This window comes from Cynocephalus volans, chromosome 2, assembly GCF_027409185.1.
Source record: "Cynocephalus volans isolate mCynVol1 chromosome 2, mCynVol1.pri, whole genome shotgun sequence".
Taxonomy (NCBI): Eukaryota; Metazoa; Chordata; class Mammalia; order Dermoptera; family Cynocephalidae; genus Cynocephalus; species Cynocephalus volans.
Window position 1 is genome coordinate 183,917,670 of NC_084461.1, and position 72,089 is coordinate 183,989,758.

The following is a 72,089-nucleotide window of genomic DNA, read 5'->3' on the forward strand; positions in this document are numbered from 1 at the left end:
TGCCTAGAGGAAGAACATGGTAGCTGGTAAGTGGTAGAGGCTAGTTTTGGGGCTCAAGTGAGATACCCCACTGAGATTTAACAGAAAAAACTGGATATGCTTTGAAATGGTGGAGTTCTTAAGAGGATAGGGACTAGGATCCATTGCAATTTGAACATAAATATAAATGTGACCATTGTCTATTGCAACAGAATTGTGAGGGTTAAGCAACAGTATGTGTATGTGTCTTTGTATGTGTGTGTGCTGAGGGGTGGAGAAGGGTATAACCTCAACCATGTTAAGCTTTCCATAGGAAAAATACAAAAGAAAATGATGTCTCCCAAAAAAACATAGTTCTTATCTCTGGGAGCTAGGGTTATAGTTGATTTCTATTTTACTTTAAACTAGCTTTCTAGTAGTTTAATAATCCACAACATGCTATATTAAGGACTTATTCCCTGAGACTAATACTTTTCAGAGAGTCCACATGACAAAATAGAAATGGTTAGTCTTACCCAGGCACAAATTGTGGCTCTATTACTTACCATTTGAACCACCATAAGTAGTGTCAATATTTTCCTCTGCAACAAAAGGAGCTATTTAAAGATTAAATAAGATAACATGTATGTATCAGTTAAGGATACTTTAAGCTATGTGTAATAAAACCTAACCCCAGTAGCTTAAGTAACAAACAGGTTTATTTTCCTTATATAGTAAGGTGTCTAAAAACAGATGACTTTGGCATTGGTTCAGAGGTTCAATAATGTCTGGACCAAGAGTTTTAATTTTTCAGTCCTTGGTCACAAGATGGCTGCAGCAGCTCAAGCCATCACAGAAGTGTTAAAGGCAAGCAAAAGAGAGAAGATAGAAGAGGGGGTAATTATCAGCAAAACAAATGCTTTCACAAATCGCCACAGAAGAGTTCTATTTCTATCTCATTGGCTATAATTGCACCACTGCAACTAAGAGGTGATCAAAGAGAAGTTAGATAATAAATGGTGCACTGTCCAATAACCAAACACAAGCACTGTGCCTGGTACACAGGAGGTAATCTGTGAATGCTGAGTATTGCTATTCCCGATTTTTTCTGAGCTACCTTTGCTTTAAAGACAGTTCTGTAGATGCTATGCTTTAGGTACATTTGTCTCCTTTAAGCACTCCCAAGACAGGTTGTTGCCATTATTATTTTTCCAGCCATCAACACTTGATAATGAGTAAATTTTGTTCAATCTGCTCACACTCTAGTTTTCATCAGCTGAAGCCATTTTGACCAGCCATGCCCAGCTGTACTGATAGGCTGGGGCTAGCTTTCTAGAAGCCAAATGGTTACTGAGGGCTACTCAAGGAAATTCAGCCCAGAAATTCCACTACCTCCGTTACCAGAGGATCGGCAGAGCCATGAACAATAGTGGGAACAAACCCCATAACTACTGCATTGCCAGCAGACTCACCGTCAGCAGGTCTGTCTGCATCTCACCATGTCCATCTGCACCTACCTTATCCACACCACCAGCTCCTCTTATCTGGACAGTCATAAGTGCCCCTAACTGTCCCACTGGCTCCTCTGATGCCTCTGCCAGAGTAATCATCTTACATAATAAATCAGACTATGCCTCTCTCGCTCTTAAATTCTTCAAGAACATCCATTGTATTTGGAATAAAAACTTTATAGAAAGAATCCCAGGAGCAGTCCATGAGGCCTCATACGATCTGATCCCAGCTCACCCCACCTTCACCTCATTTCCCTTCCACTTTCTGGTGGTGCACAGTCACCTGGGGCTGGTTATTGGATGCAAAGCAACATTCAGCCTCTAGGAAAGGGGGTCTTGTTTTCAGACACCTTCGGGTAACAAGGTCTAAAATCCCAACTGAGCTCACAGACTTGATTAGCATCGTTGACTGACTCTGAGAAGAAGCCAGAATTTGAGGAGAAAGCTTAATTTGGGTCTTCTCAGGCAGACACATGTGGGTCACAGGTGGCACGCGGCACCAAGAGCCACCCAGCTGTGACGCCCCTGAGCAATCCATCAGTCTTGGCAGCAAGATCTAGGCTGCTGCGACAGGTGCGCACAGAGAGGATGAGAGATGTTCTTGTGCCTGTGACCTGGGCTCATCTTAATCTCCAGACACCGGGGCAGGGGGGCGTCTGCTTCATCGGGTGTCACGGAGGCTGCTCTGCAGCCAAGAGATGAATCATAAACAGATCAAGGAAACTTAATTGATGGGACAATGGTCTTCCTCACCCTCAGCCATGATACAAAATTCAATATACGGAGGCATGGATGCAAATCTCTGTTCTTGTGAAGCAGGAAGAAGCTTTTTAATGACATTCATCTGGGAAGGAAGCACTGCATACAGTAGAGGTGGTTAGTAAACCTTAAAAAAAACTCCTAAGAGCAGAGAGGAGCATTGGCAGGGGCCATAGAGACTAAGAGAATGACCAGGAACAGTCTCCGTCCTCTGCCATTCCCCGATCCCTGGTGTTTACCAGCCAGAAGAAGACCCAGATGGTGGCCCTGACTGCTTCGTCTGTATTTATTTGTCCCCTGAACCCTCTGCAAAGGCAAAGAGCAAAAGGAGCCCTTCAGATAGAAAGCTGTGGTGCTTTCCCATTTATAGAGTCATTCAACAATTATTTATTGAGCATGCACCAGTGGAACCATGAGAATACAGCATTAAGCAAAGTGGATGGAACCCCTGCCTTCATGGAACTTTTCTGAAGTGTATAGAGAGAAAAATGGGCAACATAATACTTTGATAATACGTTCATTCCCAAATTAAAGGTGAACAAAGAAGATAGGAGGAAACAAGCAGAGAGAGAGAAAAATGAAGATGGAGATAGATACAGAGACCTAGAAACACAGGCAAGAGACAGAGAGGAACTTAAGTGGCCATAGCCCATTGGTTAAGTTAAAAAAAAAAATCCCAACTGGTCAGGAGCAGCCCAGCCACCACTAGGCTGCCACCACAGATTCCCTCGTCCCCTTGGTACACAAAAGACTTATGGAAATGTTTCCTTCTTTTGGAATCGGGAGCCCCTTCTTTGTACTGTAGAAGGAAAAGGAGATAGTTCACGGGGAAGGATGCATTCTACCAGGTGACAGTCCATGACAGACACCGCACAGGAGGCAGGCTGCAGATAGATATGCAGGTGGAATCTGAGACAGTGAGAATTAACCATCCCCACCCCCCAGCTGGGTCCCCACTGGGCAGAGATAGAAGGGGAGTGAGGGGAGGCATGTGCCAAGCACTTCTCCATGGCAATGTCATCATATCAGTGTAAAAGCACTCGACTAATTTGATAAGAGTATTCTATCAATACAGGCTTCCTGATTTTGATCATTGTAATGTGGTTTGAGAATAATCATATCCTTGTACTTAGAAAAATATTGGAGTATTTACAAGGTAAAGAAGAATGTTTTTGCAACTTACTAATAAATGGGTCAGAAATATATGGGTATATACATGTGCACACACACACATATGTGGAGAGAGAGAGAAAGAAAAAACAAGTGTAGCAAAATGTTAATGATGGATAAATTTGGGTGATGTTGTTCGAATGTTCTTTGTACTGTCCTTGAAACTTTCATGTAATTTTGAAAATGAATCAAAATTTAAAGTTTAGGGAAAAAAAGAGGACAATAATCCAGATTTTAGAAATAATTGTTTTCTTAAATTAAAGTTCACTTTTTTCCTCTGTTGCTTTGCCTCCCACGGATTTGTCACTCCACTTCCCCTGGGTGATGGAGCCACAAAGGATACTCAAAGCCCCTCTCTTATGAGCAGTGAGAAGCCTCAAAGTGGTTAATCTCCTGGAACCCTCAAGAGAGAGGCATTCCTTCCATGTGGGAAATTAACCACGAATTGGGGTTCTCTTCCCACATTTATTCTCCAGACCAGGAAGTTACAGGAAGAGAACATAGGTGGGGTTATAGTTTAACAATATAGGCTGGTAACATTCAGTAAAACAAGCAAAGTGACACTTACCTGGCAGGGGAGATACCATGATCACAAAGTGACATTCTATAAGGCAATTTAAGTGATCCACCAACAAAAGCTTGATCTTAGCAAACATTCCTTCTCCCTACAGATGCTTCCCAGTTTCTTTACGTATCAATCAGTAACTTGTCTGTCTTTGAACCAGCAGCCTTGCTGTGTTACAATTCTTTATCTTACAACAGAGACTATAGCCTGGGGGAAATTTCCTGTTTTTTTCAAGGTCAACATTTTATATGTACTTTTAAGAAGTTAGACTAAACCTAAAAGTGCAAGAAACTAGGCCCTGTGAAGTATATTTGCTTTATACTATACTCCACATTCCTCTCTGAAGGTACATAAACAGCTTAAAATATTTGGGACAAAGCTGAAGGAAATATGAATGGCTTTCGTATAGAACTGTCAATCTTTTCTCCATGCCTGAGCCCTCACACATGCTGCCTGGAATGTTCTTTGCTCATTCTTAACCTGATTATCAACTTCTAATTCTTCACGTTTAAATTCAACGTTGACTTGTTCAATCAAAAATTCCCTACCCTCAACCAAACATAACACATCTCTTACATTTTTCTTCTAGTCCATTGTACGGTTCCATCATAGCTTAGCACAATGTGTAATTATGTATTTATTTTTGTGAATATTGGTTTAATGTCTGACTCTTGCATTGGATCAAAAGAAGCAAGAGAGGAAGGACCAAGTGCAAGAATGTCAACTATCAGAAGAGAATTCCACAGTATCCAGCTAGAGGTGAGACACTAAGTGTGAACAATTCTCTTACTGTACTTGAGAAACTGCTGCCACCACAAAAACCTCCTATTTCTTCTTCCGGGTGATAAACCCATCAACACTGATTTAAGGTAAGGATGAATTATTACCACACTGCCTACCCTTTGATCAGTATCAGATGTCTACATTGATCTCAAACTGCACATTTAAAAAGCTGAATTCTGGTCCTGTACACTCACACACACACACACCCCTACCTTTGCCAAACCTCGATCTCATTTACATGCAACTCTACCTGTGTGTTGCTCAGGGCAGAAGCCATAAAACCATCTTTGACTCCTCTTCTTTCCTCATGTCCCACATCCAATATTACAAAAATTGTTGCTGGATCTACCTCGATTGCTGCCAGCCTGCTCTGTGTATCATCTGTCTTCTCAGTTATTGCATGGGTCTTCTCATAGCTCTTTCTCCTATGCACCTGGACTGCTTCTGGCAATCTGCTCTCTGTCAGCAGCCAGAGCAATCTAGTTAAAGCATGAGTTACAGTCTGATGTTTTGATACATATATATGCTGAATAATAATCAGGCTAGGGTAGTTCATATATCAATCACCTCATGCATTTATTATTTCTTTGTGGAAAAGACATTAAAAATCCTCTCCTCTAGCTATTATCTAATTTACAAATTTTTTTTTTTTTGTCTTTTTCGTGACCAGTACTCAGCCAGTGAGCACACCGGCCATTCCCATATAGGATCCGAACCCGCGGCGGGAGCGTCACTGTGCTCCCAGCGCCGCACTCTCCTGAGTGCACCACGGGGTCGGCCCCTAATTTACAAAATTTAACTGTTAACCATAGTCACCCTACTGTGCAATAGAACATCAGAACATATTCCTCCTATAATTGTAATTTTATAGCCATTGTCCAGCCTCTCACTGTTTTGCCTTCCCCATCCCCAGTCTCTGTAACCACTGTTCTACCTTCTGCCTCTATAATATAAATTTTATTTTAGATTCATTTTATGAGTGAGGTCATGTGGTATTTGCTTTTCTGTGTCTGGATTACTTCACTTAACATAATGTCCTCCAAGTCCACCCATGTTGCTGCAAATGACAGGATTTCATTTTTTTTATGGCTGAATAGTAATCCATTGTGTATATATACCACCCTCTTATGTGAAATAAAAATTCCTGTTGGTGAAAAAATTTTAAAAAAACATTACTTACACCTAGCTTCTCCTCCCATGGCTTCCATCCCATTTGGACAATGAGCCAGAGTCTGCTTGATCTTTGCAAAGCCCTACTGGTATTCCCCAACCCATGGTACCCTTGCCCACTATTCCCTCTCCCACCACACTGGCCTCCCTACTGTTCACCAATGTACCAGATGCTCTCACACCTCAGGACCTTTGTACTGGCTGGAGTCTCATCCAGGAGGAATCTTCCTTCAATATGCAGGCTCAGTTGTTCACTTCATCCAATCTTTTTTCAAATGTTACCTTATCAGAGTGGCCAATGCTGATCTACTTTAAACTACATGTCCACACCATTTTCACTGTCACCTCTCCCAGGATGATGGAGATGCAAAGGATTACTCAAAGCCTATTTCTCCAGAGCAGTGAGAGGCCCAGAAGTGGTTAATTCCAGGAATGATTTCTTCAAGTGAAAAGAATTCCCAGGAGTAACCCCAAGCTAAGTGTTCTCTCCATTTTTATTCTCCAGGCAAGAAAGTTACAGAAAAGGAACATAGGTGGTTCCAAAAAGAACAATGAGATATTCATCATGAAAAGAATCATTAGGTTTAGCTGCACCAAAGACAACTGCCCTTATAGCAAGCATTTTTGCTGTGTTACAATTTTTTTTATCTACAACAGAGACTTTAGTCCTTGGAAAATTTTCTGCCTTTCCCAAGCTTAGCATTTCTATGTGCAATTCTAAAAAGGTAGGCTATACCTTAAACTACAGGGCTTTGGCTATGTGAAAACTAAGGGCTATCACCCTACTAAGCTACAACCTATGTTAAAGGGCTTTGGCCCTTCTAAAAACTAAGGACTGTGGTCCTACTAAGCTATGAGTTCTTAATAATGTTAGTATCTTCCACATTCCACCACCATCAGGCTGCCTAAAGTTCTTTATCAGCTATATTAAATTTCTCTAGCACCTACCATTTTTATTATATTAGTTACCTCTCCCAACTAGATTGCAAACACCATGAGGGTAAGAACTTCCATCTATTTTGTTCAATGCCCTATTCCAGGCAACTTGAATTGTGCTTGACACTTAGTAGGTCCTCAGTAAGTATTTGCTTAATGAATGAATCAACATCAGTATTTAATTACCTCTCTAGTCACCCTACTGAGTCTTTCTTCGTCATGCAACCACAGTCGAAGAAAAATGTGAATGGTCCACTTCATCTCACAAGTTAGTTTTTGGAAAAGTAAGGCAAAGAAGATCTTGAAATTTCTACTTCCCAAATTAGATACTATGCCAAGAATGAAAAATCATTTTCGTCCCCTATTCCCACAAGTTATCTGTACCCCAATACTTATCTTTTATAACTCTTATGTCAGGGATTCCATGCCTTCTTTTATTTCACTAATTACATTTAATTTTTTTATTGTTCATTCCTGGAATTTTCTGATTCCTTTTTTCTGTTTATTGATTATGACATCTATATTTTCTGCCTTAGGCTTTTCTGAATTCTCAGGTAATGCTTGGAGTTTAACTCATGTTAGTAGTAGGGCACTATAAAGCTGTTTGGAAATTCTGTGAATGACAGTGGGAATTTTGCTGTGGGAAAAAATTAATGGGAGATAATATTTGAAAACCGTACATCTGACAAAGGGCTTATATCCAGAATATAAACAAAAAATCCTAACAACTCAACAATCAAAAGACAAATAACCCAACTAAAAAAAAGAAAAAAAATGAGCAAAAAATTTGAATAAACATTTCTCTTTAAAAGGTATTAAAATGACCAATAATCACATGAAAGTGTGATCAACATCATTAGTCATTAGGAAAATGCGAATCAAAACCACAGTGAGATACAGCTTCAAACATGATAGGATGAATAAAATACAAAAGTTGGATAATACCATATAAGTGATGAGGATGTGGAAAAACAGGAACCTTCATACACAACTGATGAAAATGTAAAATTGTGCAGTTGCTTTGGAAAACATTTTGGCAATTTCTCAAAAAGTTCAACTTAAAGTGACCATATGACCCAGAAATTCTATTTCTAAATATATACCAAACAGAATTGAAAACGGATGTGTACACATATGTCCACATCAACATTATTCATAATACCAAGAACTGGGATCAAATACATCTCAACTGATGTCTTGATAAGTAAAATGTGATTATCTATGCAATGGAATATTATGCCATAAAAAGGAATGAAGTATTGATACATGAAAGAACATGGATAAGTCTTGAAAACATTATACTAAGTGAAAGAAGCCAGACACTAAAGGCCCCATATCATATGATTCCATTTATATGAAATATTTGTAATGGCAAAATCCATAATGACAGACTAGTGGTGCCAGATGCTAGGGTTTGGGGCGAACAGGGAGTGACTGCTAATGGGGTAATGAAAATATTCCGGAATTAGATAGTTGTGATGGTTGTACAACTTTGCAAGTATACTAAAAACAACTAAATTGTACACTTTAAAATGATATATGTTATGTTATATGAATTATATCTCACTAAAACCATTATTTTAGAAACACTTAAGGACAGGTCTGATAGATATCTTTTAAATCACCATAATTTTTTTTAAAGCCATGACAGCTCTTCTGTGTTAGCTTCCTAAGTTTCTGTACATCTTGTCCATGCGAGATGAGGAACCCTCCAACAGGCAGCATCCTACGTTAAGAAGAACCGATTATTTTTCCATGGTTTCACACAACTCCAGTCTAGCAAACTGGAAAATTGATGCTTCAACAACTTTCTTCCTTATTTTTCCCATTGTTAAACTTAACCCAAAGCTATAGTTTGCTCTCCTGTGCCATGGAATGATGTTGATATTAGAATGTTTTTTTATTATTATAAGTACATTCCTCCAGATCCTAACTCCAAAGGTCCTTCACCACCAGTCATAGGAGGTGACAAGTGCAGGCCATTGCTCATTAACAAATGGTCACCATAGAGCATATCTTAAGCTCTTGTCATTGTCACCCTTTAACATGTAAGAAATCCTCCATGGTGTGTCAGGACATGAAGCTGCCCAGCATGCATTCCAATCCAAATGATAAATCTTCCTTGCAAAGATGTCAATACTTAGCCAGTAGTTTCCAGCTCTGGCTGCACGTTATAATCACCCAAAAAGCATGATAATAACACCATCGATTGTGTCTCATCTCAGAACAGTTGAATCAGAATCTTTGGGGATGAATACTGGGCAAGATTATTTTTAGAAGCTCTTAAGGTTATTGATTTGATTGTGCAGCCAGGGTTGAGAAACACTAATTAGGCCAAAATAAAATCAACTAAAAACATATTTGGGCACTAGGTGGATCCAGTTAATAATAGTAATGCATATTTTAGAGTCTTTTTCTTTGTTTGTTAAAGTCAGCCATGATCACTGATGTCATCCTCACGAATGCAAATCAGAGTGGGAAGCAAGGCCACTCACAAGGCTGTCCCTGGCCTCTCCCACCTCCCAGAGCTGCGTAGAACACAGGCTGCTAGGCTCCTCCTCTTTCCTGCTGTCTCCTCTGTGTGTGCCATCTTCTGCAAGGACACCTTAGAGGGAAAGCACCAGCAAATGCAAGTACTAAATATCATTTTGTTTAAGCCAGAATGAGTTCTTTAGACTCAGCCTAAAGATCCCTCACTTCACCCTACCCAAGGAAGCCAAGGTGCATCCTTATATAATTAGCCCAAGCTTGGGCACATATTATCAAGTTGTTTAATTTATTCTAACAGCTGTGTTTCCTAGCTCTCAAAAGCAGCTTTCCCCCCATGCAGAAAACCCTCTACCATAGGACAGAGCCATACAAGTAGCTCTTGCCCCCAATTCTGGTTCCTTTCTTCAGCAACACCATTGGAAATCCCCTCCACTAACTTTACCTCTTAGGACTCTTGATCCATGTAGATTTGGGGTGGTGTTTTCCAGTTTTTTGTTTATCCTGTGCCTCCTTTGCCCAAAAATTCACATGCCTTGATATTCTTTTCTGCCTCTCCATCCAGCTTTCTCCAGAAGCGGGGAGGCTTCCTCTTTTTGTACCATTCCGATTGATAACCACCGCTATATTCTTCATATTCCCACCAAGAATGTGCAGAGCTCTGCCTTCTCTAGATTGTATTATGAAAACAGGTTTTGCTAAACATATCCTATTATTTAATTATTCTGTAATAGTGAAGTTAATTGCTAAGACATATATGAGTCCTTCTTCAGAGAGTTTGAGCTGCTCCCATTTGTGTGTGTGTGTGTGTGTGTGTGTGTGTGTGTGTGTGTGTGTGTGTGTGTGTGTGTGTGTGTATGAATCACTAACTGAGGCTCTGTGTGCCCTGGTGGAATAGGAATCATAATTAATGTTTAGTATGAGCACTTAGTATGAGCCCAACTATGCTGTACATATATCACATGATTTGTTCTTCACCACAATCCTAGGACATGGGGTATTGTTAGTGCACCCATATCATGCATAAGAAAATTGGTGCCCAGAGAGTTTAAGTGACCGGCCTAAAATCACACAGCCAGTGCTGTTATGTTCTCTAACCACATGTTGCCCCTTAAGACCTGTATGGCACAAACTCAGATCTTTGCCAGTACACTAAAAGCTTCTTGAGGACAGGGACCATGTTATTCATCTCCATCCTAAGTATACTTAGCGTCCAGCAAAAACTTACTGAAGGAATGAATGAGTCATTCTCTGATTAAGCCATGACTGTATCATGCCCTCAAAGGGAAGAGAATAAGGAAATGGGCTCAACTGGGAGGACCACAAGCTCATGGCTCATGGGGAGTCAGGCCCTGATCACCTCAGGAGGAAGCAGAATGAAGGACACAGGATGGTGGCCATTTTCAGAGAATGAATCACTTTGGAAATAGATGAGGGTACGTCAAAAAGTTCATGGAATTTTTCCATGTTTTATAGAGACAGACTCATAGGATTCTCACCATCTTTGCTTACAACTAGCTAAGTTGACAAGAGGGATCCCTGAGTAGATTAACTGACTATGGTTTTAGTACCTAATATTTGCTCAGTGACTTTCCCTCTGGGCCAGACTCTTCTTTCTTACACACAAGAATGTAAAAGTTATTTTATTTTACTTGTCACCACATTTATGTTTTTAACTTATACACTACCATGCGTAGCTATGAATATTATATGTTATAAATTCTTCAAGTCAAAATTAATTTAATTTTATTTCAAATACATAATGTGTAAAATACAGCATGTGTGTGTGTGTGTGTGTGTGCGCGCGCGCGTATGTAATAACAGATCTTTGTTTTCTAATGACACAAGATATGGCAAAACTAACATGTTCAACACAAATGATAACATTTCAGGACCCCAATTTAAATGTACCTTTGGCCAAACTAATTAGACAATCACACTACCATTGCAATAAGTGCTTTTTGCCTCTTCCAGTCATTAGAGTTCAACATGGGCTGTCCATGCCTCCCCTCAGTACACATTCTTCCATTCTTTCAAAATGACCCATTCAATTGCTCTGTCAGAGAAACCAGCAGTGACCTGTCTCTAAGGATGTACTGCAATTAAGAAATCCACTAACAACTCATCCCACAAACTCAAAAATCAAGGCTTTCAGCTGAAAAAGGGCAGTTCAGCATGGTACTCTTGCTGTCTTCTGCATTTGATGTGGGCATTCCAATTGAGTGTAAGACCTTAAATGACTTCCTTTAATAGATATATTTAATTATTATCCTGCTTTGGTTATCAATTATTTCATGTGTCTGTGGCTGACTGTATGTGATCAGCCACTGCATTATAGTAACAGAATGAAGATCTCTGGCCCCTATTGTTTTTGTGTGAAATCATTTTTTTAAAAAGATGTTGCAAGGACAAGAAAATCAAAATTGCATCTCTTATCACTTTATAGATGTAAGTGTGTATGTTTATGGTATATTATTCTTTCCCTTCAGCTTCTCTGCATACATATAAGCACATTGCTCTAAATGTGTGTGTGTGTGTGTGTGTGTGTGTGTGTGTGTGTGTGTGTGTGTGTGTGTGTGTGTGTGTGTACAGAAAGAGAGTTTTCTGTAACTGAATTTCATTTCTGTGATGAGGCCTTAAATAGTTGAAACTTAATCTCAGCTCTGCCTTACTGACTCAGTCTGGATGGTTTCTACTTGAGCCTAAGATGAAGAGCAATTTATGGCAAATCAATAGCAATGGCAAGTTAATTGTTTCTGAGCTTTGAACTAAAATTTGAGATGTAGCAATATGTTTACACAACCTCAAGTAATGCCAACATTGAAAACCAACTAGCAAAGAGAGGTCAAAATTTCTTTGGCTTCTGCTAAAATTATGGGTGTTTGGAGTCTCATTAGTCAATTAATACCCATCTCTCAGGGGACTATGTGCTTTGAGTTGAGAATAATAAAAAAAAAAAAAGAATAGTACCAAATGTGGTGGGCATTTCTTGTTTATTCATTTCTCCTTGTGGCTTCCCAGCAGAAGTTTCTCTTTCCTAACAGTATCTATTTATTTAAACTAGAATTACTATGGAGACTTCTGGTAAGATGGCAGGTTAGAGGTGCCAAGGGCACGTTCCTCCTACAGGAGATCAAAATGGGCCCAACACCACTTCCACTGCAGTCTTCAGAGCCACTGTCTCATCCCAGAACTGTTGCCCATCATGGAGCAGCTCTCTACAGAGCATCAGTCCCACAAGTGTCCTGTCAATGCAGCCATGGACACCACAGCCCTGTGAGAGGCTGCTGCAGCTGCTGCCACCCCTGCTGCTGCCATGAGATGGCCCCACTTCCTCCAAGGACATTGCAGCCATGTGGGAAATCTGATGTCACTGTGGACACTGTAGCTGCATGGGTGGCTGCTGTAGATACATCAGCTAAGCAGGCAGCCACTGCAACTGCCACCGCCACAGTCACCACCACCACCACAGCAACCACCACCACCACGAGGACACCTGCTACCACAGCAGCAGCCACTGCCACTGTGCAGGTTGACCACCAGCCACTCCATTGCATTGACACAAGGAGGATCACCAGCAGAGTCCAGGGAAGGAGGTAAGCAGGTACAGGCTAGCAACCCAGTGGCCCAACCCACAGGGAGGATTATGCTGCTCCCTGTGATAGCACACCTGGGGGAGGAAGCAATGTGGGCAGCCCACATGACTGCCTTGATCTGGGGAGAAACACACATGGAACCCCTGGGGAGTACAGAAACCCAGGATAGCCAGAGTAAGGAAGAAAATTCCCTGTACACCTATCAGGGTCACAGGATGCTAGACAGGGTGCCAAAAAGCATGCCCAGGATGACCTACCCCAACCAAAGAGTGATAGGACACAAAGACACTTCTCCCAAGAACTCAAGATCTCACATTCTCGATGCCCCAACACAGTGTCAATAACTTCAGCAAGGAATCACTAACTGTCCCAGTGCGTAGGCCACAGATGCACTCAAATGCAACTCCACCATTGACTATGGCCAAAGTACCTACACAGAGACTACACTACCACGTCTTCCAGAAACCAATACTAAAATACTAAATGGTAAATATGAAAGACTTCTACATGAGTCTGTCTCCTCAAAGCCCACTCTAGAGTAATAGAAGAAGCAACTGCTCTATCACATGACCAGTAATAGCAGAAAACTTCCCAGATAGAAGATTGAAGAGACATGGACCTTCAGATTCAAGAGGCTCAACCCAAACAGTTTCAATACAAAAAGGTCCTCTTTGACACACATTATAGCCAAACTGGCAAAACTCAAAGACAAAGAGAGAATCCTAAAAACAGCAAGAGAAAAGTATCAAGTCACCTATAAGGGAGTCCCCATCAGACTAATAGCAGAGTTCTCAAAAGAAACTCTCCAGGCCATAAGACAATTGGATGATATATTCAAAATACTGAAAGAAAAAACTGTCAGCTAAGAATACTATATGCAATAAGTCTATCCTTCAGAAATTAAGGAGAAATAGTGCATTTCCCAGACAAAAACTATGGTAATTCAACACCACACAACCAGCCCTATAAGAAATCCTTGAGGGAATCTTGCATCTGGAATCCAAAAAGCAATAATCATTACCATGAATACACAGCAAAGAATAAAACCCACTGGTAAAACACAAATGCAAATGAGAAAGAAAGAAACTATATCTTACCACCTCCCAAAACCAACAAACACCAAAGACAAACAATAAAAGGGAAAGAAAGAAACAAAAGATATTTAAAACATCCAAATGAAAATTGATAAAATGCCAGGAGTAAGGCAACACCTTTCAATAAGAACCCTAAATGTGAATGGATTGTATTTCCCACTAAAAAATGATAGACTAGATGATTGCACTGAAAAGTTAGACCCAACTATATGCTGTCCAGAAGAGACTCACTTCACCTGTAAAGACATACAGACTAATAGCAAAGGGATGGAAAAAGATAAACCACACAAATGGAAATCAAAAACAAGCAGGAGTAGCTATTCATATATCAGATAAAATAGACTTTTAACCAAAAACCATAAAAAGAGACAAAGAAAGCCATTACACAATGATAAAGAGATCTATCCAGCAAGAAGACATAGCAATCATATATACATACATATATATATATATATATGATTGTGTGTGTGTGTGTGTGTGTGTACCCAACACTGGAGCACCCAGATATATAAAGTAAGCAGTATTACACCTAAAGAAAAAGATAGACCCAAATATGATAATAGTAAGGAAACTAAACACCCTTCTCTCAACATTGGACAGATCATCTGGTCAACAAATCAACAAAGAATCACAGAATTTAAACCTCACTTTAGACCAGTTGGACTTGGCAGATAACTACAGCATTTCATCCAACAACCACAGAATATACATTCTTCTCATCAGCACATGAAACAGTCTCCAGGACAGACCACATGTTAGATCAAAAAGACTGAGAATAACAAATGCTGGCAAGAATGTAGAGAAAGGGGAACCATCCTACACTGTTGGTGGGACTGTAAATTAGTGCAGCCATCATGGAAAACAGTACAGAGGTTTCTCAAACAACTACAGATAGATCTTCCATATGATCCAACAATCCCACTTTTGTGAAGGAAAGGAAATCATCATGTCAAAGGGATACCTGCACTCCCATGTTTATTGCAGCTCTATTTACAATAGCCAAGAGTTGGAACCAACCAAAATATCCATTGTCAGTTGACTGGATATGGAAAAGTGGTATATTTACACAGTGGAATACTATTCTGCCATAAAAGTGAATGAAGTCCTGCCATTCCTCAACATGGATGAACTTAGAGAAAATTATGTTAGGTGAAATAAGCCAGACACAAAAAGAGAAATACCACATGTTCTCACTCATAAATGGGCCTGAAAGAAAGAGAGAGAGAGAGAGAGAGAGAGAGGGAAGGAGGGAGAGAGAGACAACAATCACAATAATATGCTGAAATTTCCAAAGGAGAGGACAGAAGTGAGGTTACCAGAGGTGGGAAGGAGGAGTGGTAAGGGAGGAATTGATAAAGGGCCATGAAAAGCGATTACATTTTATAATGTTGAAATACTAATTACCCTGATTCAAACATCGCATATCACACACAGGTATCGTTATTCAACTCTGTACCCCACAGATATGTATAATTAACTAAGTTTCAAAACATAAAAATAAAGAATAAATCTAAAAATATAGAATTACTTTTTCCACATTGAACATGGTCTATTCTCGTGTTCCAAAAGTCATGATGGACCAATTAAACATCCCTTTTTTAACAGACAGATAAATAATTGCAAACAGTTCATGTTCTATTTCATTCAAAAGATGGCTCTTTTCCTACACCCTTTGTATCAAAAAACCACTACTAATGAGGCTCCCACTCACTGTCTTCCTGGTTTGCTTTGGGCTGCCATTCTTACACTGATACTGAGCTTCCCACTATTTCCAGGAACACCCCCCACAGCACCAAGTTGGTTTCTTTTTGCTTGTGAAGGAAGAATTTTAGCCCATATATTCACATATTTTTAAAATATTTTTTATTTACTAATATGTTAATTGAGTACCAATAAGTGACCAGAGTTTGGCTGGGCACTATGAAGAATCTGTAGAACCCTCGCTCTCAAAATCATACAGTACATAGATATGGATTGGGAAGGTTTCAGAAAGAAGCAGAGAGAAGAAATTTTGTCCCACAATATAAATGTACTTGATATGTCTTTATACTTTGAAACCAAGGAAGAATCATGTTTGTATTACTCGCGGGTGTACACAGACCTTAACACAACCACTGAAAGTTCTAAACAGAGCATGGGGTCTGAGCCAGAATACTTGGGTTTGGTAAGGATACATGCATGGTGATAGGCATGTCTACCTGTTCATCAGACACTGCAGTTGCTGGAAAGCAGCTGCTCTTCCCACAACTACGTTCCCCACTATCCCACTTCCCAGAATCTAGGTGGGGTCATGTGACAAGATGTTACCCAGGAAAGACAAGCAGAAGCAATATGTGCTGGATCTGTCTAAAGATGCACATGTTTCTCCTCTTCTTGTTCTTTCCTTTGTTGTCATCTCATCCTGGGTTATCAGATCCATCATGGAAGCTATGTATGGAAGTTAGAAAAGCCATTTATAGAGGCAATCACTGCTTAGAAGAGATTCTCCAGTGATTCAGAACACCCACTTGAGGGTTTCTAGCAGTGAAAAATAAAGTTCTACTTTGTTTGAGCCATTTTGAATACTTAGGTTTATTTATGATAACAACCAGTATTAACATAAATAACACACTCAGGCACACGCACACACAATAAAGATGTCTATATGTTACATGACTGCTTTGTTTTGAGCAATGTATATGAATATATTCACTTTTTTACTCAACAAGTATTTATTGAAGTCCTATCTCTTGCTAAGTATTTTGCTAGGACCTGTGGATAAAATTCAAACCAGGTAAATCTAATTTCCAACACACTAGAATATGTGCCTTAAAACATATAACCAAGTAATAATATGACTTTCCATTTATGTAATACATTAATATATAAAGCTATTTTTCACATCCATTAACTTGTGTGATTCCCAGAACTTTCTATTAGTGTAGACAAGTCAGAGATCATTAACCCCATTCCCAGGTGTGAGAATAACAACTTGCCCATGGTCAAACAGCTAGCAAGGGGCTAAGTCTAGACCAAAGTCGAGAGCAGTGGTTCTCAACCAGAGATGATTTTGACCCCACCTTTCCTAGGGGCAATGTCTGGAGATGCTGTTGTCACGTCAGGGCAGGGAGTGCTACTGGCAGCTAGTGGGCAGAGTCCAGGCATGCTGATCAGCACCTTATAATGCTCAGGACAGCTCCCACAACACAGAATTATCCAGCCCAAAACGCCAATAGTCCTGAGACTGAAAACCCTGGCCTAGAGCTTCTGATTCCCAATCTTAGGTTTTTTTCCAGGAGAGCTTCAGACTTCTCAACAGTAACCCAGGAAGTTAGAAGGCATTAGAGAAATGTCTTCAAAAAAGTTTTTAAAGTATATCCAACCTGGAATTCTATACTTAGACAAATTAAAGTGTAATAGTAAAATAAAAACGTTTTTATACATTCTAGGTTCCTTGGGAAACCAGTAGTGACACACCATAAAATTAGGAAGTAGGTGGAGGGCGGGGCCTCCCGGGGTTCAGCCTCTCCTTCACCTCTGCCTTCTCCCGCTCACCTGCGCTAAACCTGGGACTGGACAGAGCGGAGCTGCACCTGTGCTGAAGAGGGGGTGGGTCGGGGGAGACGAGATGCGTTCTGCGGGGCTGAGGCCAGAAACCGGGCTAGCACTCACCTTCAGGCCAATCTGGTGAAGCTTTGGCAGAAATTAAGAAAGAAAACATCTCCGTTGTTTTTTGGGGCATGGATAAATGTTCAGTGGGAGGATTACAATGGACTGAGCAGACACCTGCTTCATTAGGGAATACAGTCATAGCAGCTAGTCTCATGGATGCAGGAAATTCATTTGATGATCCAGCTACTCCTTTAGTCCATAGATCCAAAAACTCATCAGTGGAAGATGATGATGATGATGTTGTATTTAATGAATCTACACAACCTCCTTCAATTTCTCCTCTAGCAACAGCTGATGAAATAAAGCTTATATTTGCATCATCAAAAAATGAAAAGCCACAAGGTAATTATACGATAATTCTTCCTTCCTCAAGAGATTTGGCTTCTCAGAAGGGAAATATAAGTGAGATGATTATTATTGAGGATGAAAAGACATAGAAACAAGTGAAAGGGAAGAGAAAGATCTGACCAGTTTTATGGAATGGGGACTTCCTGGAACTGAAAACAGAACCAAAGATTTGGATTTCTCCACTTCCTGTTTCTCAAGAAGTAAGACCAAGACTGGAGTAAGACCTTTTAATCCTGGTAGAATGAATGTGGCATTAGACATATTTCAGAATGGAGAATCTGCAATTCATTGAAATCCTGATTCTTGGATCTCCCAGTTAGCATCTTTTTCCCATAATCAGAAACAACCAGGGATGGATTCTTTATCACCAGTGGCCCTACTTCCTAAACAGAATTTCCGGCCTTCAGCCAAACAGCAACTTACTAAACCACTAAAATCACTTGTGCAAACTGCAAAAATCCTTTACAAAAGGGGCAGACAGCTTATTGAAGGACAAGATCGGCTCACCTCTTTTGTTCTACCACCTGCCTTTCTTCCTTCTCTCATGAACGTGCTCGAAAGACACAAAGTATAATACGTAAAAAAAAAAAAAAAAAAAGCTGCACCTACAAAGAAGACTGCTATTGTTCCTCCGGTGGAGTCAAGCAAATCTTTCCAAGAATTTTGGAATGCATCTTGTTTGTTTCCCTGTAAAGACAATCAGAATCTTCAAAAAGGAATTTTTAATAAGTCAAGAGGTACAATTTATAGTAAATTAACAGAGATTCACTATGAGGTCAGCGTTAAGAATTTAACACATAAACTATGCAGTAACCATTGTTTTAATAAGTACAGATTGGCCAATGGTTTAATAATGAACTGCTGTGAACAGTGTGGAGAGTACATGCCTAGTAAAAGTACTGGAAACATCCCAATGATTGGAGGTCAGCAAAAGAGATTTTGCTGCCAAAGCTGTTTTAATGAACATACACAGATGATGGAAACAAAATCAAAAAATTATCACCACCAGAAAACAGTAAAAGGAATGCTGTTAGAGAAGAAAGTGAAAGAAAATTATAGAGATCATCAAATACACTTTTGGAAAAAATAGAGGTAATACCAGTAAAAAAGAAAAAGACTTCAGAGCTACATGTTTCAGCAGAATGTAGCATAGATACATTACTGATCAAACAGAATGTGAATTTACCTTCTTCTTCCATGTCAACCACAGCTGACAAATTTCAAGAGCAACTGGAGCAGAAAAAATCAGAAGATTCCATTATACCAGTTGTGCTTTCTTCAGGTCCAGGTACACGGCTCCAAATTTGGAATATTAAACAATGGTGCACTCTTGTTGAAAATGATCGACCACAAATAAGAAAGTTTAAGTTCCCAAAAGACAATACAGGGAGGAAGTTTTCAGAAACTTATTATACATGAATTCTTCCAAATGGTGGAAAACAACTAGATCTCAAAAGACTCTGTGTTTTGTCTATATTGCAAATTCTCTGGGGAAGGAAAAATTCAACTGAAAAATGAGGATGGGTGCAAAGATTGGCAGCTTTATCACATATTCTTAGTAAACATGAAGAAACTGAAATGCACATCAACAATAGTGTTAAGTATTCAAAATTAAAATCTGATTTGAAAAAAAAAACCGTTGAAGCTGCAGAACATAGATTGTATGGAGATGAGAAAAATGGTGGTGTGCAGTTGTACACATAATATACCTGATGTTTTCTGACTTGACAGACAGGGTCTTGCATTACTCAGAAAAGATCTGTACCATAATAGTCAGTACCACTGTGCTGCGAGTCTCCTGTGCAGAGTAACTTGCAACAGTCCATTAGCGATAAGTATAATAGCAAATAAATAGCAAAGAATGTTTCTGTTCCAAATATGAAACTAATTGGATTCAATAGTCATTAATGCAGATTTTAGTAAAGGCAACTTCTAATTTTCTCAACCTGTCAATTCACAGTTTTAAAATTGGCATTTGAGGATTGCCATTTGACAGATGTGATTAATACTCTGTTCTGATTACCTTGAAAAAGGGAGGAAAGACTTGAGTTTATGAATACCATTTGAATAAGATGTTTATGTGAACAAGCATTCTCAACATTATAAAGTAAAACACTCAAAAAGTTTACAGAATGGGATTTGAAACTACAGGTTTAAGGCTGGCAGATTGGCTCGGTTGGTTAAAACACAGGTTATGACACCAAGGTTAATGGGTTCTGATCCCCATACCATCCATCCACCAAAAAAACAGAACGACAACCAAAAAAAGAAGCTACAACTTTTTCTATTAAACCAAATACCTGTGATTTATTTCTTTTGAGCAGAAGAGTTTTATTTGAGCAAACAACATCATTTGTTATATTAAATAAATGTAGGTGGTTAGTTCACATTTTACTGGTTTTATAATTTTGTTTTAATTTATAAATGTTTTAGCTTTTATTGTTGTATGAGAACTTTAAACATAAAGAGTATATGCTTGTTCTTATGCTGGTAGAAATGTAAGAAACATTAAAAGAAAAATAAGTTAACCTTCAAAAAAATTAGAAAATAAAGAAAGAGGAAGATCCATACATTAAAGAAGCAAATAGGATCCCCAGGATGTTGGTGAAGGAAGATCCCAAGATAAAAGCTGTTCATAAGTATAGGCAGCAACTTTTCTAGATTGGAGCAGGTCAGGTGGCTTTAGAAGAGATGATCATCCAGAAAATAAAATTGAAATTCTGGAAACTATACAAACACACGGAAATTAAACAGCATTCTACTTAATGACATATGGATCCAAGAAGAAATCAAACAGGAAATCTAAAAATTTATTGAAACTAATGAAAATAATGATACATCATGCCAAAACCTGTGTGATACTGCAAAAGCAGTACTAAGGGGGAAATTTATTGCATTAAATGCTTACTTCAGAAGAATGGAAAGATGGCAAGTGAACAACCTAATACTTCACCTTAAAGAACTAGAAAAACAAGAACAATCCAAACCCAAAGTTAGCAGATGGAAAGAAATCATTAAGATCAGAGCAGTACTTAATGAAATTGAAACCTAAAAAATGATACAAAAGATCAATGAATCAGAAAGTTGGTTTTTTGAAAAGATGAATAAAACTGACAAACCATTAGCATGGCCAACTAAAAAAAGAAGAGAGAAGACCCAAATAACAAAAATTATAAATGAAAAAGGTGAAATTACAACTGATACCTCTGAAATACAAGGAATCATTAGAGACTACTATGAACAACTATATGCCAACAAATTTGAAAATCTGGAGGAAATGGATAAATTTCTGGACACACACAAACTACAAAAACTGAGCCAAGATGATGTAGAAAATCTGAACAGACCAATAACAATAAAAGAGATTGAAGCTGTTATCAGAAGGCTCCCAATAAAGAAAATCCCAGGGCCTGATGGATTCACAGCAGAATTCTACCAAACATTCAAAGAGGAATTGACACCAATTCTCTACAAACTATTCCAAAAGATTGAAACAGAGGCAATTCTCCCAAACTCATTCTATGAAGCAAACATCACTCCAATATCAAAACCAGGTGAAGATACAACTAAAAAAGAAAACTAAAGGACAATATCATTGACGAATATAGAGGTGAAAATTCTCAATAAAATACTAGCTAACAGAATACAGCAACATATACACAAAATTATAAACCATGATCAAGTGGGATTCATCCCAAGGATGCAAGGTTGGTTCAACATATGCAAATCAATAAACGTATACACCATATCAATAAAATCAAACACAAGGAACATATGATCATCTCTATAAATGCTGAAAAAGCATTTGATAAAATTCAACACTCATTCATGATAAAGACTATCTGTAAGTTAGGTATAGATGGAAAGTATCTCAACATAATTAAAGTCATATATGATAAACCCACTGCCAATATCATCTTGAATGGGGAAAGGCTGAAAGCTTTTCCTTTAAGGACAGGAACTAGACAAGGATGTCCACTCTCACCACTGCTATTCAACATAGTGTTGGAAGTACTAGCCAGAGCAATCAGAGAAGAGAAGGAAATAAAGGGCATCCAGATTGGAAAAGATGAAGTCAAACTGTCCCTGTTTGCAGATGACATGATCCTATATATGGAAAAGCCTAAAGCCTCTACAAAAAACTCTTGGACTTGATAAATGATTTTAGCAAAGTAGCAGGATACAAAATCAACACACAAAAATCAGTAGCATTTCTATTCTCCAATAGTGAACATGGAGAAAGAGAACTCAAGAAAGCTTGCCCATTTACAATAGCCACTAAAAAAATAAAATACTTAGGAATAGAGCTAACCAAGGATGTGAAAAATCTCTGCAACAAGAATTACAAACCACTATTGAGAGAAATTAAAGAGGACACAAGAAGATGGAACGATATCCAATGCTCTTGGATTGGAAGAATCAACATTGTGAAAATGTCCATACTACCCAAAGTGATATACAAATTCAATGCAATCCCATCAAAATTCCAATGACATTTTTCTCAGAAATGGAAAGAACTATCCAGATATTTATATGGAATAACAAAAGACCACGCATAGCCAAAGCAATGCTGAGCAAAAAAAAAATAAAGCTGGAGGCATAAGACTACCTGACATTAAACTATACTACAAAGCTATAATAACCAAAACAGTATGTTACTGGCATAAAAACAGACACACTGATCAATGGAATAGAATATAGAATCCAGAAATCAATCCACACACCTACAGCCATCTGATCTTTGACAAAGGCACCAAGCCTATACACTGGGGAAGAGTGCCTCTTCAGCAAATGGTGCTGGGATAACTATATCCATATGCAGGACAATGAAACTAGACCCATACCTCTCACCATATACTAAAAGCAACTCAAAATGGATTAAAGAATTAAATACACACCCTGAAACAATAAAACTCCTTAAAGAAAACATAAGAGAAACACTTCAGGAAGTAGGACCAGGCACAGACTTCATGAATATGACCCAAGAAGCATGGGCAACCAAAGGAAAAATAAACAAATGGGATTATATCAAACTAAAAAGGTTCTGCACAGCAAAAGAAACAATTAACAGAGTTAAAAGACAACCAACAGAGTGGGAGAAAATATTTGCTAAATATACATCTGACAAAGGATTAATATCCAGAATATACAAGGAAGTGAAACAACTTTACAATAAAGGAACAAGTAACCCAATTTAAAAAATGGGGAAAAGAGTTAAGTAGGCATTTCTCAAAGGAAAATATACGAGTGGCCAACAGACACATGAAGAAATGCTCAACATCATTCAGCATTCGGGAAATGCAAATCAAAACCACACTGAGATACCATCTCACCCCAGTTAGAATGGCTACCTATCCAAAAGACTGTGATTGATAAATGTTGGCTAGGTTGTGGAGAGAAAGGAACTCTCATACATTGTTGGTGGGACTGCAAAATGGTGCAGCCTCTATGGAAAATGGTATGGAGGTTCCTCAAACAATTGCAGATAGATCTACCATATGACCCAGCTATCCCACTGCTGGGAATATACCCAGAGGAATGGAAATCATCAAGTTGAAGGTATACCTGTTCCCCAATGTTCATCACAGCACTCTTTACAATAGCTAAGAGTTGGAACCAGCCCAAATGTCCATCGTCAGATGAGTGGATTTGGAAAATGTGGTATATCTACACAATGGAATACTACTCTGCTATAAAAAAGAATGAAATACTACCATTCACAACAACATGGATGGACCTAGAGAAAATTATATTAAGTGAAACGAGTCAGGTACAGAAAGAGAAATACCACATGTTCTCACTTATTTGTGGGAGCTAAAAATAAATAAATAAATACACAAATAAACTGGGGGGGGGAGGGAAGAAGACACAATAATTACAATTCCTTGAAGTTGATACGACAAGCGAACAGAAAGGAGTTTGTTGGCGGGGGGAGAGGGCGGAGGGAGGGAGGTTTCAGTAACTGGCCAAAATAATCAACCACATTGTATATTGACAAAATAAAATAAAATTTTTTTAAAAAGAAAAGAAAAGAAAATTGATGGCACATATTGATAGGGGATTTAGAAAACTGGTGAAGAATATGGGGTTGAGTTAGTGATTAATTTATAAAAAATAAAATAAAACAAAACAAAATAAAACAAAACAAAACACCGGCACAGTTACTAACTCCAGGTAAAACAAAAAGTGGTACAAAAATTTTAAAAAAATAAAAACAAGTAATCTATGTGATTTACATGTGAATCATGTTTCACCATCCTAAAAATGTAAAAACTATACTAACCTAAACTAGATGATAGTATAAGTCTTGAGTGGTGATACATAAAAGATGAATATGTTTGAATGCATCAAAAAGAGGCAGTTAGAGCTGCATTGGAACTGAATTCTCATGTTCAATAGCAGGAAGTCAGTAGGAACAAACACTGAAAAAATATTTAAATAGAAATATATTGCCTAGAATTATAAAGATAGATGCCCCCCAAAATTATCAGAATAGTTTAATGTGGTTGTCTTTAGCTCAGGGGGAAATTGACAAATGGTAGGGGACTCTTATTTTTCCATTTTGTGTTGATTTGTAACAATTCTGGTTGAAATATTTGAATTTTTAAAGTATGTAATACATAACTTTGATTTATAAAAATGTAGTAAATTTTTATAAATTTTCTTGTTATTTTTCTCCCCAATGTTCAGTTTCTTCACTTAGAAGATGAAACTTATTTTATAGCCTGCTGGCACTTTTGATCTTCTCTTCAAATTGTCTGACATTTTGTAGTTCAGTTTATTTCTGTGCATACAGTTACCACTTACTGTATAACAGATTCAAGGATAGGCCCCATGGTGTTTAAAGAAGTGTAAATAAATTATGAGCTGCACTCAAAGAATCCACGGGCTCACTGGAGAAAGAAATTGGGAAGACATAAAATGGTAAAATGATTTGGAGTATTTTATATAAATTTTTACGTGACATTTTTTTCCACAATTTACATCATTTAATTGAGGAACCATCTTACCATCAATTGTGTCTTACAATTATGCAGTGTTTGTTTTTTAGTACTATATAAAATAATGTTGTCTTTTAATGCATGTAGGTTTGGGATTGTTTGTTTATGGAGTGTATAACTAAAGATTAAGTCATTTGATAGAGACTCTAATTGCTGTCCAAATACAAGAACAGAGGAAGCAGAGAAAATTCTTGGAGGAGGTGGGACTGGAGTATAGTTTTAGGATGCAGAGGAGTCAGATATTACCTCTAACTATCTCCCAAACCTGTCCACTTGTCTCTACCAGCCCTGGGGCATTTGCCTTCCTTCAGGCCTCAGTTTTCTCTCTCCCAGATTAGTAGTGCTCTTTGGGCTGACCCCTTCACTCTTGTTCCTTCAGGCCCTTCTCCCAGCAGCCCTAGGAATCTTCCTGAAATGTAAACCTAATTACTATGCTACTTCCTGCTAAAAATTCTCCAAGGGCTCATATAGCCCTCAGGCTAAAGCCTCAAACCCCTGTTGGAGTAACAAGGTCTGTTATCGTTTGGTCACTGCTGACCATTCTACTCAAATCCCTTTACCCTCCACAGGTGTTAAAAGCTGACTCTTTTTCTGATGAATATTTCCATGGATTCTCCAGAGACCTCTCCATGGAGAAGAAGCTGATGTACCCGCTGTATTCACCCAAACACAATTTCCTTTGTACAAAATCTTTTTTTTTCCCACTAGATACTTCTAAGTCCTAATACCCCTCAGCTATTGTCCCAGGCAGAATAGCACAGCCTCTTTCATTTTGGGGGTTTTTGCTCTGGATGGCTGCCTTCTTTTAAAACATCCCCAGGCCAGTATTCCTGCTGTTGACTCTGGTGTAATAGGTCCCCAGGATTCACACAGCTTTGACTTACTCTCAGAGGGGAGCAGAGAAATTTTACTTCTGTCCACATCTCTTCTGCTACAGGCTGCTTTTGCTCTTTTTGTGGTTGTTCTTTGACTACTGGCAACTCTAAAGGCAATCTAACAATACATCTATGCAATTATCACATAGGAAAATTGTTCTTCAACAACAAATAGGGAAATTAAACTCACAAACTCACCCATAGCTAAAAATTGCCCAAATACTTTTTATTTTATTTAGCAGGTGAATTAGTTGTATTGATTTTTTTTTTAATTTTTGACATATGTCTTTGGCAGATAAGCAATTCAGTTACCTAGTTATAGATGTTTTCACATTCAGTAATTTATTTCCTCCATTTAAATGGTGTTGCATCATCTTTAAAATTAAAATATTTTTCTAAATATAGAGAGAAACCATTAATAATTTAGCATACAAATCAGATTTCGCATTGATGATAAAAATATAAAGTACTATGTATCATAAGAACATGAACTCATTTTCCAAACATAAATTCTTTTCAGAGTAGCTTTTTCTGTTTATTTAAGGAACCAGAGTTGACAGCAGAGTCACATGGAAGCCCGGGCTCAGAATACTCCCTACTGTTTCCTCTGTCTCTTATGCAACATCCCTCATGTTTAACTTTTTCCTTTTAATTTTGCAGTTTGAAAAAAAAAGCATGTCCAACAATTAGTCTAACATTAAGCTTCTTCCCTAACTTCTATCATTTTTAAATTATAGAACAGGCATAGCAGTAGCCACAATGTGGGAAAACAGTAGGTGAAAAGTTGTTAGTGTTAACTCATTTCTAAGTTCCCTGTGTTCTGGTAGACCATGAGTTGGAAGGATATCTCATCATTCAACCAATCCCATAACAATAGAAATCAAGGCTCAACCATCTAGGAGCCAGGGGTAACAATTTCCCCATATTTGTAAAATAAATTCTAATGCAAAGTGATTAACTTTTTTAAAAAATACAATGGTCTTAGGCAATCTTTAATTGATCGTATGAAATTGGTTTTTAGTTGTTTAAGACAGCAGACATTCTGCCAGTATTAGATATTAACCATTATAATAACAGTAATAAATATAATAATTCATTAACCATATTTTGTTGACCACCAACTGTGTGCTGATGTATAGTTGGGATGGAGACAAGCAGTTGTCCCAAATTCCATTCTCCCCTTCTCTTAGCTAGTAATAGAACACCCATTTTTCACAGCTTCTCAGGATCAAGCCTACATTTCCCAGCATCCCATGCAACCAGATGTGGCCACATGACTATGTCTGACCAATGGAATGTGGGCCTATTCCCAGGAATAATCCTATTTCTCCACCCATATCCCCTCTCTGATAGCTATACAGGGATGTGTTGAACTGCCTTGGACCAAATGGATGCTAACACCATAGGAATGACCAAGCAACAAATGAAAGAGCCTGGGTCCCTCATGACTTTGAATTAATGAGGACACTTACTTGATGATTAATAGCAGCTGCCATACCAACCAGTGTACTAATTAATCCAATAAAGTAGTAGCGAGGGGGAAAAAAAAGATACTCTTCAGATCTCAAGGAGCTTAAAGTGTAGTAACACCTTCTTTTTATTGAACCATTTTATGTACCAGGCCCTCTGCTGGGGTGCTTCTCAGCATTATTTCATTTAATCCTCTCAACAATCCTATGAGATGGGTACTATTATCCTCATTTTACAGAAGAGAAAACCGGGATTGGGAGATGATAAATTGTTTTCTCCGATTCACACAATAATAGTAAGTGGTGCCTAGAATTCAAATCCAAGCCCCTGGACTCCAAAATCTGTGCTGTTGTTGTAGTAGGCTGAGTTCTTATGGGCCAACACCAATTGATTCCCTGGAGAAAGGTATTGGAAAGAGATTATGGTCACGAATGAAAACACTTGCACAGGGCGGGAAGAGTATGGTGATCGACTAAACCAGGTGTATTCATTTCCTGGGGCTGCCCTAAAAAGCACCACAAACTGGGTTGCTTAGAGCCACAGATATGCATATCTCACCATTCTGGAGGCTACAGGTCTGAGATTAAGGTGTTGGCTGGGCCATGCTCCCTCTGAAGGCCCTAGCGAAGGGTCTGTTCCAGACGTCTCTCCAAGCTTCTGGTAGTTTCTTGTGACAGCATAACTCCAGTCTTTACATAGTGTTTTCCCTGTGTGTATGTGTCTGTCTCTATGACCAAATGTCCTTTCTGATAAGGTCATCTGTCATATTCATTTAGTGGCCAACCATACTCAAGCATGACCCCATCTTAACTAATTACACCTGCAATGACTCTATTTCCAACTCAGGTAACAGTCTGAGATACTAGTGGTTAGGACTTCATAGGTAGGAGGTAAGCACTTAAGTCAGGCATCTTCGTTCTCTTGGATACTGACTTCCTTTTTTAAAAAATTGAAAATTAGAGAAGACTACGCCTGGTGATATATTAGCACTTTTCATTTTATAAAATGCCCTTACATGTTCATTTCTTAATGGATGTCTAATGCTTTCAGGGACTCAAATAAACAAAAATTGATTATCTATTTCTGCACTAGATAAAGCATATATTAATAATCCCTTGTGAAAACTGTTGAGGTTAGAAGTAAGTGAGTCTAAATCACACAGCAAACTGATAATGACATTAGATTAAATCTCTAATTTTCCAACCAGGCCTCTTGATAGGGTGAAGCCTCGGGAAGATAGTAGATTTTGGAAGTAAGGAAAAGTAAAATTCCTGGGAAAGCCAAGATTTCCTTCTTACTAGCAAAAGATCTAACTTAGAAGATGATTAGTGCCTCCATCTGTACAGAAGAGACCCTCAAACCATGGAGCAGGAAGCAGGGATCTCAAGGCCAAATAATATCAACAGCACTAAAGCACCTTCCCCCATCCTCACAGTGCCTCCTGTTCAGGTAATGCATTATTGCCTCTCTCTTGCAACTGTAGACATTAAGGCCCAGAGAGTTGGCAGGTCTGGTCAAAGGTCCAGGTAACAGAGATAAGAGTAGAGAGCAACAAATTTCCCTGTTCTTGCTTTTCCCAAATCAGATGGTTGTCTTCCCCTCTCCCTACCATGCAGAGACAACTTTATTCAAACATGAGAAATAGTCTGTGACCCACATATGTTTGTTTCTCATTCAGTTTAGGCACATGCCATATTTTTTGATCCAATGAGAGAGAAAATTAAAGTTCTTTTTTTTTGTACGAAAGAGCTTTAAAAAAATCACGTCATACTGTATAAATATATACAACTATCATGGGTCAATTAAGAATAAATCTATTTCATTCAGAAAATATGCTATATTTATACAATAGAATACTACTCTGCCATAAAAAAGAACAAAATACTGCCATTCACAACAACGTAGATGAACTTAGAAAAAATTATATTAAGTGAAAGAAGCCAGGCACAAAAAGAGAAATACACCTCATGTCCTCATTCATAAATGATACCTAAAAAAAAAAATAACAAGAAACAAATAAATAAAAAAAGAAAGAAGTGTATGACAATCACATTAATATATTGAACTTTCAAAAGAAGGGAACAGAACTGAGGCTACCAGAGGTGGGAAAGGGGGAGGGGAAATAGGGAGGAACTGGTAAATGCCTATGAAAATCAATTATATTATTTAATGAAGAATGTACTGATTACCCTGATTTGAATATCACATATTGCACACAGGTATTGATATTCAATGTTGTACCCCACAGATAAGTACAGACAACTACGTTCCAATAAAAAATTAATTAATTAATAAAAAATAAATTAAAAAGAAAAAATATTCAGAGACATTAGTAGATTAGAGATTACCAGAAACAGGGAGAAGGAAATAATGAGAAGTTATTGCTAAATGAGTACAGAGTTTATGTTTAGGATAATGAGAAAGTTTTGGAAATGGACGGAGGTGATGATCACAGCATTGTGAATGTAATTAATTCCACTCAATTGCATGTTTAAAAATAGTTACAATGGCAAAATTTATGTTACATACATTTTACCACAGCTTAAAAAAAAAACACTACCATTTTGAGTGCCATCTCTCTCTATTGCCTTGACAGCATAAACTTTTTGTCTGCTAGGAGTTGTGCTGAAGAAAAATTTTTCACAGCATAAGCACGAGGGAGATTTCTGGAATGGCAAAGGGTTGCAGCTTCCAAGTCTATGGGTACAGTGTAGAGTAAGTCTATAGGTGGAGTGTAGAGTAAGATAAATAATAAGACAAAATCACACATAAACATATCTTCATATCCATTCTGTTGCCTGTTAATAATGTTTAAAATGTAGATCTCTGGGAAGAAAAACAGATAATAATAATAATATATCTGGAGTTTCTGTTATTCAGACTAACAGATGTCCCTCCTATAACTCCGTATTTAAGGAGATAGTTAGAAAAAGAGAACTTTCAAAAGGAGAGAACAGAACTGAGGTTACCAGAGGTGGGAAAGTGAGCGGCGGAGGGTAAGGGAGGAATTGGTAAAAAGCCATGAAAAATGATTGCATTGTATAATGTTGAATATACTAATTATCCTGATTTGAACACCCCATATTGCACATAGTTATTGATATTCAACTTTGTACCCCACAGATAGATACAGTCAACAATGTTTCAATACAAAAAGAAAAGAAAAAGACATAAAGGAGGTCTCTTAGAATGATCCCCCTGAGATTACTAATGGTGATGTTAATGGACATCTTCCTCAGTTGTTTATAAAATAAAGTTTTTAACCATTTCCAGTCCAGTAGTGAGTATCTGTCTCCAGGGCTACAGTGGCTAAATTAAAGAATAAAATCAGGAATATCTGGAACACCACTAATTTGGAGCGAAAGAAGAACTATCATTGGACACTTGGTATTTGACCATTGGCCTTAAAGAAAAGTAAGAATAATTTTTCAGCAAGCTGTTTTTAACATTAAAAAAAAACTACACCAACTTGGACAGAAAGAACTTCACATTTCATAGAAATAAAATGGTTCATTTCATCACTTACCTTTCCAGTTTCATGTGTGGATTCTTTTTCAAATAAGTCAAACATGTAGTTTAAGATTTCATTTAATTCAGCATCTGGGTCTTTATTTTTTTCTTCCAGAAATTCATTGTTGAATAAAAGGCATACATCTTAGGTATATTTTCTATAATACAAGCCAACTTTTATCTGGAGCCCCCTATTTCTCCTTATTTTAGAAGTACTCCCACTTAAGGAATAGTTATATTTGGAAAGAAAAGCTAGGAATTTGAGCTAAGGACATTTGAAGACTCTTCCAATGTTAAGATTTTATGATGTCAAAATTTATTTAAGATATTCCATAGAATTCAGACTTTTCATACAACTTCACGTTCTCTTCACATTCTAATATTGGACTAGAGAATAGAACTAGAGAATAGAACCATATAGAGAATTAGCAATGGCCATTGGGGATTCTCATTGATATCTCTATTTGCACCATGAAGATTGGTTTTCCCTATGAAGCTTGGTTTTCCCAAAGGGAAAACAATCACCGAGTTTGCATTGACACTGGCACCAGGACACCATGTTGTCTGAGGGTCCGTACTGCTCTCGGGCTCTATAGAGACAGGATAACCCAGCTTTCCTCATGGAGATACTGACCCTATTAATGTGGCACCAATAAGAGAGAGAGACTACTTGTTTTCAGCTGTCACTTTAATTGGGATTTTTACTATAAACGCACGAGGTTAAAAGCCCTCTGCGGTGTGTGTGTCAGCAGGAATGAGCAGTTTAAAGCGGTGTTTGGAGCACAGACTTTGTTTACAATGGAACTGGATTCAAGTACCAGTCCTGCTACTTGGTAACCAGATGACATTGTTTAAGTTGCTTAAATATGCTGGACCTCAGCTTTCTCATCTCTAAAATGGATACAATAATGGCATCTTCTCCATAGAGCTGTTGTGTTAATTAAACCAGCAAGAAGAAAGTTGGAGAATGGGCATTCATTCCTTGTGTTTTTTAAGAACTGTGTCTATCCAGTCCCAATGGGCTCCCACTGGGGCTTTAAAATCTGTAATATTTACATAATATGTAGTGTCTACTACATGCTAGGCTTGATTCTAAATATTCTACAGACAGTAATTCATTTAACACTAGAAACAACCTTATATGTTAGGTATTATTGCTATTTATTTTATAATGAAGGACACTTAGACACAGAAGGTCATATGACTTGCACAGCTGCGAAAAAGCTGAGCAAGAATTGGAGCCCAGGCCCAGGCAATCCAACTCCAGATTTCACTGCAACTGCTTTTCTATAACTACGCCTCTATACTATGCATCTCTACCACTGGACATGAGCTACATCTCATCCTGGCCAGTTATGTTTCTCATGCTTCTGGATTGGGCATGTAACTTTTTCAAAGCCAAATAGATTCTTTCCAGGACTAACTGCTACTGCAGGAGAGAATGTCACTCTCTTTACTCTGAGATTTCTAGTTATAAGGAAGATGTCAGGCTGGAACTTCCTGGCACTGTCTATTCAGGTCATGGAGAAAAGCTGTCTGAGATAAATACCAACAACACAGCAGAGCTAAGTTAAGAAAATGACAGAAAAAGAAAAAGATCCAATGATGCCTAGATCCAGCCAAGCCTGAACTTCTTGACTATACAGGCTAATAAATTCCTTTTGTATGCATAAACTGTTTTGATATGATATTCTAGTACTTGCCAAATAAAAAGGCAAAGCATTAGCAAAAAACATAATAAGTACTCAAATTTTAAAATATGCAAAAATATGCTAATACACACACATAGATATATGCATATATTAGAAGCATTTAGTCAAGACATAGAAGAATTTGCTGAAAAAAAAAAAAGAAGAATTTGCTGATTCAATCGAAAATGTCTAAGAGAAACTCCTAGATAAATTAGATCTATACATTATTAGCATAATAAATGTGATAAAACCTGATAAGTGGACATATTGGACATTATGCCACTAAGGATTACTTCCCAGCAATACCTTTCTGTATTAGTTAAAACTGTTTGCTACAAAAGTTCAAAATCTAGCCTTGTATTACATCTCCTACAACTTGGTACCCAAGATCAAAGCAATTTTCAGAATACAAAGACCAGAGGTTATCAAAGAATGTATATGAAACACACAAGCTCTAGATATAGTCAGGGAGCTCAATTACTATCATATTTTGTCATTGGTTAACTTCTCCTAAAATCAATTTATTTCTTAATCTTGGGCTGTACATGACAGAGAAGACAGAAATATTGGAGGGGGCATTTGGGTTTCAGATAAGGGTATAAGTTTCCCCAAAACAGCCTTAAATTAGTTACACTTATTTTTTCTGTTCGGCTATGTGCTTGATCCAGGGTTGTATAAATGTACAATCTTGCTTATATGCACTCATATTGCTATGGAGATACTATGATATTGGTATTTTGTACATTTGACATATACGAGCTTGTTTATATACATATAATATATACCTAGTTAGTGTAATATGGAAACTAGCATATATACTGTACAGGATATGCAATCTTTTTATATACATAGAACATATGCAGTTAATGTGATATAAATGTTTTCATATATGTAAGCTCTTCCTACAGCCCTTTCAAAATACATACTTTGCAAACATTCTCCATTCCATCATCTTGTCGATGTTTCCATGTAGACACAGACATTTGTGTAATCAATACACTTAAGTACATGCAGTGACATACCCCATTGTCAGGCACATCCTCTTTCTTACCACTAAGCCAAGCATTCAATTCCAACTCATATTCTCCTCTTTTAGCTTTATTCAATGCTTGTGGAATTTCAGAAGCTTTAAAATGTAGGAGAATGAAACTAGACCCATATCTTTCACCATATACCAAAATCAACTCAAAATGGATTAAAGAATTAAATCCACACCCTGAAACAATAAAACTCCTTAAAGAAAACATAGGGGAAACACTCCAGGGAATAGGAGTAGGTACAGAATTCATGAATAGGACCCAAAAAGCACAGGCAACTAAAGGTAAAATAAACAAATGGGATTATATCAAACTAAAAAGCTTCTGCACAGCAAAAGAAGCAATCAACAGTAAAAAAAAAAAAAACAACCAACAGAAAGGGAGAAACTATTTGCTAAATATACATCTGACAAAGGATTAATATCCAGAATATACAAGGAATTCAAACAACTTTACAACAAAAAACCAAATAACCCAATTAAAAAATGGGCAAAAGAGCTGAACAGACATTTCTCAAAGGAAGATATAGGAATGGCCAACAGACACATGAAAAAGTGTTCAATATCACTCAGCATCCAGGAAATGCAAATCAAAACCACATTGAGATACCATCTCACTCCAGTTAGGATGGCTAACATCCAAAAGACTGAGAACGATAAGTACTGGAGAGGTTGTGGAGAAAAAGGAACTCTTATCCACTGTTGATGGGGCTGCAAAATGGTGCAGCCTTTATGGAAAATGATATGGAGGTTCCTCAAACCATTACAGATAGATCTACCATATGACCCAGCGACCCCACTGCTGGGAATATACCGAGAAGAATGGAAATCATCATGCCGAAGGGATACCTGTCCTCCAATGTTTATTGCAGCTGTACATACAATAGCCAAGAGCTGGAACCAGCTGAAATGTCCATCATCTGATGAGTGGATAAGGAAACTGTGGTACATCTATCTACACAATGGAATACTACTCTGCTATAAAAAAGAATGAAATACTACCATTCACAACAACATGGATGGACTTAGAGAAAATTATATTAGGCGAAACAAGTCAGGCACAGAAGGATAAATACCACGTGTTCTTACTTATTTGCGGGAGCTAAAAATTAATAAATAAATAAATGCACAAATAAATCAAGGGAGGTGGGGAGAAGACAGAATAACCACAAAAATTCCTTGAACTATTTAAGCCAAGTGCACAGATATGATGGTGGGGGGGAATGGGTAAAGAGGCATGAAAATAAGGTACAATGTATTTTGAGAAGTAAAATTAAATTAAATTAATATTTTTTTAAATTGAGTTCCTGATGCAAGATGAAGAAAAACGTTTTTTCAAAAATAGAGCTTTCCCTTTTTGTAATTTTTTTTTCACTCTTGCTAATGTTTTCTCCATGATATAACCACTTGAAGTTTTTATTTGTGTTTAAAACTTAAAACACTTGCAAACTATGCAGCCAACAAGGGATTAATATCCAGAATATATAAGGAACTCAAAGAAACTACAAAGTAAAAAAACAAATAATCCAATTAAAAAATGGGCAAAGGAGATGAATAGACATTTTTCAAAGGAAGACATACAAATGGCCAACAGGTACATGGAAAAATGGTCAACAGAATACCATCTCATCACAGTTAGACTGGCCATTAGTAAAAAGACTGAGAATAACAAATGCTGGTGAGGATACAGGGAAAAGGGAACTCTTTTATACTGTTGATGGGACCATAAATTAGCACAGCCATTATGGAAAATAGTATAGAGGTTTCTTTAAAAACTACAGATAGGACTATCATATGGTTCAGCAATCCCACTACTGGGCACATATCCCCCAAAATGGAAATCATCATGTCAAAGGCACACCTGCACTCCTATGTTCATTGCAGCTCTATTTACAATAGCCAAACTATGGAACCAACATAAATGTCCATCGACAGAGGACTGGATAAGGAAAATGTGGTATATATCACAATGGAATAGTACTCATCCATAAAGAATGAAATTCTGCCATTTGCAGCAACATGGATGAGCCTGGAGAAAATTATGTTAAGTGAAATAAGCCAGACACAGAAAGAGAAATACCACATGTCCTTACTCATAACTGGGTGCTAAGAAAGAAAGGAAGAAAGATAGATGAAAGAAAGAAAAAAAGGAAGGATGGATGGATGGATGGAAGGAAGGAAGGAAGGAAGGAAGGAAGGAAGAAAAACCACAATAATGTATTGAACTTTCGAAAGGAGAGAACAAACTTGGGGATACTAGAGATGGGGGTGAGGGAAGGAGTGGAAATGGGGAGTGATTAGTCGGGTAAGGCGCACAAATAAGAACTACAATTTGTAATATTGAATATGCTACTAAAAAGGATATATAAAAAGAAATGAAATTTACGAAATACATTTCATCTCTTTATAAATGAAAAAAATAAAATTATTTTGAAGTCTCTCATAAAAAAAAAAACAAAACAGAGTGTAAAGTGCCAGGTATTTTCGTTTTGTAAGTACAAATTTTAGTTCATACACTAAATATTTTACTGAATTCGAATATCTCTAAAATAGAATTTTATTCTTTTTAGGTTAATTGTTTTAAAACTAAAAAATAAGAAAGTATCAATTATTACTATTATTGCATTATATACTTTTTTTATTCTTTTTTATTGAAACATGATCGTACATATCTGTGGGGTGTAGTGTTGGGTAACAATACCTGTGTGCAATATGTGACGCTCAAATCAGGATAATTACTATATTTATCATTACACAATGTATTCATTTTTTTTCACACACACACAAAAAGAAAAAAATGAACTCCTGCTGATTTGAATGGGTGTCAGAATCAGTAGCAGATGCTTAATTCACATAGAGATTTTTGAAAAGGTTTTGGGTGGAGTAAGATAAAGGGAAAATTACTGGAGAAAAGACACAGTCATTCTGTGTCTGAATAGAAGTTCTGTGTTAATTTTTGATTTTCACTCATGCAGAACATTGCAACACACTGACATGTTCTAAATCTCTATGTTCAACAATTTGTTCAGTGGGGAAAAAAAGAGCTCAAAAAATAAAATAAAACCCTGAAAACCCTGCTCCAAGCGTGTTATTAATTGGCACTTTGAAAAGATTGGCATTAGGTAATTTTTAAAAATATATTGCTGTGCTCTAGCATATTATTTTTATATTTTTTCTCCCAAAATTCTATTCTGATTATACCATATGCATGTACAAAGAAGGAGTAGCGTTAGGGAAGGAACTAAATAGAGAAACCTTAGGGGATAAGTTAATATTTATTGGCCTTATAACCTGGTTGACATTACTTGGTACAAGGTGTTTTACTTATATTAAATGCAAGTATTCTAATCGTTATAAAACTATTGTTTGCCAGGTGCTGTAATTTTCAGTGTTTTGGATAATGTAAATAATATTACCTACCATTCCTTGAGCATTTTTTATGATACAAGCAGTGGGCTAAGCACTTTGGGATGCTTATTCTAACTCTACTCTTACAGGAAACTAAGTGGACACTATGAGTATGCTAATTTACAAGTGAGGAAAACAAAGCTTAGAGATTAGGCAATTTTCTCAATACACTTAGCTAAAAAGGGGTAGGGTTACAAAGCCCACACTCTTAATCAGCTTTAGGACATGGCCTCAATGCTGGGTATACTGAAAAATACTTAGCAGAGATTCTAACGTGCAATAATGTTAATTGAAAACCATGTTTGCTTGGAATCAAGACTGGGCCAAGGGATCTACTCACCCAAGCCAAAACCCAAAACTAACAAAATAGATCAACAGAATAAATTGGGGTGCCAAGAAATTAAGCAAAACACATATGGGTATTTGATAGACAATAGAGTTGATGATACAAATCAAGGGAGAAAGGGTGTCAGTATAATAAATATGTCAGCCTTCGTGTAGATAAAAATATTCATTTAGTTTCCTACCTCACACCATATGCAAAATACACTGAGAACAGAGACTCGAGTCTCTGAAGTCCGAATCTCAATCTATCAGATACATATTTCTTCCCATTTTTATTCTTGACCAATTGTTCCAGTTCATAACATCAGAACCACATTAAGATATGGTCAAGCTGGACAATCATTCAAAGGCCACACTTGTGGGATCATAAAGAGACAGAGAAGAATCACTGGTGCATCTCTACTGTGCAGAGCTGAGGAACTTTCCTGACAGGTCTGCTAAGGAGGACGTTTTTGACTAATTTCTCAATGTGTTGGTTTATTCCTGTTGTTGTTGAGTGGGTTGTGCAAATAAGGGGCTATAGCTGAGTTGCTTATAACAAGAGTAAGACTGAACAATATGTATTCTTGTCCTCCATTTTTTTATGCATTTCTCTTTCTTTCCTCTAAATGAATGTTGAATTATAGTTTCAGAATATTGACTTGAAGATGTTTCATTGCTACCCAGCGAGGGTCTCCATGTTCCTAGGCCAGCCCTAGAGTGTGACAGGAAGTCTTTTATTTTCACAGAAAAATCAAACAAAGTTGATGTAACTGTCTAGAAATTGGGTTCAAAGATAAGAAAATGCCTCCAGAGAATTTAAAAGATTTGTTGGATCTTATCTGTGACCCAAGCAAGTTTTCTTATAATAAAAACAATAGTATTTTCAACTTGGTTCTGTGTTGGGAACACAATATCTCATTTCCACTTCAATGTTGCTTAATTCCCATATGCCAAAATCTATTTTCTGATATTAAACAGATAATAAAAATGACATATCATATTTGAAAACTGTCACTAACATGACAGTTTTAATTATAAATAATTTTTAAATTGCTTTTTTGTCTGTGGTAAGAGGCTTGACATCATACAAAAACTCTAAAACATCAAAATGTTTCAATCACTCCAAAAGCAGAAAGGGTCTAATTTTTCTAGGATCCTGGTCTAGCTAATGCTACAGAAATACCGCTCTTTGTTTGAAGAACCAACTGTTGTTTCATTGATTTTCTGTATTAGTTTCCTGTCTTCAATTTGATTGTTTTCTGCTCATCTTTTAATCATTTCCTTCCATTTTCTTGCTTTGGGTTTATTTTTCTCCTTATTTTCTGGTTTCTTGAGATAGGAACTGAGGCTGTTGATTTGAGACCTTTTTTTTATTCCTTTGTTTCTAATATAAGCATTTAGTGCTACAATATTTTGTCTTAGCACTACTTTAACTGCATCCCACAAATTTTTATGTGGTGTGTGCTTGTTTTTATTCAATGTTATATATTTTATTTATTTCCTGTGATACTTTCTCTTTTACACATGGATTATTTATAAGTGTACAATTTAACTTTCATGTATTTGGAGATTTCCTGTTGTCTTTCTATTACTGATTTCTACTTTGACTTTTATTATAATAAGAAAACTCATTCTGCATGATTTCAATTCTTTTAGATTCGTTGAGCTTTGTTTAATAACCCAGGATATGGTGTATCTGGGTGAATATTTCATGGGTACTTAAAAAAGTGAGCATTCTGCTATTGCTGGGATGAGTATCAATTAGATCCTGTTGGTTGCTTGTGATTTCACATCTTCTATATCCTTGTTGGTTTTCTGTCTAGTAGTTTCTATCAGTTGATGAGAGAGTTTATTGATGTATGCAGATGTAATTGTGGATTTTCTGTTTCTTCTTTTCAGCTGTATCAGTTTTCGTTTCATGCATTTGGAGGCTCTGATGTTTGGTGCATGCATATAAAGGATCTTATGTCTCCCTGGCAGATTGATTCTTTTATCATTATGTAATGTCCTTCTTCCTCTCTACCAATTTATTTTTCTCTGATGTCTATTTTACCAGACACTTTTATAGCTACTCTAACTCCTTTTTTAAAAATTATGTCATGGCATATCTTTTTCCATCCTTTTTCATTTAATCCATTAATGTCATTGAATTTAAAGTCAGTTTCTTATAAGCAGCAGATAGTAGGGTAATGCTAGTTTATCCTCTCTGATAATCTCTGTCTTTTAATTGTGTATTTAAATAATTTATATATGCTAATTATTAATTTGTTAGCTCTTAAGTCTTCCATTTCATAATTTGTTGTGTATAATACTAATTCCTCTGTTTTTCTTTTCTTATATTTCCACAGGTATATTTGAACATTTTTTAGGATTCCATTTTGATTTATTTGTAACATTTTAGACATATATCTTTGTGTAGATTTTGTAGTGCTTACTCTCGGTAAGCCACAATATGCTTATGTGACATATCACAATCTACTGATATCAACATTTACCACATTGGGCCGAGCCCGTGGTGCACTCAGGAGAGTGTAGCGATGGGAGGGCAGCAACGCTCCCGCCACAGGTTCGGATCCTATATAGGACTGGCCAGTACACTCACTGGCTGTGTGCCGATCACGAAAAAGACAAAAAAAAAAAAAAACATTTACCACATTAACTGAAGTGTGGAAAACCTTACTTACATTTAGTTCCTTTGATATTTTTCACTTTTAAATATCATTGTGTTGACCATTAGATGGTACTTTTTGTTTCAAATCAAATATTTGCAAAACACATGAAGCAAAAGATAGTCTGTTGAATGTATCAGCATTTCTGAGTTTTAATTAGTATTTCATAAGTCCTGATGCACCCAAACTCTTTCTTTCATTTTCTTTCTGTTGGAATAACTTACTTTAACTATTTTTTAATGGTAAGTTTGCAACAAATCCTTATAGTTTTCCTTCATCTCAGAATGTTTTTAACTTTCTCTGAATTTCTGAAGGATACTTTCACTAGGTATAAAATTCATAGTTGACAGAACTTTTCTTTCAGCACTTGAGAAAGAATGCATCACTTCTTTCTGCCCTCCATGGTTCAGAGGAGAAATCCACTGTCATTTGAATTTGTGTTTTCCTAAAGGCAATCTACTATTCTCTCTGGATGCTTTCAAGATTTTTTCTTTAGCATTAGTTTTCAAAAGTTTAATTATAAAGTGTCTTCACATGTATATGTTTGGGTTTATCCTGTTTGGGGGTTTATCAGCTTCTTGGATATGTAGGTTTGTATCGTTCATCAAATTTGGGATGTTGTAAACCATTGTTCTTTCAAATAATCTTTCAGCTAACTTCTTCCTCCACTCCTTCTGGAAATATAATGGTACAAATGTTGAGTCTCTTGTTATGGTCTCACAGGTCACTGAGGCTCTATTTACTTTTTTCAATCTATTTTTTCTCTATTATTCAAATTAGATAAATTCTATTGTTCTGTCCTCAAGTTCAATGTTTCTGTCCTATTTTCTCTCTACTTTATTATTGAGTTCATACAGATTTTCTTATTACTGTTATTGTATTTTTTAGCTTTTATAATTTCTATTTGGTACTTTTTATAACTTTTAATATTTCACCAAGATTCTATATTTTCTCTTGTTCCAAAAGAGTTTGTTATTGATTATTGAATCATCATTTTTTGATGGCTGCTTTAAATTCCTTTCAGATAATTCTGATATCTAATTCATCTTGGTATTGGCATCAGTTATTTTTATCATTCAAGTTGTGAATTTTCGGGTGTCCTGTATGATGGTGGTATCTATTTTATCCTCTACAATTTGTTAGGTGACTCTGGATTCTTTCAAATCTTTTCTTTTAACAGAAAGTTTCCCTGTTGAGGTGTAGCATGTGTACCTTGGTCTATTTTGTAGACTGTGGTTCCAAAGGCAGATTAATTTTTAGAGCCCATCATTTTGGTCTGCTTAGTTTATCTGGTTGCCACTTCAGCCCCCATTGTTCCCTGCTGGTTTTATTTAAGAGGTAAAAGGAACTTCTCTGGGACAGACTGGCAGGTATCTTTTGGAAGAGAAGGGGTGTTGTAGTGGAACCCCTATTCAGTGTCCCCAAACTGGGAGTCCCCACCCCACAGGGACAGGAGGGCTACCTAGATTGTGCTGTTTCTTGCATCACTCATACAAATGTCAATATTTTTATACTGTATCAGTTTGCTATTGCTGCTGTAACAAATGACCACAAACAGTGGCTTAAAACAATACAAGTTTACCTTACATTTCTGGAAGTGAGAAGTCTGAAATGGGTCTCACTCAGCTAAAATCAGGGGTATGTACTTTCCTAGAGGCCCTAGGGGATAATCCATTTTCTTGCCTTTTCCAGATTCTACAGACTGCCCAATTCCTTGCTTCATAGCCCCTTTTCATCTCCAAGGCCAGCAATGGATGGTCAAGTCTTTCTCATGTTATGTCACTCTTATCAGACACTCTCCCTCTTCTGGCTTCCTCTTCCACTTATAAAAAATCTTCTGGTCAAATTGAGCTCACACACATAATCATGGTTAATCTCACCATCTCAAGGTTAGCGACTTAGCAACCTTAATTCTGTGCTTAATTTATTCTTGCCATGTAACCTAACACATTAACTGACTCTGAAGTTTCCTAGTCTATTTTGTGCTGCTATAATAGAATACCACATACTGGGTCATTTGTAATGAACAAAAATGTATTTGGCTTATAGTTCCAGAGGCTGGGAAACCCAAGATCAAGGGGTCACATCTGGTGAAGGCCTTCTTGCTTCATCATAACATAATGGAAGTCATCACATGGGCAAGAGAGAGAGGACAGGGGGCCAAACTCATCCTTTCACTAGGAATCCACCCCCATGATAACCCCATTAATCTATCATGAGGGCAGAGCCTTCATAACCTAATCACCTCTTAAAAGCCTCACCTCTCAACACTATTGCATTGGTATTAAGGTTCCAACACATGCTCTTTGGGGAACAAACACATTCAAATCACAGCATGTGGATTAAGATGTGGACATCTATGGGGTTGGGGGAATTATTTTGCCTGCCTGATATACCTGCAAGATCTCCAGGTATCTTTCCCCCACAGTGGTCTAGCATGTCACTGTGGAACAAGAGTATTCCAAACAACTATCACTTCTCAAGGCAGAAAGTTTCCCCTTACAATATTCTGTCACAGGTAAAAAGCATTATTTAGCAAACAGCTGTGTGTGCTCAGTACATACTTTAAGAATAAAAATTACAAATAAAACTTACAAAATCTCTAAATTATAAATCCCTAGTTTAAATAACCACATGAAAACTACTATTTAGGGGGGCTGTTCTTTTAATGTTTGGTGCTAGAGTACTTCCTAGCATAAAAACTTAAAAGCACCATTTAAAATTTGAAGTACAAGTATACATGAAGGAGTTTTATATTTACTACTATCTATTATACTGTCCACTAATATTTCAAAAAGAGATATAATCTATTTCATTACATTTTACTGTATTTGATCTAATAAATTTTTGCAACCAGCAGTGCTGATAAATTAAAAAGGCATTTAAATTATTATTGGTCAATATCAAATTTGTCATAAATTTATCCTACCTTTGGAAACAGGCCCAGAAGCTAATTTTGCATTGCTCCTTGCAAAGAACTTATAATTTATTATTATCTTTGACTTAAAGCAAGGTATTTAATTCTGTCAAGTGCAAGGTTTGTTTCAATAAAATAATGATTCTCCTTTAATAATAAGTTTTCATAAAGCTAATTTCAGTGTACTATTCAATGTATTGCTTCAGCATCACTAGTAACATTTTTAATATGGAGAAGGACTTAAAGATACAATAAGGGAAGGAGCAGAGTTGGAAAAATAACAAAAATATGTATTGGTAATACAGAAAACTGTAAGCTACCTATTTCCGCAAAAATATATAAATTTGAGTTCTTTGATAATGGCACTGTGTGATTTAGGCAATCAAAGAATTTTGGTTAGAAATTTAAGTTTACTTGAGGTCTCCATAAAGGTGTATTGGAAGCTTTTGAAAATATGTATGCTGTAAGTTTCTGAGTGTGACTGGAAAGAAGCAGGATGTAAGGGCTTTCTGCCCTTCCTTTATTGAATGAGATACTTCTCAAGCATGTGCAGGGCCGGTAATGACATCACAGATCTCTCTGTGCTGGAGGAGGTTGCTCATGCAGTCCACGAGGGGACATTGGACTTCTTTGAAGATCAGTGGAAACATCTTCAAAGTAAGTGGATGACATTACAACTCACTGAAGCCACAGATAATGTATCAGGCATTTGACATCAAAACCAATGTTCTCCTTCAGAAGAAAGAATCTGGGCTGCCAGGGTAAAAACATTTATTAAGAAATTGGGAGGGCAATAGTCCCAGAAAGAAATGTCTTACTTCAAAAATATCTGAATCTTGGGGTTTTGTGCAGGAGATGGTGGATTAGAGGCATCCATGTCACATTCACCCTGCAGAAGAAGATTAAAATGGGCCTACATCCACCACCACTGCAGCCACTGAAGCCATTCTCCAGTAACAGAACTGTTGCCCAATGCAGATCAGCTCCACACAGAGCAGCAGTCATGCTGGTGGCCATCACTGCAGCCATGGACTCCACGGAAGTGAGGGAGGTGGTTGCAACCACCACCACTGCCACTATCATGAGTTAAGCCCACTGCTGCCAAGAACACTTCAGATGTGAGGTAGAAGGCTGTAGTATGGCTGCCAGCCTCGTGAGGTAACCCTGCAGCCACTGTAGACACTGTAGATGTGAGGGAGGCAGTTGCAGCTTCTGGAGCCACTGTGACCCCCACAAAGGCACCCCACTGCTGCTGCAGACACTACAAACACAAGGGAGACAGTTGCAACCACTGGCACTGCTGCTATCTGCACAAGGTAACCCTGCTGCCAACAAGGATGCCATAGATGCCAGGAAGGCAGTTGCAGCTGCCAACACTGCTGCCACCAACACAAGGTAACCCCACTGCCATTGAAGATACCATAGCTGTATGGGGTGCCACTGTGGACACCACAGCCAAGCAGGAAGCTTCTGCTACCACCACTGATGCAGACACTGCCACCACTAATGCCACCAGGCAGCCACCATAATCATGTGAGCAGCCCATTGCTGTTGGTGCCACTGCTGCAATGCAGGCAGCCCACCGAAGCCATGTCCACAACCACTGCTGCAGCAAGGGCAGCTTGCTAAGAAAGCAGCAGCCACAGCAGCCACTACCACTGTGCATGCAATCCACCAGCCACTCAACTGTATTGACACAAGGAGGGTCAGCAGTAGAATACAGGGAAGGAGAGTAATAGAAGAAACAATAGCTCTACCAAATGACCAGACATCAACGTAGAGATACTACAAATATGGAAAAAAATTAGAAAACATGAGTCCACCAAATGAATACAATAACTCTCAAGTACCAAACCCCATAGAGCAAGAAACTCTTGAAATGACTGAAAAGGAACTCTGAGTAAATATGTTATGGGAACTCAGTGAGGTGTATGAAGACACAGTTATATGACACAATGAACTGAGCAAAACTATCCTGGATATGGAAGAGGAAATTTACAAAGAGATTACTACATTAAAAGAAAGAATGTAGCAGAACTCATAGAACTAAAGGAGTCATTCAATGAATTAAAAAAACACAACCAAGAGCTTAAGCAGCAGCAGCAGCAGTCTGAAACAAGCTCAAGAAAGAATTACTGATCTTAGACAGTTTCTTCAAAATAATTCAGACAGACAAAAACCAAACAAATGAAAAAAATAATTTTAAAAAATGAAGAAAACCTAAGACAGATAGGAGACAACCTCAAGCACACAATGCACAAACATCCAAATCATGGGTATTCCTGAAAGTGAGGAGAGAGAAAAAGGCATTGAAAACATATTCAACAAAATAATAGCAGAAAATTTCCCAGATATAGGGAGAGACATGGACCTTCAGATTCAGGAGGCTCAAAGGTCTCCAAACAGATTCAATCCAAAAAGTCCCCCTCCAGGGCACATTATAGTCAAATTGGCTGCACTGAAACACAAAGAGAGAATGCTAAGAAGAGCAAGAAAAAAATGTCAAGTCACCTATACGGGAGTCTCCAATAGACTAACAACAGACTTCTCAACAGAAACTCTATGGGCCAGAAAAGAATGGGGATGATATATTAAAAATACTAAAAAAACCCAACAACAACATCAACAACAACAAATCTACCAGCCCCTAATACCTAGCAAGGCTATCCTTCAAAACATAGTGTATTTCCCAAAGAAAATATATGAGAGTTCACCACCACCATCACAAGACAAGCCCTTCAAGAAATACTCAAGGGAGTCCTGCATCTTCAAACCAAAAAATGATAATCACTACAATGAATACACAAGAAAGACCAAAACCCACTGGTAGAACAAAGATGAAAATGACAAATACAAAGAAACTGTATCTCACCACCTCAAAAAACCAACAAACACCAAAGGCAAACAATAAAAGGGAAAAAAAGGAACAAAAGATATCTAAAACATCCAAATGAAAATGGATAACATATCAGAAGATGATGTCTTTCAGTAACAATCGTAAATTAAAATGGATTAAATTTCCCACTCAAAAGAAACAGACTGGCTGATTGGATTAAAATGCTAGGACCAACTATATGCTGTCTACAAAAGACTCACTTCACCAATAAAGACACACACAGAATAGTCTAAAGGGACGGAAATTTATACTCTGCAAATGGCAATCAAAATGAGCAGGAGTAGCTATTCTTATATCAGATAAAATAGACTTTACACCAAAAACCATAAAAAGAGGGGGGGAAAGGCCATTATATAATGTTAAAGGGATCTATCCAGCAAGAAGACATAATAATCATAAATATATAGGTACACAACACTGGAGCATGTAGATATAAAAAGCTAACACTATTAGACCAAAGGAAAGAGATAGACCCAAATATCATTAATAGTTGGGGACCTGAAAACTCCCTCTCAACACTGGACATATTATCTATGCAACACATCAACACAGAAACACAGGATTTAAACCACACTTTAGATGAATTGAACCTGGCAGATGTCTATAAAACATTTCATCCATAAACCACAGAATATACATTCTTCTCATCAGCACATGGAACATTCTCCAGGATAGACCACATGTTAGGTCACAAATCAAGTATCAACCAATTTTTAAAAATTGAACTCATTTCAAGTTTCTTTTTAGATCACAGTGGGTAAAATTTAGAAATCAATAACAGCTGAAACTCCGGAAATTATACAAAACATGGAAATTAAACAACATGTTTCTGAACAACATATGGGTTCAAGAAGAAATTAAACAGGAAATCAAAAAATACCTGATGAACTAGAAATGCAAAAACAATCCAATCCCAAAATTAGTATATGGAAAGAAATAATGAAGATCAGAGCAGAAATAAATGAAATAAAGACCAATAACAATGATACAAAAGATCAATGAAACAAAAAGTTGTTTTTTGACACAATAAACAAAATTTTAAAAAACTGTTAGCTAGGCTGACTAAAAAAGGAAGAGAGGTGACACAAACAACAAAAATCAGAAATGAAAAAGGGGACATCACAACCAACACCATGGAAATACAAGTAATCATTAAAGACTATTATAAACAATTATATGCCAACAAATTTGGAAACCTGGAGGAAATGGATCAATTTCTCATACAAACTACCAAGACTGAACCAAGAAGACATAGAAAACCTGAACAGACAAATAACAAGCAACAAGACTGCAACAGTCTCCCAACAAAGAAATACCCAGGACTGGATGACTTTACTGCTTAATTCTACCAAACCTTTAAAGAGGAATTAATAGCAATTCTCTCCAAGCTATTCCAAATAATTGAAAAGAGGGCCTTCTCCCAAACATATTCTATGAGGCCAGCATCGCCCTGATACTAAAACTAGACAAAGATACAATGAAAAAAGAAAACTACAGGCCAGTATCTCTGATGCATATAGATGCAAAAATGCTCACCAAAATATCAGAAATCAGAATACAGCAACACATCAAAAAAACTTATACACCATGCTCAAGTGGGATTCATCCCAGGAATGCAAGAATAGGTCAACATACACAAGTGAATAAATGTGACACATCATGTCAACAAAATCAAGGACAAAAAGCATATTATTCTCTCAATAGATGCAGAAAAAGCATTTGACAAAATTCAATATCTCTTCATGATAAAGACTCTCATCAAATTAGGTATAGAAGGAAAGTATCTCAACACAATAAAAGCCATATATGACAAAACCACTGACAATATCATCCTGAATGGGGAAATGCTAAAATCTTTTCCCTTAAGAACATGAATACAAGGATGACCACTCTTACCACTCCTATCTAACATAGTGCTAGCAGTACTAGCCAGAGCAATCAGGCAAGAGAAAGAAATAAAGGGTGTCCAATTTGGAAACTGCAAAGTTAAATTTTTCCTGTTTGCAGATGACATAATTCTGTATACTAGAAAGCCTAAAAACTCTACAAAAATTAACTCTTAGAGGTGATACCCTATATCAGTAAATTTGGAGGATACACACCAACATGCAAAAATCAGTAGCATTTTAATACTCCAATGAACTAGCAGAAAAAGAAATCAAGAAAGACAGCCCATTTATGTAGTCACCAAAAAATAAATGAATAGAAAAATAAAATATCTAGGAATCAATTTAATCATGTAGTGAAAGATCTCTACAATAAAAACTGCAAATCACTGTTGAAAGAAAGTAAAGAGGACACAAAAAGATAGTTAAGACATTCCATGCTCGTGGATTGGAAGAATTAATATTGTGAAAATATCCATACTACCCAAAGTGATCTACAGGTTCAATGCAATCTCCAACAAAATAACAACAAAATTCTTCACAGAAATAGAGAAAACCAATCTTAACATTCCTACAGAACAACAGAAGACCACAAATAACCAAAGCAATTCTGAGCAAAAAAAAATATAAAGCCAGAGACATAATCCTACCTCACTGCAAATGATATTACAAAGCTATAGTAACCAAAACAGCATGGTACTGGACTAAAAACAGATATTTGGACCAATGGAACAGAATAGAGATTCCAGAAATCAACCCACATATTTACAGCCAACTGATGTTTGACAAAGGCACCAAGAACATACATTGGGGAAAAGACTGCCTCTTCAATAAATGGTTCTGGGAAAGCTGGACATTCATATGCAGAAAAATAAAACTGGACCCATACATCTTGCCATATACCAAAATCACCTCAAAATGTATTAAAGGCTTAAATATAAGACCTGATACTATAAAACTCCTAAAACAAAACTTAGGGGAAACACTTCAGGAAGTAAGACTGGGCAAAGGCTTTATGAATATGACACCCAAAGCACAGGCAACAAAAGGAAAAATAAACAAATGCATTTATATCAAACTAAAAAACTTCTGCACAGCAAAAGAAACAATTAACAGAGCAAAAAGACGACCTACAGAATGGGAGAAAATATTTGCAAACTATGCATCTGACAAAGGATTAATATACAGAATATATAAGGAACTCAAACAACTTAACAGTAAAAAACCAAATAACCCAATTAAAAAACGGGCAAAGGAGCTAAATAGGTATTTCTCAAAGGAAGATATATAAATGGCCAACAGACACATGAAAAAATGCTCAACATCACTCAGCATCTGGGAAATGCAAATCAAAACCATATCAACATATCATCTCACTCCAGTTAGACTGGCCATTATCAAAAAACAAACAAACCAAAAAACAAAAAAAGAGAATAACAAATGCTGGCAAGGATGCAGAGAAAGGAGAATGCTCCTATATTGTTTGTGGGGCAATTAGTGCAATTAGTTTAAATTAGTGCAGCCATTATGGAAAACAGTATGGAGGTTCCTCACACAGCTACAGATAGAACTGCCATATGATCCAGCAATCCCATTGCTGGGTATATACACAAAAGAATGGAAATCATCATGTTGAAGGGATACCAGCACCCCCATGTTTATTGCAGCAGTATCTACAATAGTGAAGAGTTGGAACCATCTAGCATTGGATGACTGGATAAGGAAAATGCGGTACACACACACACACACACACACACACACACACACACACACACACACAATGGAATACTCCTCTGCCATGAAAGAAAATGATATCCTTCCATTTGAAGCAACATGAATGAACTTAGAGAAAATCCTGTTAAGTGAAATAAGCCAGGCACAGAAAGAGAAATACTGCATGCCCAAACTCATTAGTAGAAGCTTAAAAATAAACAACTTTTTTTAAAAAGAAACATACAACAATCACTATAATATTTTAAACTTTCAGAAGGAGAGAACAGAAATGAGGTTACCCAAAGTGGGAAAGTGGGTTGCAGGAGGAGTGAGAGAGGAATTCATAAAGGGCCACAAAAATGGTTACATTGTATAAAGTTGAATACACTAATTATCCTGAATTGAGCATGAGCATCACATATTGAACACAGGTATTGATATTCAGCTCTGTACCCCAGAGATATGTACAACCAACTAGGTTGCAATAAAATATATATAATAATCAAATAAGTTCCAACATGCATATTGTTGTGAATCCACAACCCCATGTTTTGTAATGTTTTCCACGTTTGGGAGCTCTTGGATATTCTAGTCAATTCACTCTTCAAAATTAGGAAATAATATCCTTTCTAACAATATAAATTTCATAATACTACTAAAAAGTCAAATTTTCAACAAGATTCTCTTTATGCAGCCTAAATGTGTACTCTTAAAACATGTTCTGGAAAATATTTTATTTTGAATCGGTTATTGTTTTCCTGGCAAATAAGCTCTTTTTGTTAAAGTGCAGCTCACAAAGTATATTGATTTTTGCAATAAGAGACACTGAAAGGTCCCATGGAATAAATATGGGGCTGGATCAGTAGTACCAGCCAAGGACCAATGGCCAGAGTGAACTGTGTCCATGGCCAGGTGCTCAGCAGGCATGTCAGAGCCAGAAGGCCACAAGAGCTGGGCAGCTGTTTCTTTACCTGCCCCTGGGAGAGCAGCTGTCTCAGATCATGGCTGCAGGATCTTGAAGTAGAAGCCATGACCACTCTCCTTGCCCATTTGCTACCTTTCCCTGTGCTGCTTGCTCACCTGTGTAGACAGGTGTGATTCCTTCTTTTACCTTGTCCCCTCTAATCAGGGAAAGGGAGGCTTTTCTTCCTCACCTGCAGTCAACACTATCTCAGGATCAAAGAAAACATGTCTCCAAGAAATGATGAGGCTTTTAGGGGCTTTAGAGAACTGTTTGCTAATTTTCCCGGGTTCGTTTTTGTCTGATTAGGAAAATTATATTTGGATCAACGAACACGACCCATGATCATATTCACTTCATTCTTTGGAGCCCTTCCTTTGTATTGACATCCCTCTCATTTATATACATAGTTCCTTTCACACCAGCAATGACTAATTTACAAGACCAGGGCCCATCCAAAGACAAGAGAAGCCTAGCTCTTTCCTGTCCCGCGCAACCGTCTCGCCAGCAAGAACGACGCGGCACGCACAGGATCCTTCTGCAGTAAAGCTTTAATGCGTCTTGAGAGGCAGAGCACAAGCTTATCGGGGCGGAGACCCCAAGTACAGAAGCCCGTTCCCTTTTATAGAAAACTGTCCCTCGCCTAGGACGTGTTCCCATCTGATTGGTGGCTGCCCAATCCGCCCAGCTGACGCCACAGGTGGGGCGGAGACTAGAGGTGGGGAAATTCCCAGCACATGCGCTCTAGACTTGTTTTTGCCGATTGTCAGTGTCGGCCGGCGCCATCTTGTAATGGCGATTACGGTGTAACGTGGGCAGCTCCCCACACTTTCCAACTTTTTTTAAAGAGAAATGCCAACACAAGTTGACAGAAACTATGGATTATATTAAATATTGACATTTCTAAACAAATACTATCAACACATGCAAAAATACTGTAACATAACTGCACTAGTCATATATAAGTGTGGCATTTCTAAATATGACAATTGACAGCAACTGCAGATTTTTATTTTGGGTAATGAGATGTGAGCTTGAAGTTGTTTAATGGCCATTGGTCATTTCTTCCAGTCCTTCAGTGGGACTTTTGTGGTGCTGCAGCCTTCGTTGCAGGCAATGTCCTGCAACGAAGGTCTTCACCTGAGGACATTGAGGAAGGAGGGATCCATGCAAATTGGTTCTACTGGAATTCCCCCACTCACCCCACCCCATGAAAAGACCAGTTGAATTAATTAGTCTCCAGTGGTAGGAATCACAGCTTTGAAGTCATAGAGGATTGGGTTCCATTGCTGACTCTAACACTTGCTAGGTATGAAAGTCATCTTTTAGGAAAATCCAATTTTCAAACCACAGTATGGGGGGGAGGTGATTATAATCCCATTTTGTTGTACTGTTCGGGAAAATATATGGATCCCAGATGTAAAGTAACTAGCACCACTGCTGCCTCTTAAGTATATTTCTTGGCTAATAATCACTATCTCTATTAATTATTAAACAGTAGTATTAAAATTTTTCAAAATGAAGTAGTTATTTTTAAAAATAAGCTTTACTCAGCAATGTTGCTGTACATTTCTGAAGATAAAGGACTGATTTTGTTTCATATCACAGAACTATTCATGAACATGGTGTTTAGTGACTATTGGAAATGGGCTCAGAGGAAAAAATGAATAGCATACACTTCATATTGTGCCTTTAAAAATAGTTAGTTAGCACAGAATCATACTTGTAATTATCTAATCAAAATAAATGTATATAAAATTTTAAGTATAGTCTTACCCCAAACTAAACTAATGCAATGGTTTTGGCTTACTGCAGAACTGGAAAATTATTATTTTTTCATTACCTTGTCAAAACATAATGCTTCCATTTTCTCTCTCCTCTCTCTCTCTCTCTCTCTCTCTCTCTCTCTCTCTCTCTCTCTCTCTCTCTCTCTCTCTCTCTCTGTGTCTCTCTCTCTCTCTCCTCCCCCCTGCCGAATACAAATGGCAAAATAAAGATTTGAAAATGTCCAGTGATAGGAACACAAGTGTTTATTATTCTCTATACTTTTCTGCATGTTTGACATCTCTCATATTTTTTTAAACATAATATTTGCTTCTCTGGTTGGGCAACACTTTTCCAGATGAGTGCCTTGTCCAGTGGTATGCTGGTAAAGATTTAACAATGGGATCTCTGAAAAGAAAAGCCCTCATTTTTAGTGTTTTCCAGTTTCCTCAGTGTAAATATCCTCACGATGGCCAATTTCAGGGTACCACACGCACAGAGCTGGAGAGAGATGCATAAAATCGGTCCTTGAAAGCTACTACAAGCCACATTCCAAACACCACTGTTCTTATCTTTGGCAAGACTTTGAAAACAGTATGCTGTTTCTGATAGTACCATGAGGTCAAGCTCAGAAGATGGCATTGACCCCAAACAACAATATGTCCCTTGATCACACAAATTGTAATCCAGATTTTAGCTCTGAATTATTGCAGCCACAAAAAATTCAGGCATATTTCCCTTTTGAGTCCCAGTATTGGACAGGAATAAAAGCAATATCTGCTGCACACTGTGATAAATGCAGGCTAAAATTAAGATGAGCAAATATTTGTCTATATAATAGCTCTTAACCTCTTTTAGATGACATGGACTTTTTGGGTAATATAAATAAATGCAATCAACCAAATCGCAAGGGAAGTACACAAGTAACAGGGTGTCAAAGCAGGACAGTATCTGGGTTTGGCTGGTCTCCAAATACCAAAGTTGAAGCAGGTATCATCAAGTATCTCCCCAGCCTTCAACAATCAGCTGCACCACCCAGGAGATATACGCTGAGAGAGAGAGTGACAGGGTTCCTCCAGCACCACCTGTCATTTGCTGAAGTACAGAGGAAATACACCAAGAGGAAGTCAGAGAGGTTGTCATGTTACCCATTACTTACATTTATCAGGAAAGAGGAAGTAAAGTCAGAGGCCAAGAACAAGGAAATCTTTAGGTAGAATTGTTCATGTCAACTGCATTCTCTGACATTCATGGGGAGAGATGTGGGGCTTCTTCCTAATGTCAAACCAAGTTAGAGGTTTTGAGAATAAAAAAAAAAAAAAGAAAATATTACATGTCAGCTGAAGGTGGGAAAAATAAGGAGAGGGATATAAGCCCCACCTGGAGAAATTGAAAGGGGAAGGACTGTGGTTGCAATTGAAAATCTGATAACAAGGGAAGAGTGAGCATCACTCCTACCAGTGGCTAAGGTACATGCTTTCTGGGGATGCCATGTGACCTTCCCCCTTCTTCTCCATGAGAAGCAGCTGGCTTAAAGACATTTTTATAAAGGATTTTTATCATAAAAATTGCCCAAGGAAGGGCAAAAGAGCTACATCAAATATAGGCTGCACAGGTTTAACCATGACAATCCATGAGGCTGAAGGACAAGTTATGAATAGACAGAGAAGTAGGACCCACCCCAACGAAGCGGAAAACACAGAGTTGGGGACATCCAAGGAGACAACGTAAGCCCACGTGGAGAAAATTACATTGACATTGAACCCTGCACATATGTTTATAATGGCCTACACAATTTACCACCCGATTTCAAAGCTTACCATAAAGTTACAGTAATCAACACAGTATTTCTGGTACACGTATAGACATGTGGACCAATGGAACGGAAGAATCCCCAAACAGATCAATGTATATGATTAACTGATTTTCAACATAGGCACCAATGCAATTCACTGAGGAAAAGGGTAATCTTGCAACAAATGTTGCTGGAAGAACTAAATTTTATAAAGGAAAACATTTTCAACTATGACCTTATCCTATACATAAAATTACTTGTAATGGTGCATAGACCTAAATGTAATAGAAAACATAGGAGAAATCTTTATGACTTTCATGTAGGCAAATATTTCCCCCAAAAGCATAAACCAAAAAATAAAAATATAAATAATTGGTTTTTATTAAAATTAAAACTTCAGCTCTTTTAAAGACACCATTCAGAATGTGAGAAGGCAAACGACAGACTTGAACAAAATATTTACAAAATGTGTACCTGACAAAACACACATATCCAGAATATACATAACACTCTTATAATTGAATCATAAGAAGACAAGCACCCAATAATAAATGTGAAAAATATTTGAGCAGACACCTCGCAAAATAAATCATATGAGTGTCCAAAAATTCCATGAAAAGCTACTCAACATCATTTTGATAGATCTTGAACATAACCAGTGCCATTTTAGGCAAGGCCAAGCACAAAATGACCCCAAACCCCTCCCCTCTTCCCTTTATGAGAAGCCTCATGACTTCTGTGAAATAGAAACTCTTTTTGCTTCTGCATGGGTGCAATGCCCCTCCTTGATTGCTTCAGCCAGCCCTTGGTGCAATACAGTCCATATAAGCTCTCCCAGCCCCACACCTGGTGCTGCCCTCCATTTTGAGTGCAGCCCAGCAGACTTTTTTTTTTTTTTTTTCTTTAATAAAGCCTGATCAGTACCCTGCATTTCAGCTCACTTTCTTTCATTTTGGTGCCTCCGGGACTCTCTCCTTTACCATTTCAGACCAATGCGTCCAACATTGGCCTCAATTCATGGTGAGTCAATGGGTCTGTCCTATTTCTACAGGTTCCCCTGACTACTCTCTATGACTACTGTCTACTCGCTATGAAGCCCTGGCACCTGGCCAAGGAAACCCCTCTCGTTCCCCCCAGCTATTGGAGGATGCTCCTCTAGCTGGTCAGTGGTTTTTCTCTTAAAAAGAAGATGCACAGCAAAGAGGACACTCTTTGTTGTCACTCTTCTTCTACTAGGACCGCCTGCTTCCTTTCTCACCCTCTACAGTCCAAACATCCATGCTCTATGCCTCTGGGCTGTCTCCTGGCCAATTTCTACATTCTATGTCTCTTGGCTCTCTACACTCTCTCAGCCTCCAGGGAGACATTAAAACCCAAACACCTCATTTTCTACTGAAATCAGGTTTGGCCTAAGTACAAACTACACAATGGATCCCAGTGGCCAGAAGATGGCACTCTCCATTTAGATACTCTTAGAGATTTAGACAATTTTTGTCACCAAAACAGCAAAGCAAGAGAGATTCCTTATCTTCAAGCCTTCTTCTATCTCAGATCACATCCTTCTCTCTGTCAAAACTGTCCTACATCTCAAATTCTCCTAGCTCATGCCTGACCTCCCCTTCCTGACTCAGATCAATCTTTTGATCCATCAGACCACTCTGCTCCCTGACCACCTCCTTACACTCCAGATCCTTCACCAGCCCCTCTACCTTTTCCTTCTTTTCCCCACACCTGATCCTCAGCCACACAGCCCCTCTTCTTCTCCCCCCTCATCAGGTGACAACACCACCTCACCTCCAGCTCCTTTATACCACCTCCATGAAGTGGCTGGAATGAAGGGAATTGTACAGGTCCATATCCCCTTTTCTCTTTCTGATCTCTCCCAAATCAAAAAACGACTGGGATCTTTCCAGTCCAACCCAGACACATATATTAAGGAATTCAGATATCTCACCCAGTCTTATGATCTCACTTGGCATGATATTTTTATGATTCTCACTACTACTTTGTCCCCTGAAGACAGGGAGCAGGTCTGAATGATGGCCCAACAACAGGCAGATGAGGTACATACTCAAAATAACAGGTGGCCTGGGGAAGCTGTTGCCATTCCACACATGGACCCAAATTGGGACTAGAAGGCCAGCCACAGGGACTGGGATCTCCAGGATAACATGATCACCCACCTACTTCACAGCCTTCAAAAGCCTACTCACAAGTCGGTCAATTATGACAAGCTTAGAGGAATCACACAAAGATCCACTAAAAATCCCAGCAAATTTCTAACCCGCCTCTCTGAGGCTTCACATAAATACACACGTATAGATCCAAATTCCCCTGCAGGCATGGCTCTATTACATTCTCATTTCATTACCAAATCAGCCCCTGATATTCGAAAAAAAACTAAAGAACTTGAGGATGGTCCAAATATGACCCAATGAGATCTCCTTGTTTTAGTCCGTTTTGTGTTGCTATAACAGAATTACCTGAGACTGCAGACTTAACACAATATGGACACAACCAAGATTTCTGGTCTCTACTCTCCAGAGCTGTTGCATGAGCCATACTTGGGGCCACTCTAGCCAGAGAAGCTAGGATGCAGGGGGCAGGATCCCTAGGGCAGCTGCACGGCAGGTCTGTCCTCCAGGATAACTCAGTCCTTCTAGGCTTCAGGGTCTCTGATGGGTGGTGCACCCTTCCAGACTTCTGAAATGCCTGCGGGGCTTTCCTCTCATTTTCTCTGCTATTAGCATCTGGCTGCCTCACCACCAAGATAATGTCTTTAGCAACCAGTTTATCTGCTTCACCCTCGCATTGTTCAATGGCTCTCCACTTCTTTACCTCATGGCCAGGCTGCCAAGTTTCCAAATCTTTATGCCCAGCTTCCCTTTTTAAATTCTGGCTTTACATCATGATTTTGCCACCATAACTCAGAGTAGGCTCTTAAAAGCAACGATGCAGCTTCCTTAATGCTTTGCTGCTTAGAAAATTCTTTGGACAAATGCTCTGGTTCACAACTCTTTTTTTTTTTTTTTTTTTTTTTTTAAATTTTATTTTGTCGATATACATTGTGGCTGATTATTGCTCCCCATCACCAAAACCTTCCTCCCTTCTCCCTCCCCCCCCCCAACAATGTCCTTTCTGTTTGCTTGTTGTATCAACTTCAAATAATTGTGGTTGTTATATCTTCTCCCCCCCCCCCCGGTTTCTGTGTGTGTGTGTGTGTATGTGTGTGTGTGAATTTATATATTAATTTTTAGCTCCCTCCAATAAGTGAGAACATGTGGTATTTCTCTTTCTGTGCCTGACTTGTTTCACTTAATATAATTCTCTCAAGGTCCATCCATGTTGTTGCAAATGGCAGTATTTCATTCGTTTTTATAGCTGAGTAGTATTCCATTGTGTAGATGTACCACATTTTCCGTATCCACTCATCTGATGATGGGCATTTGGGCTGGTTCCAACTCTTGGCTATTGTAAAGAGTGCTGCAATAAACATTGAGAAACAGGTATATCTTCGACTTGATGATTTCCATTCCTCTGGGTATATTCCCAACAGTGGGATAGCTGGGTCGTATGGTAGATCTATCTGCAATTGTTTGAGGAACCTCCATACCATTTTCCATAGAGGCTGCACCATTTTGCAGTCCCACCAACAATGTATGAGAGTTCCTTTTTCTCCGCAGCCTCGCCAGCATTTATCGTTCATAGTCTTTTGGATTTTAGCCATCCTAACTGGGGTTAGATGGTACCTCAATGTGGTTTTGATTTGCATTTCCCGGATGCTGAGTGATGTTGAGCATTTTTTCATATGTCTCTTGGCCATTTGTATATCTTCCTTAGAGAAATGCCTACTTAGCTCTTTTGCCCATTTTTTAATTGGGTTGCTTGTTTTCTTCTTGTAAAGTTGTTTGAGTTCCTTATATATTCTGGATATTAATCCTTTGTCAGATATATATTTTGCAAATATTTTTTCCCACTCTGTTGGTTGTCTTTTAACTCTTTTAATTGTTTCTTTTGCTGTGCAGAAGCTTTTTAGTTTGATATAATCCCATTTGTTTATTTTTCCTTTGGTTGCCCGTGCTTTTGGGGTCATATTCATGAAGTCTGTGCCCAGTCCTATTTCCTGAAGTGTTTCTCCTATGTTTTCTTTAAAAAGTTTTATTGTTAACCAAGGAGGTGAAAAATCTCTATAATGAGAACTACAAACCACTGCTGAGAGAAATTAGAGAGGATACAAGAAGATGGAAAGATATCCCATGCTCTTGGATTGGAAGAATCAACATAGTGAAAATGTCCATACTACCCAAAGTGATATACAAATTCAATGCAATCCCCATCAAAATTCCAAAGACATTTTTCTCAGAAATGGAAAAAACTATCCAGACATTTATATGGAACAATAAAAGACCACGCATAGCCAAAGCAATGCTGAGCAAAAAAAATAAAGCTGGAGGCATAACACTACCTGACTTTAAGCTATACTACAAAGCTATAATAACCAAAACAGTATGGTACTGGCATAAAAACAGACACACTGACCAATGGAATAGAATAGAGAATCCAGAAATCAACCCACACACTTACTGTCAGCTGATCTTTGACAAAGGCACCAAGCCTATTCAGTGGCGAAGGGACTGCCTCTTCAGCAAATGGTGCTGGGATAACTGGATATCCATATGCAGGAGAATGAAACTAGATCCATACCTCTCACCATATACTAAAATCAACTCAAAATGGATTAAGGATTTAAATATACACTCTGGTTCACAACTCTTAAGTTCCAACTTCCACAAAGTCCAAGGGCATGGACACATGCAGCCAGGTTCCTTGCTATGGTGTAGCAATGGTTATCTTTTGTCCAATTCCCAATATGTTCCTGGTTTCTATCTGAGACCTCATCACCTGCATGGCCTTTACTGTACACATTTCTGTCAGCATTCTGCTCGGCACCACATAAGTCTCTAAGACATTCCAAACTTTCCCTCCTCTTTCTGTCTTCTTCTAAATCCTCCAAACTCCTCCAACCTTTGCCCAATACCCATTTCCAAAGATGTATCCACATTTTCAGGTATCTGTATAGCAACACCCCACTCCTTGGTACCAATTTGCTGTTTTAGTCTATTTTGTGTTGCTATTACAGAATTACCTGAGACCGGGTAATTTATAAAAAAGAGAGGTTTATTAGGCTTATGATTCTAGGACAGCTGTATCTGGAACAGGCCTCAGGCTGCTTCGACTAATAGCAGAAAGTGGCAGGCAGTGGCGGGTATAAGCAGATCACATAGCGAGAGAGGAAGCAAGAGAGAGAGAGGAGGTGCCAGGGTCTTTTTAAGCAATGAGCTCTCGTGGGAATTAATAGAGTGAGAACTCACTCATTAATCTCCCCTCCCCCAGGGAGAGCATTAATCTATTCATGAGGGATCCACCCCCATGACTCAATCAGTTTCCAACACTGACTGCCACATTGGAGATCAAATTTCCACATTAGTTTTGGAGGGGACAACACATCCAAACTCCATCACTCCTCAATGCTGCTTTCAAGGTTTTTAACAACAGGGAGGAGGAGGAAAGGAGGGACTGCTACAAAAGAGATCAGGCCAAATACCAACTCCCAGCTAATGCCATCCATGGCTCACATACCCCAAAGCCAGCTGCCTCAAAAGGCAAGCCACCCAGGAACTGCTTCAAATGCAGTCAACCAGGCCACTGGGCATGGGCCTGTCATAACCCCAGGCCTCCTCCTCCCAGGCACTGTCCTCCCTGCAAATAGCCAGGTTACTGGGGAGTTGACTGTGCTACTCACCAGAAAGGGAGTGACTCAGTCTCTAACCCACAACCTTTAGCCCCAAGGCCATCCCTACCAGAGCTTTTCGGCTTTCCACAATAGGACTGATGATGCCCAGGGCTTGAGGCCCCCATGGAGATCACCAGATGTGAGCCCAAGGTAACTAGCCTTGTGGCAGGTAAGCCGGATCTCTTTTGTCATCAATACAGAGGCCACTTACTCTACCCTTCCTGAATATGCAGGACCAACAACCCCACCCTCTATCACAATAGTAGGGGTCACAGGATCAGAATACCACCCATGGATCACTCAGCCCCTTTCCTACACCCTACATCATACCCGATTCACACATTCTTAATAATGCCTCAATGCCCAATCCCCTTACTGGGATAGGACATTCTTTTCAAATTCAAAGCTACTCTTACCCTAAACACTCTAATTCCAGCTACAATACTCCTGTTAAAGGCCACCCCAGACCTGGCCCCTAGGCTTCCACCTTCCCCTCCCCCTCAGACAAGGTTATCCCATAGTATGGGACAATTCTTCTCCCTCCATTGCTATGCACTGTCCCCCTATCTTTGTTAAGTTGTGGAACCCCTCTTTGTTCCCTAATGTCCCACAATACCCCATCACTAACAAACACCTAACAGGCTTAAAAACCATCATATACAAATTCCTTTCTTCTCATCTCTTATGTCCTACCCACTTGCCTTTTAATACACCCATCCTTCCAGTTATAAAGCCTAATGGTTCATATCATTTAGTTCAAGACCTCAGGGCCATTAATCTGGCCATTTTACCCATAACCCCAATTGTTTCTAACCTCTATACTCTTCTATCCACAATGCTAACAACAACTGGTTTCTTCTCTGTACTTGACCTCAAAGATGCCTTTTTTTCTATTCCCTTACACTCTTCCTGTCAAAACCTGTTTGCCTTCACCTGGACTGATCCTGATATGCGTCGTCCCCAACAACTCAGCTGGACAGTACTACCTCAGGGGTTTCCAGATAGCCCCCACTTCTTTGGCCAGGCCTTAGCTCAAGACTTATCTGAACTTCCTCCAGCCTCTAGCACTTTAATACAATATGTGCATAACCTCCTCCTTTGTAGCCCCGCCTATGATGATTCACAGGCCCACACTGTTGTTCTCCTTAATTTCCTGGCCTCCGGGGGATAGTGAGCATCCCCCTGCAAGCCCCAAATTTCTTCTCTTCAGTCACCTGTTTGGGAGTTCACCTCACCCCCAACACCAGAGAAATAACAGTGGATCACAAGAGTTTAATTTCTGAACTCCCTACTCCTACCACAAAGGGTGAAATCCTTTCTTCCTTGGGGCTTGCAGGCTATCTTTGCCTAGGGATTCCTAACTTTGTTGTGCTAACAAAACCATTTAATGAGGCAGCCAAAGGGGATCCTGCCATCCCTTTAGATCCCAAAAAGCCCATTCAATCTCTCTTCCAGTGATTAAAAGCTGCTCTCCTCGCTGCCCCAGCTCTATCCCTCCCAAACCCATCTCATCCTTTTATCCTATATGTCACCGAAACACAAGGATTGACAGTTGGGGTTTTGGGAAAAGAGGCAGGAGATATTTTCTCCCCAGTTACACACCTCTCTAAACAGCCAGGCACCACAGCCCAGGGTTGGGCCCCCTTCTTACGGGCCTTGGCAGCAGCCGCCCTTTTAGTACAAGAAAGTTCTAAACTAACATTTGGACAACAAACAGTCAAGACCTTCTCAGCCATAAGGCCAAGTCAATTCTCTCCCCTTACTGCCTACAACTTACTCACCTTACTTTGAGAATTCCCAGTTTTCCTTCAAACCTTGCCCTCCCCTAAATCCAGCCACTCTCATCCCAAAACATTCATGACCCTTAGAACATAACTACATGGAGGCTTTAGGCCTCTTTCTCAATCCCTTTCCACACTTTTCCACACACCATATCACATGGTCTAACCTACACCAGCCTCAGTCATCAGGCAAAGTAGAAAAAGCAAATCACCTCATAAAAACACACCTCACCAAGCTGTCCATGGAACTTCACCTCCCTTGGACCCAACTTCTCCCTCTAGCATTCACCCCTCATCCCCCCGACAAACCCACTGGCCTCAGCCCCTCCAAACTTATGTATGGTAGAACTTTCATCCTCACACCTCTCCCTTCCAGCTCATCACCTTTAGGCCACTATCTCCTGACTCTTTCACTCATTGGGGATCTTCTTAGGGAACAGGCCAACCTTCTATTACCTCATTCTTTCCCCACCACCCCCTCAGACTTTAAACTGAGCCCGGGACAGCAAGTGTATATTAAAACCCAAATCCAAAAGCCCCTTCACCGTGTTGGGAAGGGACTTATACAGTACATCTCACCACCCCCACCTCAGAAAAAGTACTAAGAAAGACCCCTTGGTATCACTTCTCCTTGGTCAAACTAGCACCTGAGACTTTACCCAAAGAATCTGTTAACACCAAGCCAGAGCGGTCCCTCTGCTCAACCCCCAACCCAACATCTCCTTGCACTTCATCCACTTTAGGACCTAAAAAACTGAAAATCTCCAAGACCTCCACTCTTCCCCCAATCCCAGAAGAAGGATGGATGATCTTTCCCCCGGCGATTATCCGCTCACTCCTGAAGGCCCGCTTCATGTTCTTCACATAGGAGCTGCTCCAAGACTGGTCATGACCTGCCACCTCCCGTGTTGAAGACATCCTTGAGTGGGTAACGGAATTAGCCTGGCAGGGTGCCCTCTGTGATTACACCCCCAGATGAGGTTACCTTCTACTCTTTTTTCCTATTATGCACCCTCTCAACCTCTCGGCCCCTGAACATTTGCCTTTTCTCTTCCTCTTGCTTCTTTTCCTAACAGAGACATATGCCACACCCTGTTCACAATGTATAACCAAGGTCTTGGTGGGTGGAAGGACACTTTCCAACCTCCCAGGTCTCTTTCGGGGAACCCTACAGGATACATTCACATCCCTGACATACGTTCCCACAACATGCTATGACCAGACAACTGCCACATCATGTTCCTACGGGAGTAAAAACTACTGGATAGCTCTTTCCAAAGGGGATTCTGCTGGAGTTCAGTGCCCCGCTCCCTGATAAAAATATTTCTGCTTCACCCAAACCACTCACCTAGGCTATCATGATAGGGGAGGACTTCAGGACAAAACATGTCAGACCCCTGACCATGATGGGACTTATCCTTCTTCTTGGTCCCTGCCTCTTTTGGTGTTTCTCTAGTTTCTTACAGGAACGATGCAGGCCTTCACCAATCAAAATGTCACTGAATTCTTTACAGGAGGAGGATATCAGCCCCTCAGAATCAGCGACCCTTCCCCAGAAGAATACAGCCTCCCCACAGGAAACCAATACCCCGCCACCTAATTGTTTTACCCGCCAACATAAATCTTTAAATTTTTTCATATCTTTGCCCATCTCCAGCAGGAAGTAGTTTCAGAAGAATGAGACCTCCTTCCCCTTTCCCTTCTCCCTATACTTAAAAGGCAGGAATGATGGATCTTGAACGTAACCAGCACCATTTTAGGCAAGGCCAAGCACAAAATGGCACCAAACCCCTCCCCGCTTCTCTTTATGAGAAGCCTCATGACTTCTGTGAAATAGAAACTCTTTTTGCTTCTGCATGGGTGCAATGCCCCTCCTTGATTGCTTCAGCCAGCCCTTGGCTCCCTACAGTCCATATAAGCTCTCCCGCCCACATGCCTGGTGCTACCCTCCATTTTGAGTGCAGCCCAGCAGACTTTGTTTTCCTTTTATAAAGCCTGATCGGTACCCGGCCTTTTGGCTCACTTTCTTTCACATTTGTCATTAGGGAAATAAAAAGTAAAACTGCGATGAGATGCCATTGCACACCTATTGAAATAGCTAAAATGGAAACGACTGAATGTACCAAGGGCTGGTTATGATGGAGAGCAGCCAGAATTCCCATACATTGCTGGTGGTGATGCAAATCTATTGATCTTTCTTCTGCAATATCTAAACTACTGTTCATTACACAGTGACATTTCATCTCACATATTGTATTGTTCATCTCTAAAAGTTCCATTTGTATTTTTTAATCTTCTATTTCTCTTTTCTCTCCTTACTAGGCTCATGTTTTCCTTGTATATATTTACAGTAGCTGCTTCAACATTCTTGTCTATTCATTTCATCATCAGTCATTTCTGGGTATGGTTCTAGTAGTTGAATTTTCTCTTGGATCACGGTTTTTTGTGGGTTTTTTTTTTTTTTTTTTGCTAGTGTTATATGTTTAATACTTTTTCTTTTTAATTTGATCCTGGACATTGTGTATTTATACCGTTAAGTGTCTGGATTTTGTTATCTTCCTTTAAAGAGTGTTGGACTTTGTTCTGTCACACATTTAACTTACTTGACAATCATTTGGGTATCTTGTGACCTGTTTTCAGGTTTTGCTAAGGTGAGTCTAGAGTATCCTTCACTCCAGGGATAGTTTAGTCCTATTACAATGCATAACAACTTTGGTATCTCCACTGAATGATCATCAAGGAATCCCCATTCTGGCTGGTCAGACCTCAAAAGTCTACTCACTGTGTGAGTTATCACAACTCCCCAGTACTTTTTTGCATGTCCTTAGGAAGTTTCATTTTATTCATGTGTAACCATGCACTCAGCAAAGATGAAGGGTAACCCCAATGCAGATTTACAGAGCTCTTTATCCTGCACAAAATTTTCATCACAACTTTCAGCTGCCTCAGGCTCCCCAGTCTATAACATCCATTTCCTCTGTTCAGAGAAGTCACTATGCTATGTTTGGTTTCCCCAAGCCTATATCTGTGCTCTAGAAACTGCTTTCACAAAGAAAGCATTGTGGTTGCCAGGCTTACCTTATTTGCAGCCCTTCTTTCAGGAATCAGTTCCTACACTGTATATTGTACAATGTCTGAAAACTGTTGTTTCATGTATTTGTCACAGTTTTCTTGCTATGTATAGAAAAAAGGCCAGTATGGTCACTCTTACTCAATTCATGGCCAGAAGCAGAGATCATCTAGACATTTTATTTTAACTAAAATATAAGATGTGTTCATTTGCCAATCTTGGGATATCGTAATGCTGTGTTACTCTATGTCATATTTACTCCGTCTGCCCTACTGATCTCTGCACAGCATCTCACTCAAGCCCACCACTGGTAAGTCTCCTTCATCTGTACACAGGCAGACAGAGCTAGAGGCGAGGGGAAGTTATTGCTTCCAGAGTGAACACTCAAACGTGGATAAGAAGCAGTGGGTAATTTCTCCAATCTTCCCATCCTTCAGTAAAAAAAATTCTGAGATTTGTTCTACTCAGTTACTCAGAGAAACCCCAGCATGACTAATCCCCAGTTGTTCACAGGGATTTGTAATAGATTACAAAATTAAAAGGCTACAATATTTTGCATCTCCTCTCATTAAGAGATGTAATCCATTTCCAAACCTTTTTGAGTCTGAGCTGGTCTTATAATTTGATACGAACAATAGAATGTGGAAGTTACATCTTTGTTCAGGTTCTAAGACTCAACTCATGAGAGCCTGTACCTTCTTCAGTTGCAGCCTTTGAAACCCTCTCACTTCTCATTCCCAGAGATGGTAAGAATCACTCTTCATTTCTATGAATGTGGATATCATTGACTGGGGAGTTATTGTTCAATTGGCATGGAGTTTCAATACGGGATGACGAAAATATTCTGGAGCTGGTTGGTGGTGATGGTTTCACAACATTGTGAATGTACTTAATGTCACTGAACTAAGTTCATAAAAATAGTTAAAATAATACATTCTAGGTTATGCATATTTTTCACAATAGAAATAAAGCCAATGGACACTTAGAAATGTGTAAAAATGAAACTGAGTAAATCTGAAAAATATATATAAAAATAAGTAGACAACTAAAATATATCTATCTTATGAAGAGAAATTAATTTTCTTGGAAGTAATTAAGGTGAAGGGGGCAGACAAAAACGAAGGTGAGAAGGTCAGCAAGGAGACCATCATGCCAGCCCAGTTCCAGATAATGATTCTTGCATCACAAAAAGAAAAGAAGCAACAGACACCAGAGAGATCCAGAAGCTAAATTCAAAGGATAAGGTAAGTGGCCAGCTATGGGGTCAAGGAAGCCAGTGATATCATGAATGCCTGTGTCATGCCTTCACATGTTAAAATGCCTGTGTCATGCCTTCACATGACATGCCTTCACATGTCATGCCTTCACATGCAGAGGAGATATGATCTGATACCCCGAACAAGGGACAAAGGAGAGTGAGAGTACAGATTATACCAGAACCCAGAGTTCTTGCAGACCTAACAACCTCCTGAACATAAAAAGGGGACAGGAGAAACAGAAGAGAACTCTCAGAGATAAAAATGGCTTAAAATAACCCAGAAACTTACTTTGAGATGGGAGAAAACAATGTGGATACTTTTTTTTTTTTAATTTATTTTTTTTTTTAAATTTTATTTTGTCGATATACATTGTAGCTGATTAATGCTCCCCATCACCAAAACCTCCCTCCCTTCTCCCTCCCCCCCTCCCCCCCAACCATGTCCTTTCTGTTTGTTTGTTGTATCAACTTCAAATAATTGTGGTTGTGGATACTTTTTTTTAAGTAAATTGGAATCTGTTTTTTTTGTTTGTTTGTTTGTTTTAATCTGGGTAAGAATGCCAATTCAAGGTAAAATGGTCTCATTATGGAGAAAGAAAAAGCAAACATATTCTGGGCTTTATTCTTTATTACAAAGCCCTTGAACAAAATCATATATATTTTTCCTGCACAGACTTTTAGTTATATGTGCAGAAGAAACCCAAAGTTGGATTTAGTCTTATTAGTCTGACACCTTTCTCTAGTTTCTTGTTTGTAGCAGAGAACTCTCAGGCTAAAAATGCCAAAAGAATGAAAAATAAAGTCTTAATTTTGGTTTTTAGGCTTTTATGATGCTCATTTTTATCACTTTTTTGTTAAATGGAAAAGAAATCTTCAGCTCCTGCTAACAATTGACTCAGTCATGTTGGCTTCTGTTTCATCCCATGATGAATAGCAATTAATTGCACATCAATAGTTTTCATGCTTTGAACTAAATGAAGATGTAGGAATATGTTTACATATAGACAAGGCATGCCAACAGGAATCATCAAACTAGCAAAAAGGGGTTAAAATTATTTTGGTTTGTGCAAGGCTGATGATTGATTGGAGCCTTGTTATGCAAATAATGCTCGTCACTGAAAGATGAAAAATAATAAAAAAGTGTACTACCAAATGAGGTGGACATTCGCTGTGTGATTTGTTTTTTATGCACCTTTCCACTTTCTTTACTAATATCCCTCTATTGCTTTCACTAAAAGTACTTTTCATTCATTGAAGCGTCAGAGTAAGTTCTAAAATTAAGACCCAATATTTTGTGTTCCCTTGACATCTGAGGAGATCAGGAGGGCCTCCAATTTCTTAACCTCAAGGTCCCCTCCCCATCTGTTGCCGCAGATAAGGCTCCCTGTCCAAATAATCCTTATCAAAGGAACCAAGCACAGCTCTTGTTTATCCTTGAGTAGCAGCATTCAGCTCTTTGCCAGCCCATGGAGTTATTCAAACAAACCAATTACATACATCTTCCTGCTGGAACCAGGCTCACTTTACCCTCTTCATACTACAAAGCCTGCCTCCCACAGCCTCTACTTGGGGGTCTCCATCTTCTTTCTTATGTCAATAAACCCCATAATGTGAAACTTACCATGTGGTAGACATGGTATCCTGTGTCCTTCTGGGCTGAGGATCCATGATTAATAACCTACTGTTGATCTCATTTGTGTCCAGTGCCAGATGTTGTGTGTTTGGTTATCCTCATAAATTCAGGGCAACAATCCCTTGCTCACCAATGAGGTGAGTAGGAGATGATTAAAACAACAGTCTGTGGAACTTTAAGGTTGCCCCATTCTCTTCTTTGAGCAATGGTCGTATGACCCAAGCTACACCAATGAGACACCCCCACTTACATAGAGGAACAAAAAAAACTAAAAATGGTACAAGCTCCATATCATCCAATAAGCCCATTTGATTTTTAATCCTTATGCTAAGGGACTGCTGATGAGGTTCTCACCTCCCAATCCTAAGTCAGAATTTGTATGTACTAGTTATCTATCGCTGGGTAACACATTACCCCCAAACCTACTGACATATCAACACACATGTATGTCACAATTTCTTTGGCTCAGAAATCCAGGCATGGCTTAGCTAAGTCCTCTGCTTCATGATCTCTCATAAGGCTGAGATCAAGGTTCCAGCCCAGTGTTTCCTCACTAGGGCTGCAACAGAAATAACAGCTGGGTCACAGTCATCCCAAGGTTGAGCTTGGTTAGGATCTGCTTCCCAGCCTGTCCCAATGCCAGCGCAAAAATTACATTAATTTCCCTTAACAAATGCCAGTTTTGAAAATTAAAATATATAAAGAAGTCATATATTTTTAAAAGCACTAATATTCTTATGCAGAATTTGATATTTCCTGTCTCAAGAAATGAAATGATGTTGGAAAAAAAGACAAAATGTAGAATCCTGTTGTGGAAATGTATAATCAGAGGCATTTGATAGCAATGCTCGTAGAAATGCTCACTGTATGTTTTCAATAGGTCAAAGATTGCGATGGGCCAGGGAACAACTGGGGAATCTTCAGTGTTTTAGTAGTTTTAAAACATTTCTGAAATTGCAAAATTACACTGAACGAAAGAAATATTTAGATTTGTATTAAGTAAAAATATTTTAAGACAGCCTTTCTCTTAGCAGTGGAAATATGGCAGTGTGTATCACTGCCATAGGGTGTGAATTACCAGGGCCACGCCCATCACAATATTAAGAATGTGAAAGGTAGATTTTTCCCACTAAAATGAACAGAACTAGAAAAATTGCCTGTCAACTTCCTCCCTAAATGTGAAAGAAAAAAAGAAAACAGTGCTCAAGGTAGATGAAAGAAAATGCCAGCACTTACACTGATGCTTTAAACAAATACCACACACGATAAATTCTGTGTAGCTAATTAATGAGAAAATAGTGAGCTAGCCTTGCTGATTTGGAAAGATTTAAGTGGATGTGAACAGCTGCCTGCCCTGCAACTGGACGAGACTTAAAGAATCTGAAGAGGAGAGAAGTTAGCAAGGGCAAGAAAAGACTACCAGAGAAGTTAACATGGTCTTTTTTGAAGGGGGTCTCTCTCTTGTCTGGCCACACAGCAAAACCCAAGTAAAATACCTAATGTGGGATCTCCCAGTGCTGACCTCTGACAATTTCTGAAACCATGCAATGGTAGGAAGAGAAAGAAGAGTGTCTCAGAAGTTATAACATGAAGAGATGGAAAAATCTATGTAATAGAGTAGATGACAGAATAATCACATAGTGCAATTGAATCCATCAATGACTCAGCCATGAACTCAGGAGTTTTCTCAAAACTTCATAGAAGGCAGGATAGATCCATTGGGTCTATGAGTGTAAGCTCATGCACCTTAGGGAAAAAAAAACAAATGCCTTCGGGCTCTCAGAGCCAATTTTTAATACTGTTTACACATAGCTGTAAATAGTTTGGTTATTCATTCAACATAATTAATGAACATTTATCAAAGACTGGGAGAGTTGCTAGGTTCTGGATGAGCAAAATAAAGAAGAGTCTCATCTTATGGGACTTGTCTTTAGACTCAACACCGTCCAGTTGAACTGTCTGCATACTGATAATGGTCTAAATCTGCACTGTTCAATAGAACTGTCTGCAATGCTGGAAATGGTCTACATCTGCACTGTCCAGTAGAACCATCCACAATGTTGGAAGTGGTTTACATCTGCACCTTCCAATAGAACTGCCTTCGGTGCCAGAAATGGTCTCCATCTGTACCTTCCAATAGAACTGTTGGCAATGCTGGAAATGGTCTATACTTTATTTTTTTATTTTTTTTTAATATATATATATATTTTTTTTTTAAGTTTTATTTTGTCGATATACATTGTGGCTGATTATTGCTCCCCATCACCAAAACCTCCCTCCCTTCTCCCTCCCCCCCTCCCCCCCAACAATGTCCTTTCTGTTTGCTTGTCGTATCAACTTCAAGTAGTTGTGGTTGTTATATCTTCTTCCCCCCCCCCGGTTTTTTTTTTTTGTGTGTGTGTGTGTGTGTGTGTGTGTGTGTGAATTTATATATTAATTTTTAGCTCTCACCAATAAGTGAGAACATGTGGTATTTCTCTTTCTGTGCCTGACTTGTTTCACTTAATATAATTCTCTCAAGGTCCATCCATGTTGTTGCAAATGGCAGTATTTCATTCGTTTTTATAGCTGAGTAGTATTCCATTGTGTAGATGTACCACATTTTCCATATCCACTCATCTGATGATGGGCATTTGGGCTGGTTCCAACTCTTGGCTATTGTAAAGAGTGCTTTAACTGCCACTAGCTACATGCCCATCGAGCACTTGAAAGGTGGCTAGTGCAAACAAGGAAATTATTTTTAAATTTCATTTTTATTAATTTAAATTTAAATAGCCATAGGTAGCTAGTGGCTACTGTATTGGAGAGCACAGGTCTACAGGTCATATGTTTTTCAGGCAAAGGAATTTTTTCCAAGAAGCAAATTTAAAATCTTTGAACCCCACTACAATGGGGCATACTAAGAGAAGTGAGATGTGAGAGTGAATGGTAGAAAGTATGAGGAAAACTGTAAAAATCAAAGAGGAAAATTTGAAAGACTTGTTACTGTGAAGCCACAGATTTAAAGAGGTGGCTCCTGAGACCATTGCCAGTGATGAGTATTCACAATCTATGATCACCGTAAGACACACACACACACACACACACATACACACACTCACACACACACATACACACACACAGAGTATTCTGCTTATGTTGGCTTTATAGAAAAATACCCATTAAACATGATTTAAATAAAGTTTTGATGCTTAAAGATCTGAGCTTTGTGAGTGTAAGAGAAACTCAACAAACCTGTATAAGTTCTACCAACACCTGCCTTTTCTTATTGTTATTTTTGCTCTCTTTTAACTGTCACAGCATCATATATATACAGGACTGTCACTTTTGCCTTTATTTTCTATTTACTGTGAAGCCTCTTTCTCCCCATCTAACCTGGTCAGTGGCTCTCATGTGCAAAGACTCAGCAGCACATTTCAGCCTGGTCAGAAAAGCACCATGGGATTAAGGAGAAGTGCTATTTAGTTTGTGAAAGTAGCATTCAAGGGACAAACATGCACCCCTAGGGCTGCACACAAATCTAATATGCTGAGAGGTTTAAACCCACAGTTTGAGCTTGCAGAGTCAATGGAAATCCTCCATTCTGTCTTTATCCATCACTGAATTGGGGTCTCCCTAGCCTCTTTTTAAGATGAGAGGACCCATTTGGATGGGTCCTCTTCCTGAAAATGAAGATGGCATTGAGGGTCTAATGACACTTCAGGGAAAGTTTATAAGTAGAAGAAAATTTCTGGGAACTGAAGGACACATTTCCAAGAACAGATATCCAATGGACAGAAATTGAAAACTCTATTAGCAATCTGTGGCAAAAAGATCCCATTTAGAAGTTGAAGTGAGTAGATTTCTAAAAACAAATCATTATTGTATGGAATCTTTAGAAAAAGAACAAGACAATCTTTCAGCCCTTGGGTGAGTCAAATATCAAAGTTTAAATCTATGAAACCATTCTAGAACCAAAATCCACAGACAATTAAGGGGCAAAATGAGACCCGCCACTGCAATTTGCAATATTTAACTTCCTGCAATATTTTTTGCTACTTCTAAAAATGATGAAAGTGAAAAGGGATGAAGGCTGCTTCTGCTTATCCATACAAATAGTATGCATTTCAGTCAAGCATTCACATCCAGTAATGAGGGTGCTGACAGTATCCAGACTGTTACATGGCAGAGCCCCTGTCCCTGCTTCGTGCATTCTGGAGGGTGGCTGGGTTTTCTCACACTTCACCCAAGCTCTCCAGCTTGACATCACGTCTACTTTCTTTATGTGTGATTTCATCATCTTTTCTTAGTCATCTGGTATTTTTCTTCATTCCTTTGTCTTTATGAACAATCATTGTAAAAGTAAGAAAAAGCTTTAACAGCAAAATATAAAAGGTGACTTTTAAAAAAATAAAGATTATGAGCTTTAGGAAAAGGGTAAAGTCGAAAGTAGATAGAGTGAAACACTATGACTTTAAAGAATTCAAATACTGAATATAAAATTAAAGCCAATAGCTGCCTATGATTCAAGGTGTAAGTTAACCACACCTAAAGGTGTAATTTTTTTCATTGGACTCTCTCTGTCTCCCCCTCTGTTCACATTTTAAAGAACACAAATACTGAAGTA

General features: G+C 38.4%; 1 pseudogene; it reads left to right on the forward strand.

Annotated features, from left to right (window-relative positions):
* The first annotated feature begins 17,748 nt into the window (after window positions 1-17,748).
* On the forward strand, window positions 17,749-44,022 carry LOC134370718 (zinc finger MYM-type protein 5-like; annotated as a pseudogene).
* Window positions 44,023-72,089: the final 28,067 nt, after the last annotated feature.